The sequence below is a fragment of the Loxodonta africana genome, chromosome 3 (genome assembly GCF_030014295.1).
Source record: "Loxodonta africana isolate mLoxAfr1 chromosome 3, mLoxAfr1.hap2, whole genome shotgun sequence".
NCBI classification, from domain to species: Eukaryota; Metazoa; Chordata; class Mammalia; order Proboscidea; family Elephantidae; genus Loxodonta; species Loxodonta africana.
Window position 1 is genome coordinate 146,218,985 of NC_087344.1, and position 72,089 is coordinate 146,291,073.

The window sequence follows — 72,089 nt, forward strand, 5'->3', positions numbered from 1 at the left end:
TTAGTTTTTATTCCCATCTTTCCCTCACCCCGTATCCATTTAATCACTAGGTCCTGTTGATCTGACTCTTAAATTCTACCCCATCCTATTCAAAGACACCAGAGTAATATTCCTAACATGTAGCTCTTACGTCATTCCCCTGTCCAAAGTTCTCAGGATGCTACAAAATATTATTTGCACAATGAAATCCAAACCCCTTAGCTTAAATTTTGTGGTCTCTCATGATCTAGTCCAAACTCACATTCCCCCTCCCCCCCCCCAAGTCCTGGTACTCTCCTGGCCAACTTGAGCACAAAAGGGATTTCCTGGAAGGATGCTAGGTCAGCTCACAGAATTGAAAGAGGAACTGAAGGACCAGATCTCATGTAAAGTTTTAACAAGGGCAGCCCCAGCAGTAAGATTCTTTGAATCTCCCTTCAGGGTCCCAGCCTTTCATAGGATCAGGCCAGGCCCATGCCCTTAAAGTCTGAAATACCTGGAAGTGAAAATTTGAGGGAATAGCCTAGGTTAGGTGTCAATCAGCTATAATAGGTATGTTTGGAAGGTGGGACGGGGTCACAGAATTTTTTCATTGTGCAAATAAACTTTGAGAGACTACCCCTGTGTATTCAGAGTGTTTTTCAAAGAAAAAAGAAACTATTGAGATTGGACATACCCCAATTTGAGTCTCCCAGCCATCTTTCTAATATATTGTTAACCAGTGACCAGTTGGCTCTCGATTCCAACTCATGGTGACCCAATGGCCATCAGAGTAGAACGGTGTTTGATAGGGTTTTCAAAGGATGATTTTTTGGAAGTGGATCGCCAGGTCTTTCTTCTGAAATGCCTCTGTGTGTACTTGAACCTCCAGCCTCTCAGTTAGCATCCAATCATGTTAACCCTTTGTATCACCCAGGGACTCCATATTAAATATTAAGTCTCCCAAATAAAATTGGGCAATGGAAGGGCTGGTTAAAAATAGTTCCAAAGCAAAGCAACTTTAACAATTCAACAAATACATTCAATGCTTATTCTGTGCAAAATACTGCACTAGACACTGGGTAGGGAAAGGGATGGGGTTGGGATGTGAAAATTAAGACCTGGCCACTGCTCTCAAGGATAGGATAGGCACATAAATCATGAGAATGCAAGGCAGGATAAAGGAAGTGATGCTCCAAGAGATGTACAATGTGTTACGCGGTTTTACAATGAGGAGAAATTCCCTAAAATTTATATCCAGAAGAAAACCAAAAAGCTAAAGTCCAGATTTTCCATCTTACTACACTTCGTTATATACTGGAAAAACAATACATGATCTGTGTGGAAGGGAACACAGTGTTCTTATTTCACTTACTGTAGCCCAGCTGCCAGTTCAAACATCTGCCACCCCTTAAACCTGCAACTAGGGAAGTGTCAGGTTCAGGGGATTTAGGCACCACTGCTAAGCCCCCACTTGGAGGAACTGTGTGAACGTGGTATCTGGGAAGGAAAAAGGGAATTGCCAGAGGAGTCCTATCTATACTCCCACAAAGATTGCAGATGCTTACTCAATCAGGGAGAAATTTCTGGAGAGCTGTGGACACAGATGAGAGAAAGCACTATAGATTTGTTGTTGGTAAAGCTAAGGCTAAATTTCTTCACTGATAACATCACTGTACAAGGAGCGATTGTGGCAACATTTCATAACTCGAGAGCTGCAGGCCCAACACCATGCTGTTGCAACATGTTTGGATCCACATCACGTTGTGGTAGTGAGAGTGAGAGAAAGAATTTAAACATCTTGGTCCCACTGGGGTTATCAAAACAACTTTGCTTTATGGAGAGCACCAAAGGTGCACCCCATGGCCTCACAAGGTCCACAATCAGCTTACTCTCTACTGGCCCTTTTGGCTTGTTTCTAAGTCAGTAGTTACTGGAGCCACAGGATGAGGCAGGGGTAGAGTGGGGATGCAGACGAAGGAAAGGCTGATGCAACAGAGAGAGAAGATGGAGGAGGAGAAGGATGTTTGTTCAGGAGCAGGGGAAAGGGAAACGAAAGACCCTGAAGTTGTTTAGCAGTGTTTTCGCTATTGAAGTGGAGGAGAGTAAGTTAAAAAACAAAAACGATTAAAAAACAAAAAATCAATCCCATCTTTGGCAGTAGGAAGCAGGGAAGTGATCAGTTCAGTGAGGGAGGAAATGAGTTAGTCAATATTTTTGTAGACCTATAATGTGTCAGAAAGAGCCCTGATGGTGCAATGGTTAAGCACTCAGCTGCTGACCAAAAGGTTGTCAGTTTGAACCCACCACTGGCTCCATGGGAGAAAAGGCCTGGTGATCTGCTCCTGTAAAAATTACAGCTTAGGAAACCCTACAGGGCAGTTATACTGTCAAATAGAGATGCTGTGAGCTGGAATTGACTTGATGGCACACGACGACAACAACGTGTCAGAGGAGTCCCTGGGTGTTGCAAAAGGTTAAGTGCGCTGCGACTAGCCAAGATGTTGTCAGTTTGAACCCACACAGAGGTGCCTCAGAAGACAGCCCTGGGGATCTTCTGGAAGATCACAGTCTTGAAAACCTTATGTAGCAGTTTTATTCCGACAGAGGGTCACCATGAGTTGGACTAAACTCGATGGAAACCAACAATACCGTATGTCGGGAACTGCGGCATTTTCTTCAACTTGGGAACTCAGGAGGGATGCCTCCAGTACTTGATATACCAGATATCTTCCCAGCCTTAGATAGAACACAGACTTGTCTCTAGAATTTAGCTTTCCCTTGGCCAGGTGTTCAGCCTCCACCCCTGGGTCAGAGAGCTTAGAACCCTTTTGTTTCGGAGATTGAGAGTTCATGCTTACGTAGAGCAGAGGCGCTCCTAACCTTAAAGTTATTGTCAGTTTGGGGGCAGTGAGGGTGGACAGAGGTGCACCTGGCTTGTTCCTCAAGTTAGACTTCTGACATTTATCTCAAAATGAGGTTATATTAGGTTGAACTCAATGAAACTGTTGCTCTTCTAGGCCTAAAAACGGGATCAACAATTGCTTATGGCAATTACATTAACTCATTAATACATAAACTCATGGTAAATTATGTATCAAAGGTGTTCATTAAATGACAATATTTAAAACCTATCATAATTTTTGTAAACCTACTTTGTCATTTCATTCTTCTTTTTATTGGGATCCTAAATTATTGTAAAAGGTATTTATTAAATGAAAATATTTTAAATTACTCTTTTTAAACATACTTTGCTATATTTAAAAAAAAAAAAAAAAGTTGGGATCCTTAAAACATGAAGGTGACCTGGGCCCCTCTTGTCTCTGAGAGACCCTGGCTAGAGCCGGCTGTCCATTTATCTTGGGGCCTTTGCAGAGGAAGCCTCTGACATTCCTGTATGTGAGCATCAATTGCTGCTCAAGACCCAGAGTGCAGCTTCAGAAGTGCTCCTCGTGCTCAAGTCTGTGAGTCTTTTTCTAAATGTTACACCTCAGCCTTTCTCAGTTAACTATATGAACCCATCCATGTAAGTTCTCCTGTTGCACATTTTTATGACACCATCTCTGCTTAGTCACCAGATGACTGGTCACAATCATCTTTCCTATGTCTTCAATCCTTCGTGGCCTCGCCAAATCCTTACTCTGCAAAACATGTTTCATTGATCGTAAAGTTAGCTCACTCACTGAAAATTCATACTGACATAAGATATATTGTAAAGTTTCTATCAAGCCCATTTGACCCTGAAAGCACAAATGCTATTATAGCAAAAGGAAACCTAGTCTAGATCTCTGCTCTCTCCCCTTCCCTGAGCTCCTGAAAAAAAAATTGTATCACCAGTCATCCTGTGTGTGTACACATACACGTATATATGTATATATATTATAGCGTCATGTGCTTATTTTCCAACAGTATTTATTGAGGACCTATTATTTATTTAGGATCTGGAGATACAATAGTCTATGAAATAGACATGAGTCTTGTTGTCTTGGAGCTTACAGTACAGGTGATAGTCAACTAAAGCACTGATAATTTAGTGTTCTAAGTGCCACAACAGGAGTGCTGGTGCCACAGTGGTTAAGCACCTGGCTGCTAACCAAAAGGTTGGCGGTTTGAACCCACCAGCTGCTCAGGGGGAGAAAGATGAGGCAGTCTGCTTCTGTAAAGATTACAGCCTAGGGAACCCTACGGGGCAGTTCTACCCTGTCCTAAATGGTCACTGTGAGTCAGAATAGACTCGACGGCAATGTTTTGGTTTTTTTTGGTAAGTGTCACAACAGGTATGATAGGAGATAACAGGGCCAGTTTTTTGGTGTATTTTGTTTTCTCTCTTACTAGCTTTACTATATACATTAGTCCAAACGTGTGGACAGCCTCCTCATAGGACATGCCAAAGGGACTCCTGCCATCTGGTGGCATCACGATTGGTAAAAAAATAAGCATTCCTGTAGTGTCAGGCTCAACAGTACTGCAACTTTTCACTCAATGTTTAAAAGTCCTGGGGGGAAAAAAAAGCTAAAAAAGAAATGTGTGAGAATATTCTCAGGCACTGTTTCCCTGTAGGGGGAGGTGAAGGGGAAGTCAGGGGAAGAAAGGAAGGAGAGAAGGGAAACAATTACCTACTGCCAACAAATGATAGTAGCATGCATAATCTCATTTACTCCTCAAAACAGTGGGGCAGGCATATAAACTCCATTTTGTAGTTGAGGAAACTGAGGCTCACCATACAGGGAAGAGCCAGTTGTGGCTGACTCACATCACGTTGCCTCGCATCAGGGCTTATTTTTTAATCAACAAAGGGTGAGTAAGGAGGCATAAAAATGTTCCCCAGTTGTGACATCTATACTTTTAAATTTGAGAACCTCAATGAAAATACTTAAAGCTCAACTTAGTACTCAAATTCATTGGAAAAATCTCCATTTTACTCAATAGTATACATAAAATAGCCGGTTCCAAAACCAAAGATAGCTTCAGATGCCACATATTATAATGAACATACTGGAAGGCATTTTCAACAATTTCATACTACTTCTAGTTAAGGGGCATTCTTAGAAATGCTACTTGGATGCAGAAATGTTGGAATTCCCAGAACACATCAGTGAGGACTGACATTTTTGCAATTGAAGTAGTTTCAAAAAGAAAAAAATCCAAGATGAACAGGGTCCTGCCTGTATGAAGATGAATCCCATTAGCAAAGCATACTCAAGTTTGTATACACTACTTTCCCTTTTCTACACTGTTTTATACATACTTATTAAGTCCTTAAAACAAATTGATTTTTAAATTGTTATGGTGCCTGGCACACAGGAGCTGAAAACATGACTATAGTTCAGAGTTATGAAACTTTGGCTCACCCACCTCTTCTACAAGAATCTGAAGGGTTATTACAGATCGAATGTCTACCAGCTGTTCTGTCTCCATTGTGGTCAGGCAGTGGGAATGGAGCAGCAGCGAATTGGAGTAGAGACAAATTAGAACTGATATAGATGCGATGGAGTTGGGGTGCTGCGAAGTTTTAGGACAATCAACAAGGGAAAAAGTGTAATCTTGTAGATATTTAATAATAATAAAGTAACGCAGGCTTTCCTTATCATTACTCTGAGGAGGCTTCAAAATACCCCCTTCTGTCAGGTTCTTAGTCAACCTCAAAGTTTTGACTGCTTACTTGAGTCACTAACGTAGTGATGGAACTGTGAGGAATTTAAAACGTCATCTGTACCTCCCAGAAGTGTATAATCTGTGTACAGGAGATAAAGGGATGAATCATTTGAGCTAAAGTAAGCTTTAGTAGCTATTCATAAGGTTTTCACTGGCCAATGTTTTCCAGAAGTAGACTGCAAGGTCCTTCCTTCCTAGTCTGTCTTAGTCTGGAAGCTCCACTGAGGACTGTCCACCAAGGACGACCCTGCTGGTATTTGAAATACCAGTGGCAAAGCTTCCAGCATCACAGCAACATGCAAGCCACCACAGTACAACAAACTGACAGACACGTCAAAACCTTATAAATAGCAGCAGAACATTGTCTGATACAGTGAAGAAGATGAACCCTCCAGGTTGGAAGGCACTCGAAATACTACTGGGGAAGAGCTGCTTCCTCAAAGTAGAGTTGACCTTAATGACAATGATAGAGCCATGCTTTTGGGACGTTCATCTGCTGATGTGGCATGACTCAAAGTGAGGAGAAACAGCTGGAATCATCCATTAGTAATTGGAACCTGGATTATGAAGTATGAATCCAAAAAATTGAAAGCTGTCAAAAATGAAATGGAATGCATAAAGATCGACATCCTAGGCATTAGCGAGCTGTAATGGACTGGTATTGGCCATTTTGAATCAGACAATCATATGGTCTACTATTCTGGGAATGACAAAAGCTGAAAAGGAATAGCATCACATTCATCATCAATAAGAACATACCAAGATCTCCTGCAGTACGACACTGTCAGTGATAGGATAATATCCATACACCTATAAGGAAGATCAGTTAATACAACTATTATTCAAATTTATGCACCAACAACTAAGGCCCAAGATGAAGAAACTGAAGATTTTTACCAAAACTTCTGCAGCCTGAAATTGATCAAACATGAAATGAAGATGCATTGATAATTATTGGTGATTGGAATGCAAAAGTTGAAAAAGAAGGATTGGTAGTTGGAAAATATGGCCTTGGTGATAGAAATGTCAGAGATCACATGATAGAATTTTGCAAGACCAATGACTTTTTTGCTGCAAATATCTTTTTTCAATATAAATGACTATACATGTGGACCTCACTGGATAGAGAACAAAGGAATCAAACTGACTATATCTGTGGAAAGAGACGATGGAAATACTCAATATCATCAGTCATAACAAGGCCAGGGACTGACAGCAGAACAGATCAACTGCTTACATGCAAGTTTAAGTTGAAGCTGAAGAAAACTGAAACCAGTCCACGAGAGTCGAAATGCCTTGAGTGTATCCATCTCAAGAATAGGTTTGACACACTGAAAACTAATGACTGAAGACCAGATGAATTGTGGGAAGACATCAAGGACATCATACATGAAGGAAGCAAAAGGTCATTAAAAAGACAAGAAAGAAAGAAAAGGTCAAAAGGGATGTCAGAAGAGACTCTAAAACTTGCTCTTGAATGTAAGTAGTTAAGCGAACAGAAGAAATGAAGTAAAAGAGCTGAATAGAAGATTTGAAAGGGCAGCTCAAGGAGACAAAGTAAAATATTATGTGCAAAGACCTGGAGTTAGAAAACCAAAAGGGAAGAACATCCTTGGCACTTCTCAAGGTGAAAGAACTGAAGAAAAAATTCAAACCCGAATTGTAATTTTGAAGGATTCTATGGGCAAAACATTGAATGATGCAGGAAACATCAAAAGCAGATGGAAGGAATACACAGTCACCATCCCAAAAAGAATTAGTCGACATTCAACCATTTCAGGAGGTAGCATATGATCAAGAACCAAAGGTAATGAAGGAAGAGGTCCAAGTTGCACTGAAGGCATTGTTGAAAAACAAGTCTCCAGGAAATGACAGAATACCAATTGAGACACTTCAACAAATGCACGCAGTGCTGGAGGTGCACACTCGTCTATGCCAAGAAATTTGGAAGACAGTTACCTGGCCAACCAACTCAAAGAGATCCATATTTGTGCCCACTCCAAAGAAAGGTGATCCAACAGAATGTGGAAATTATCAATCTCATTAATATCACACACCAGTAGAATTTTGCTGAAGATCATTCAAAAGTGGTTGCAGCAGTACCTCAACAGCAAACTGCCAGAAATTCAAGCCAGATGCAGAAGAGGGCATGGAACAAGGGATATCATTGCTGTTGTCAGATGGATCTTGGCTGAAAGCGGAGAATACCAGAAATGTATTTACCTGTGTTTTATTGACCATTTAAAGGCATTTGGCTGTGTGGATCATAACAAATTATGGATAATATTGGGAAGAATGGGAATTCTGTAACACTTCATTGTGTTCATGAGGAACCTGTACATAGACCAAGCAGTAGTCATTTGAACAGAGCAAGGGGATACTGAATGGTTTAAAATCAAGAAAGGTGTGCATCCAGGTTGCATCCTTTCACCATACTTATTCAATCTGTATCCTGAACAAATAACCCGAAAAACTGGATTATATGAAGAAGAATGTAGCATCAGGATTGGTGGAAGACTCATTAACAACCTGCAATATGCAGATGACACAACCATCCCTGCGAAAGTGAAGGTGACTTGAAGCACTTATTGATGAAGATTAAAGACTACAGCCTTGTGTAGATTACACCTCAACATAAAGAAAACAAAAATCCTCACAACTGGACCAATAAGCAACATCATAATAAATGGAGAAAACACTGACGTTGTCAAGGATTTCATTTTACTTGGATCTACCATCAACATCCTTGGAAGCAGTAGTCAAGGAATCAAACAATGCATTGTATTGGGCAACTCCGCAGCAAAAGACTTTTTTTAAGTGTTAAAAAGCAGTCACTTTGATGACTAAGGTGCACCTGACCCAAGCCATGGTATGTTTCAATCACCTCATATGCATGTGAAAGCTGGACAATGAATGAGGAAGACTGAAGAATTGAATTACGGTGTTGGTGAAGAACACTGAATATACCACAGACTGCCAGAAGAACGAACATGTCTGTCCTGGAAGTGTAGCCAGAATGCTCCCTGGAAGTGAGGCTAGCAAGACTTCATCTCACGTACTTTGAACATGTTATCAGGAGGGACCAGTCCCCGGAGAAGGGCATCATGTTTGGTAGAGGGTCAGCAAAAAAGAGGCAGAGCCTCAATGAGATGGACTAACAGTAGCTCCAACAATGTTTTCAAACATAATGACTGAGATGATGAGGTAGGACTAGGCAGTGTTTTGTTCTGTTGTACACAGGATTACAGCAGCTAACAACAACAAATCTTTGTGGAATGAGGAGGGACTTCTGATGGCCTTATAAGAATGAATAAATTTGGGATATGCATTCTAGGTAATGGAACTACAAAGTCCATCAGGTCAGTACTTAAAGATCCCATGAGGGCTACTCTAGGCCTAAAGCGTGAGTCAGAGTTTTGCCTTCATTTAAATTACATTTTTATTGGAGGGGGTTACTGAAAAGAGATTATGTAAGAGAAATGAGGCATTTCACCTTTCTTACCATTTGGTGCCACCCTCAATCAAAGAAAATATTCCACACCTAGGAAAACAGGCATCCTTGCTAAGAGAAGCATTTGGCTTAACATTTTCCCAAGAAAGCAAATGAAATGTAACTTAAATGTATTCACTGAACAAATAGTTATTGAGCACCCACTCAATAAATGCCAGGTAAACGATCTTTGTGTTGTACAGTCCTATGAGTTTTGACAAATGCATAATGTCATGTACCCACCATTACAAGTATCATACATAATAGTTTCATCGCCCTAAGAACACCCTGTGTGCCACCTATTCATCTCCCCTTTTCCCTTTGGTCCACCGGAAACTACTGATCTTTTTAGTATCTCTATAGTTTTGCCTTTTCCAGAAGGTCATATAATTGGAATTATACAGTATGTAGTTTTCTTGGCCTGGCTTCTTTCACTTAGCAATTCATATTTAAGATTCATCCATGTCTTTTCACAGCTTGACAGCTCATTTCTTTTTATTGCTGAATAACACCTGATTGTATGGATTTTTGTTTATCCGTTCCTATCAAGGGACATCTAATTTTTGGCAATTATGAATAAAGCTGGTGTTCAAAACTTTTTAACATAAAATTGATAACAAGTTTCCTTTTTACAAGGAGCACACATTGATATGGCCATTTAAAATAACAAATTAAAATGACTAAAAGGACACACACAGAACACCAGGCATTCGTTTCACAAATCTTGGAGAAAACTGTAAAACGGTATTGCTAATACTGATCTAACGATTATTCATATACATATACATGCACTGTGGCTGGCTTTGCTTTTGATCAGAACATTTGAGTGTAGGAAGATAGTGATCAGCAACATGACGGAAGAAACAAACTTCTACTGGGTAAGGAAAGCATTAAGAACAATGTCCAGAGAAACCCAGGGGTGGCTGAATTCCTCATTCCCCTGCTCCTTAAGGACAAGGCTAAAGTAACAAAAAAATATATATATATTTTTTCTTTTTAAAGTAACAGTAATGTGAGACTGTAGAGCCATACATTTGTTTCTGATTTGCTTTCTTGGTCTCATCATAGTTGGAGTCATTCCTGGATCATTATATGCTAGTCTTTGGAGAAGTTACAGAAGGAATTTACACAAAGGGCAAGTACATAATTAAACACATACATACAAAACACACCATTAGTGAAACACAGATAAGGTACATATGCAAAAAAATCTGATTAGAAAGGAGAGGATTTATCATATTGATCTTTCGTTTTCTGGTTGGTGCTATGCACTCCCACAGTTGACACTTTTAGTTATTACCCTTCTGATTTCAGGATGACAAAGCTCCATCCCTTGATTCATTTTCTTGGTTTCCTCCTAAAGGGAGTCACATTGGCCTCTTCCGATTTTAGAATTCGAGATGAATCTTGTTGGTTATCACAGGGTAGGTTCTGAATCACAGTGACCTTATGTATCACAGAACGAAACTTTGCCAGGTCCAGCACCATCCTCATGATTGTTGCTGTCAGAGTCCATTGTTTTGCCACTCTGTCAATCCACCTAACCAAGGGCCTCCCTCATCTTCGCTGACTCTCCTCTTAATCAACCATGTTCTTTTCTAGAGATAAATCTGTTGTTGTTTGGTGCTGTTGTCAGTTCTGACTCATGGCAACCGTATGTACAAGAGAATGACACATTACCTGTTCCTGTGCCATTCTCACAAATATCGTTAAACTTGAGCACATTGTTGCAGGCACTGTGTCAATTCATCTCCTTGAGGGTCTTCCTCTTTTTTCCCGACCCTCTACCAAACATGATGTCCTTCTCCAGGAAATGGTCCCTCCTGATAACATGACCAAAATATGTGAGACGAAGTCACACCATCCTTATTTCCAATGAGCACTCTGGCTGTATTTATTCCAAAACAGATTTGTTCATTCTTTTGGCAGTCCATGGTATATTCAATATTCTTTGCCAACACTATAATTAAAAGGCATCAATTCTTCTTTGGTCTTCCTTATTCATTGTCCAGCTTTTGCATGCATATTAGGCAACTGAAAACGCCATGGCTTGGATCAGGCACATCTTTAGAGTGACATCTTTGCTTTTTAACACTTTAAAGAGGCCTTCTGGAGCAGATTTGCCCAATGTAATGCATCCTTTGATTTCTTGCTATTGCTTTTGTGGGTGTTGATTGCGGATCTGTGTAAAATGAAATCCTTGACAACGTCAATCTTTTCTCCATTTATCATGATGTTGCTTATTGGTCCAGTTGTTCAGGACTTTCGTTTCCTTTATGTTGAGGTGTACTTCATACTGAATGCCGTAGTCTTTGACCTTCATCAGTTAAGTACTTCAAGTCCTTTTCACTTTCAGCAAGCAAGGTTGTGTCATCTACATATACAGGCTGTTAGTAAGTCTACCTCCAATTCCGATGCCCCGTTCTTCTGCATATAGTCCAGCTTCTTGATTTGCTCAGCAAACAAATTGAGTAAGTATGGTGAAAGGATACCACCTTGATGCACACCTTTACTGAGATGAATCTATGAGCTCTTTATTCCCTTAACTATCTGCCTTCTCTCAGGAGAAAGACGTGGCAGTCTACTTCCGTAAAGATTTAGAACCTTGGAAATCCTATGGGGCAGTCCTACACTGTTCTACAGAGTCACTATGAGTCAGAATCAACTCAATGGCAATGGGTTTGTAATCTGCCTTCATAAGAATTACGATTTTCTAAACTTGATACTTTCCTCAAAAAATTGCTTCAGCAGGATCTGAATCTGCTTCAGGGTAAGGGCAAATACAAAAGGGTATTTTGTACGTAAAAAAACAAACCAAACCCATTGCTATGGAGTCAATTCTGACTCAGAGCAACCCTACTGGACAGAGTAGAACTGCTCCACAGGGTTTCCAAGGAGCGGCTGGTGGATTCAAACCGCCGATCTTTTGGTTAGCAGCCATAGCACTTAACCACTACACTACCAGGACTCCTGTTTTGTGCATAGTGAATGTTTAAATAGAAATTCTAAACTATTCACATCTATTCATTTATTAAGCAGTCAGGCTTTCATTTTTTTTGCCTTATAAAAAGTATGCACACACTCCCCAAATCAGTTTTTATTTTGCTCATCCTTTTGAATTCTTTCCCATATATTGTTCTGTTAAATTTTTAAAGCACTCTAAACAATGGTTGAAAACAATTTCATCCTTTTATTTCATTTTCTTCCCATTGGTCAAATTAGCTCTTGAACTATTTTGCAATCACTTTTCTATTCTGAACTTTACTTTCATAATTTACTCACCCAATTTGTAATTACTTTCCTAAGACCACGCCTTTTCACTTTAGATAACTAAAATGTCATTACTTACTAAATACTTACCTCAGCACTGACCTTTTTGGTTATTTTGTTGAAAACCTTGCTGTAATTTGAAATAGGATTAACTACTTTTCATTTCTTATCTGGTACATTGGTGATAATATCCACCTTTCAAGGAAGGATGACAGTTTAGATACATAATTTGACAAAACTAGTAATTGACAAAACTAGGAAACAGCAACATCAGTTCTAAGAACATAGGAAAAAACCTGAAGAGTTGACATTTCTGCCTGGTGTTAAACAGTGTTCTTTAAAGACCATAGACAGCACGCACAAAAGTGGGTGGAAACGATACATCTGCAGACAATGGCAGATAGCATTACTAGTCAAATTTGGCCACAGTTTAAGATAAATAACTTTTTGATGATGTGTAGGACTGAAATTACATAAACTGCAGAAATGACTAAAACCTAAGCCCACAAGTTTTTCGGGTTTCACAAGTTTGTGCAATCAATATTCTGACATTTGTAACATCATTTTTTCCCTAAAATGCAGATGCCAGAAAGAACAAGATATTCGTATCATGTGATGGCTTTTGTTCAGATTTTGAAATAAGCTTAATTCTTTGGCATAATCGTTCTTGAGCCACATTTTTATTTAGGTCATTAAGACAACCATAATCATCTCCTTATAAGGAAAAGTTTCATTAAACATGCTAAAAAGCTGCAGCTTGTTTCAAAAACCAGTACTTGTAGCTTGTTAATAGTTCTAAATGTCTAGGCTTATTAAATGAAAACGCCCTTAGTTTTCTCTCAAAAGTCTGAACAACAAAAATCTTAAAAAGTTGACAATGGAAAAAAGCTAAACATTCCGGGAATTTCCATAATAATAGGAAATGGCATGAACTACTTACCTTATCAATCTTTCCATAGAAATGATTATTTTGCCAGAGTTTTCATAATATTTTGGGGAGTTATCTGTCATTATAAAATAGTGTTCTGAAGGCTCAAAAGTCTGAAGAGGGAGGTCAGGAGGAAAGGAGAGAGAAAAGAAGACTCCGCTTAGTGGATACTGTTATGGGTGAGGAAAATTTGGGAATAGATAATGGTGATGGTTGAACATGATAAACACAACGCCACTAAACTGTACATGTGAAGAATGTTGAATTGGCAATTTGTTATATATATATTTACCACAATAAAAAGTCTGAAGAACATGAATATGGAAGTTCCTTAATAATTTTTAATTTTGATCCACACGGCACTAAAAATTGAGGCAACATTCTCCATCTAGTAGGACTGAAATTACCCAGGAACTAATTTGTAACACTGGATAGTCTTTTTAAACATGAGCTCTCTTTACCTCCCCCTCGCATAACAACCCAAGTTCTATTCTCAAAGTGACATTAACGAGAAGTTGAAATGGCAACCCTGAATTTTAAACTTTCTTGGAGATTGTCTTCCTTTCTCCCTTTTGGTATTGTTAAAATTTCCTTCCTTTTAATTTTCTGAGGATATGTTATTTTGACCGTGAGTCACAAATTTTTATAAGTACTTCAACTAAGGAAAGACTTTACGTTGACCAGGGTTGTCTTCTACTGAAATGGCTTATTTTACTACTACTGTGACAGATCTTCTTTAAATTAAGTCAATGAGCACCTTTTCTATAGAAAAATCTGTTCCTATCTTTCATATTACTTCTTGAGCCAGGTCAATACTTGTTAATCTAGTACTCACTATTCACTGGAGCGCATTCATTCACCTCAGAAGGAAAATACTCCTAGTCGTCAACACTTTTTAAAAAATGTAAAAGGATGAACTTTATTAAACATATGAATTTAAGAACATTCAGGTGTTTTGTTTTTAAGATTACAACATGAGAAGACAAAGCAGATCAATGGTAATGGTTTATATATACAAAATCCAAAAACTCTATCTGAGAACACTATACTCATCAAACAGGTTAGATACAAATACTGACTTCAATGTTCAAAATAATAAAATGAGTACATTATGTGTCCTCTAGCTGTTTCTATACTCTACTAAATAGGAAAACTTCTCAGCCGAACCACTCCCAAAGAGAGTTATTTCCCATAATAAGTTTGACATGCTGCCACTGATATGTCATTTTGAAATGTAAATAATACGTAAGCCTCTACCTCAGGTCTTTTTCTACTTTGCTTACTTCATTTTTTCTCTTCTCAATCCACCCAAGAACTCAGTAGCCACCCTTCTCTGAGCAGGACCAACTTGGTCAAAACAGGATCGAGACCTGGATAGCTGTAAGCAGAGGAAAAATCTCCAAGAATACTCTCAATTCTGTGTTCCCCTTTCCTTTTGACAGGTACCTAATTATACCTAAGATGGTATGAGAAGACACATCCGCTCAGAGAAAAAGAAAAGCATTTTGAACTATTAATCTTCACCTTAGTCCTGCAGCTTCCCCTTATCAACCAGTGTACTCATCATTTTAAGTTCCCAACTGTAAACACATGTGATATTTAATAAAGCACCCAGAAACTTCATGGTAAGCACCTAGAGATTCCAAAGAGAATGTATTAGGTAGAGGTAGAGAGGAAAGCAAAATCCAGAAACCATTCTTACAAAAAAACATGGCAATTCACACAAAGGTGGTTTCATAAAATACTTTAAAATGGATAAATTCAATTTTAAGCAATATTTTGTCCCATGGCCAATATTTTCTTACTCATTTCTTTAGTGTTCATAAAAGATAAAACACATACCTCTAGGAAAGAAATTAACTTCTTTACCTATAGAATTGTTAGAGTACTAGCACCAAGTTGAGTTTTCCAAAAGTATACATAGTTCATAGCTCTACAAAACCAGTAAACTAAGTTCTTTGATTCGTTTAGCCCCTATTACATCTATTAATTTTAAGACTTGCACCCTGAACCCCTACGTACTAGGCTAAACCTGTTCCTTTTTCTGCATATGGCAGTGAAAAGTAATTAGGGAAACTAAAAATCCGATTTTACTCCAGTGGATTTAACTCAAAGAAGATCATGTTGTTGGTCCAAAGAAGTATGCCAGGTTACCTTCAGTAATCTTAAATTTCCATTAGTTTTTATATAGAACTGTACTTGAGAATCAGCCATGAGAGCAAATATTAAAATTTTAAAATGTTACCTGCCCTGGCATCTAATCAAGAGCTAATAGCTATTACAAAAACTCACATCTCTCCCGCCCGCAACAATATGTAACAGTAGACATTAAATGAAGAACTACAATCATAAGCTCATATCTTTAAAAAATGGATGTAACAAAGCTCCTTCTGCTGTTATTCTTGAAGCTGGATTTAGATCTAGAAGTTTATCAAGCAGGTCGTACGCTTCATCAGGTACCTTATCCCAGCCTTCTAAATTGGTAGTATCCTCCTCAAAACGATTTCCACAGCCATTACTGTCTCCTTTAAGCAATGAACTCCCGGAGCGCTGTGCTTGAGGAGTAGGCATGAGGTGAGCAGCTTTATGGTCAGTTGTCTCTGAAAAAGCTGGGTCAAGAGAAACAGTCCCTTGTATACCACTTGTTAATTTGGGGGTTTTAGAATCTATACCCCGGAGCCTCTCACAGAGTTGTCTCAAGTCTTGTGCTGGGACTTCTTTGCTACATAATATTGATTTGCCTAAAAGAAAACAAAAACAAAAAACATGCCTTTTATTATTGTAACATCTGAATATGTCAGAAGCCTCTCATATAGTAAACAAGCAAGTTCAACCATGTGCTTTATGGGCACACCTACACTGGGTACACCGAGATAGCACGCCAGATGCTGTATTTGTGTTTGAACATAGTTGAAGGGCAAACAAAGTGGATGACACTAAGTAGAAAGCAGTGGTGTACTGTGCTGTGTCAGGGACTTGCTTGACTTTGCCATCTTCCTCAGTTTCATCTTATGCTTCTTTAACCTTTAGCTGCCTGCAGCTCCCCCCACTTTCTCAGGCCTTTATGTCAAAATCGACTAGACAGTACCTAATAACAACATGCCTCTGCTTACGTGGCTCCTGTCTTTGCCTAGGAGGCCCTGTGCCCGTGTGTGCCCAGGACACGTTATCACTTCCCAGCTCAAGAATTATCTCTGTGAGGCCTCTGACACTCAGAGACTGAGTTAATCATTTTAAGCGTCTGCTATAGATTTCTATTGCTACTTTTCTATCCTGCACTGTAATTGATAAGATATATGTCTGTCTTGCCTACTAGACCGTGAGCTTTGAAGAGAGTGCCTTATTTATCTTTGATCCCCTAAAACCTGGACAATGCCTGGTACATACTGATGCTCAATTAATGTTTTCTGGATTGGGCAAAATGGCATTATTCAGACTCTCTCTCTCTGTTCAAATGTCACATGCTCAGAGATGCTGTCCCTGACCAGCCTACCCAAAACAGCAGTGCCCTCCTCTTCGCTCTTCAGAGCACTCATCTTTGACAGAACATATTCACTATGTAGTCCCCATTAAAATTTAAGCACTGTGAGAACAGACATTCAGAACAGTACTTGGCACCCATTAACCATCAGCTGTTGCACTGGAGTCGATTCCTATTCACAGCGACCCTATTGGCCTCAATAAATGTTTCTGAACGAATTAAATGTTAAGCACGCAAACAGTCAATTGGCTATTATTTTCACCTTATATTTCTTTTTTAAAACAGAAACGTGGCTCTAATCAATGAGTTGACAGCATTTAGATTAATGTCTAGGGTATGTGAATTGTAAACAAAGCAATAAATCTAACTTTGGATTATAAAAAGTTACCTGATTAGTGGACTGGTACCCTAACGCAGAAAAAAAAGGGGGGAGGGGGGCAGGCAGGGAAGGGCCAAAGGACACAAATTGCCAAAAACTAAGTTTGTTGAGGTGTAATATGCCAATCCTTTTTTACTTTTAAACCTACTCTTTTCTGAAAGAAAGTCATAGCCAGAGGAGAATAGTAATACAGCTTTACTCCATTTATTAGGTTACTCTGAAGTCATGCAATAATTTACAATTTATGTTATAGCATCTCTTCAACCCACTTAAGAGGCCTACATTATTTGTTAGTTTGATACTTTTACATGGCCAAAGAGAGGGTTCATTAAACACAGTCATGGAAAATAATTTAAACTAACACAGCCAATGAAAAAGTATCTTGTTACAGGCTACTATGTGTCAGGCATTTTTTTTTTTTGGCTCAAGGTTTTTCTTTTGAATTTATTTGACACAATTCAAGAAGCACTTAATGACAATTTACTATGGGGCCAGTTCCAAGGGTTCAGGGCAGTGAGGCAGGTTAGACACAAGGCAAGAGAAGTACAAGTACTTGCTCTGCTAACCTCTGGCATGTCATTTCTTTGGACCATAACGGGGGGACACTTATAGCTTGTGGTTGTCGAAATGTGCAGTCTTCTGCACTTAGCCCAAAATTATAGTAAGATCTGACTGAAATAACTACATTAAGTCATACTGATAAAGCACAGACAAGTCCTATACGGCCATACTGTTTTTTAAAATATGATAAATAGCATTACGATGGTAAATCTCTAAAAGCCCTTGCCTGCTATCATGGTGCTTGCCCTGGGGGATTTTGTATCAGAAATTGTACTTTCCCTGTTGGCCTTCATTGTAATTTTGACTATAGATGGGGGAGATATAAACTCTTCAACATAATGCTTTTGTGTTGGCTGATAAACTTCATGTTCATAAATGTCTCAAAGTTATTCGATACTGGATGAACGTTTTCTCAATTGAGAATAAAACAGACTTCTGTAAGAACACCATTTCTAAGATGCTTTTCATTCACGGTCATTTTCTCCTTACGCGCCTGGATTATTTCAGTTTACTGTTCACAAACAAAATTTTCTTATGATAGGTACGAGATAAAAATCTACGCTGTAACCGTGCGTTCACTGCGCTACAGAAACATTTTCTGGTAAGCCTCTATCATGGGCCTTTCTTCACAATCACCACAAAGTCTTCCTGGTATATTACATGGCACTGGTGCACGAGCAAGGGATGATTAGTCCCCAGCAGTGATTCTTAACCAGAAGTAGTTCTTGGTCACAATCACTTTTTTTTCAAATTAATAAGTCTGACCCTTCTCAAGACTGTATTTTTCTGAATCTCATTTTCCAGGAAGAAGCGGGGTGGGACAACCATATGTATTTCTTGAAGTGCCTCAGATAATTTTGAAATGTACCCCTGGTTAAGACCCACTGATCCTGGGGTTGGGTACAAGGTAGTCCAGCTACTTATGAGGTGGGTTCACTGAACCTTTGTCCCGTGGAGGTGCTCCATATGCTGTGGCTGCAAGCCAACTCAATGACATCCACTCTTTGGAAAATATTAATTATAATTATGCTTGAGAATAAACACATGAATGGCACAAGAGTTCAGGTTGCTGGCCAGAGCAAGGCTGAGATAATTCTCAGGTCCACTACGAAGTATGCTGCACATCCTAATCTTGAGAAACAAGAACTCATGTGGCTAAGGAGATGACTTCCCATGTCCAATATATTCTTACTTCAGTAAAAATATTCTGTTCATTTCTCTTTTCTGCTATCCTAACCCTAAGGAGCCTGACAACTATAACACATTCTATTCTCTTCCCCACTGCTGTCCTTTATACTGCGTTGTACTTAACTGTTTACTTGTTGGTATAGACTAATATCATTTAAGGCCAGGGCTATTACATACTCAACACCAAGCAGGGCACCTGATGCTTAATGAATATACACCCACACACAAAAAATTATTATTAAAATATTCCTGTAATAATGTCAAATCACAATTACAGGGAGTTAAAATTTTATGCCTTAGTCTTTTGTTTAAGGCTATAATTCTAAACTTTAAATACTGGAGCAATGCAGTACTTTGTGTCTGATAAGTTTGAAGGATTATATGTAGAGAATGAAGATAAATTTTAAGTAATGTTAAACTGGCTTCTTATACAAATGCAATTTATTTTCAACCAACTGAGAAACTTTCTCCCTAAGTTTAGAGAACTTTATGGACATAAGAATATGTTTATTTGTAGAGAGAATTTTGTAATAATTTATCAAGTGATTTGTAGGAAATAATCAAAGGTATTTCTTTTGGTCTGTAATATAAAACTGCTTACCAAAAGTCTTAGCAGCCTGGATAGTTTCCCTGGATCCACGAACAGTCATAATTTGAGCCAAAGCAGTTAAATCATCGCTTGCTTTGTAAAATGGGTATCGCCCACTAAGCAGAGACAGGAATATGACACCTGCAGACCACATGTCAATTGCTGCAACAGAAAACAAACTTTTAAAACTCCCTTATCTACAATTTGATCATCTCAATCAGTAGTTCTCATTTTACTATGTATTAGAATCACCCTGAGAACCTTCAAAATTTCTGATGTCATTCTCAACCCCAAGTTCCTCAGGTGATTTTAATGCACAGTCAGGCCTGAGAATCCCTGATCTAGATCCTTAATATAAAATACAATGCTCTCTTTCTTCAGTAACATGCTAGTAAGTTTAAAAGACTATTTCATTGTTAGAAAACACTAACACACACTTTATAAGATCAAAGGAAATTCAAAAATAGCTATGTGGGCAAAACTTGGGGTGCTACCCAGGAATTATACACTATAAGTAGTAAAAGTTTTCATTTCAGTGAAAAGTACAGAACATCAGAAACTTTTCTTCAATCATGTGCTAACTCCAACTATTGCTATAGAAACTCTAATCCCTACAATTCTGGCAGATAAAATTAGGACCAGCTCAGCCTCATGTAAAAAAGCTCTTCTTTTTTTTCTTCTTTTTGGGGACATTCTCTCCTAGGTGTTGACCTCCCAGCATCATGAAATCATTTGCGCTACTCCTTTGGCCATTGTATCGCCTGCCTTTTTCGTTCCCTTTACACCTCTGACTGATCCTTTGATGTTTTCTCCCCGGCCTTCAGTACTGACATTCCCTCCCCAGAGTACTGACCTCTTTCTCTGTATACTCTCCCTGATGGGTCCCCATCCACCTCACGCCTTTAACTACCATGTGTATAATGATCACATGCAACTGTATTTCCAGCCCAAATGCGTTCCCACCTTCCCTGAGCTTCAGACTTACTTTCATTCCACTAGACATCTCTATCTGGATATCCCACAAATATCTGAAACTCATTATTCCTCAAACCAACCTTAATTTTCCCTATAAACCAGTTAAACCTCCTTTATTTTCCATTTTGGTTACTAGTACTCATTTAAGTCCCCTAAGCTAGAAATCTGGTAACATCCTAGATGCCTTTTCCTCTCACCACCCCTTACCCAAAATCCCACATCTAATTACCCACCAAGCTCTGCCTCTCCAATCCTTCACCTTTCCATTCCTACTACCAACACTTCATTTAGGCTTTTATCATCTCTCACCTAGACCACTGCAGACCACCACTCTCCAAAATACACTCTCTCTGCACACCTGCCAGAATGATCTACCTCGAGTCCAACATTGCCATTTCTTTCCCTTGAATAACTTTCCAACACCTACAGAATATAGTCCAAGCTCTTTAAGAAGTATGATCTGACCTTGTCTACCCCTTTCTCCAAGCTTAATTTTCACCATTCCTGGACTCGTACCTTATATTCTAGCAACACTAAACTTTTAGTCTCCTGCACGACTAGACCATGCTGTTTCTTGAGAGGAACTTGAGTTTTGCTGCTCATGTCTCAGTGCCAACCTCCCACACCAATTTACATTCTCATCTCGGCGGTCTTCTCTTTCATGAATTTCTTTCCATAATCCCTCAGGTTAGGTTAGTTAGACCTAACCCTAGAATGCTTTGTATAAAAGTTTATCATTGTACTCCACAGATTACCAAATTTGGGAGTGCATCCTGACTAGAGTGCAAGCAGACTGGCTTATGCATTTTTGTATCATTTACAGAGTAAACACGTATGTACTAAATACATTTCCTTAAAACCCATAATCCAAGTGAATAGCAGGAATCATCTACTCAATATGACCTCTACTAGGTTCTGGTTACATGACCACTTTCTAAACTAAAGAAGACCTTTTTTCTTTTTCAAAAATCTACTAATGCCATTATTATACTGTTTTCACCATGTCGAATAATATAATCATACACAAAACAATATCTGCATCACAGAAGACTTTTGATGTATCATGCAAACAAATGAAATGCTCTAAGCCTTAAACAAGTTGCAAAAACTACTAAATATACCACCACAAAGGTGATATTAACAAAATTCCTGGTAAGATCATCTTGTAAGCAGATACACAAAATGCAACCTACAGAAAACAAATGTAAAAGAAAGTAACACTAATTTTAGTATTGGAAACTTTCATAAAGAACAGTAATATCTCAAAAACGGGAACGCCACACTGCTAGACATGCTTGCATAACTTAATTAAAAGTAGAAAAGCACAACTATTAGTCATACCAGACAATGACCAAGGAACAAAATATATCTGGGACAATCCAATTTGAATTAGGTTCTGTAGTTCCACTGCAGCATACCTGTAGTTTGATTAGGGCACTTGGTCAAGACCTCTGGTGCTCTGAATCCTGGTGTACCTGCCCTCGGGGCAACTTGTTGCCGCCTTATGATAAAGAAATGAGATTTTTCTAGTCATGTGAAAGTTTAACACTTAAGACTAAAAAAATAACATTTATTTAGTTTACAGTAAATTTTAACTTGGCATCTACTTAAAGTTATTATAACGCAAATGATAATCCAGGGTGCTGAATATCCTAGATTTTATGTTTGCTCCCCCCTCCCCATTAGTTCCCTGGTTTTATGCCAGAAAAGTTTTAAGGCCAACTTCCAAGCATAAAAAGAGGAAGTAGATAATGAGAGCCATAATAGAAAAATAAAATAGGTATTCTGAGGTATAAAAAAATAATTTCAGTTTGGAATGATTAATTACTGATATACTTATTCACTTATGCAATTGAATTAATCAGAAAAGGCTTAATGAAAGCCAAGTCTTGAAGGAGAGGTAGATATTTACGAGGCAAAAAGTCGGAGGTGGGAGTGAGAGAGGAGCTCCATTATTTGGTTCTGTTTATTCCACACAGACAGGAATAAAGAAAAACAGAAAAGATTACATCAGCAAGAAAAATGTGAGATTGTATGGTTCCAAAAAAGCTATTTCCCCTTTTCAAAATTATCTGCATATAATAGCAAATGTGTTTTCCAAAGAGCATGTGCATGTCAAATGAACAACATATGACAAAAGCTATGATCTGTCTTTCAAGGTACAGCTCCGCCATCAGCGTCTGTGTAGTTCACAGACTTGTCCTGTTCCCTTTCACTCAACTATTCAACTGCGCACCAGATTCAATGAAATTTCTAATCTTGTCTGACAATATGCTGGTGATTTTACAGCACCATCAAAGTACGTTACCTTGAAAGGCATATGCTGCAAACTTTATCTGTTGCGTAACAGTCGCAGGTTGGGTTAGCTGGGCAAGAAGTGGTAGTTTTCCTCATCACACCACTGTTCATAACTTTTGTAGAAATAGCCTTCTTTTTTGTTGCTAACTTTCTAGAAAATATATCCACAGTTTTTGACTGCTTCATAAGCTGTAAAAGAAGAGTCACATTTTCTGTTTTCATGATTTTTACCATGCCTTCCAGTGCTGCCATGGCAAAAACCAGTAGTGGAAGCATCACTTTTAAAGCTGCTGGATGTGCCATATGATTGTGAAAAAAACAGTTCTCTATTAAAATTTTAAGGTTTTTCTGTGGAATAAAGTTTCATTAAAATTTACTAATTGTCCTAATTTGGTAAATAGTTGACTTATACTTCATTGGCAAGTTTCCTGATATATTTACAGGAGTATAAAACAGTTACGTTCTAGTGTCTAACTCCATTTCAGAACTGTAGACTGCACAATTACATTGGCTAAAATCAGAGTTTCAATTTGTTGCTCATGCAGTCTAGCTGTCACAGAACATTTAGAAACATCTACTGCTAATGACAATTTGTTAAATTTACAAATATTTTTATGCAATTAACTGTGTGTCAGAGCTGTGTTAGGCGATGGGAGCTCACATTCTAGCCAGTAATGAGAGAAAAGACCTTAATGTTCTAAATGTTCCTTGAGTGGAAGAGCAATAACAGTTAGCTAACCAAAAATGATGAAAAATTCTACCAGAACAATTCAGGAAAGAGCTGGGGGAAACAAAAGGTTTAGCTCAATGCTCTAAGCAGTAATACCCTGTGCCAAAGCAAAATTCTACTTTTTAAAAATTGCGGATAATAAATGCTAACTCAGTCATTACCTAAATGGTCTTCAAGGTACGACTGACTGATCATTGCACCATTAAGCTACATTACTTACTTTCACTGCAGGGCTCTCATGTGAAATGGAGCTGTGTATATTGAAATTTCTTTCTCCAAAAACAGAGCGCTGGACAGAAAGGCCTACAGATCCCTCCTACAATACCAACAAAAACAAGGAAAATAAGGATTATATCTGTAACACTTTCTGCCAGCTGTACTCTGCCATAGTTTTGAAAGAGTTAAGTGACATAAAACAAAAACAGCTGCATCCAAGTCATTCTCAGGCACCAAAAACACTTCTGTGAAAGGAGAAAATAGTCTAGACAGAACTCTTAACACCCATACAATGTTATCATAGCCCACAAATATATATACCTAAAAAATTAAAAAAAAAAAACAAACAAAAAAAACACACCTGCATGGATATTATTACATTTTGCTGTGCAGCTAAAATGGAGATAGACACTTTAGAATTTTTCCCCTATTAGCTACTGCTTCTTTTTGAAAAGGATAATTAATCTGAACTTTATAACATGCAGAGAAAATAGATTATTTTCCAATTTTGTCATCTAATTTTGTGATACATGGTAACAAAGATATTATAAATCTACCAATTTCAGTTTTGAAACAGGAAGCAAAATGATTCAGTACAAACTTTGTGAAAATCTAATCAACTGAACACATAACAAATGTTAAAAAAAAAAATTTTTTTTTTTTTTTAATTGCAAGTACTATCCTAGTATTATATCACCCTCTGTTGGATGAAAGAGTACATTTCTGAAACAGTGTTAGCACTTAAGAAATAAAAGAGGCAGAACCTTTCCATCTTTTCCTTGTTTAATCTGAATTTGTGCACTTGTGTAGGGCCTTTTAACAGACGTTTTTGTGATGGGCTGCTGATCCGGCTCTTTAGGTGCCGGGCCACTCAATGAAATCTTGTTTCCTGTGATTATGTGGGACTTATTTTGTGAAGAACTTTCCTGCTGAGCTTCAGACTGGACAAATTTGAGAAGCTCTATTTTCGTATCATGAGTTCCTTGGGCCAAACCAAAGTCTACCAAGGCGTACCTAAGAAACAAAATTAAGCAATTTTACTTCCCTATAACAATCAAAGCTTTAGTAACATCATAATGCTCTCAAACCATATTCATAAGAAATTGTAATTTTTGAGGAGATCAATTAAGAATTTGTCAGACCCTGAAAAAAGAAAAGAAAAACAAGTTTTCCAGGCAAAGTAAGCATTTCATAGCTAATTATAGGGTCTTTTATGAGTTGGAACCGACTAGATGGCAAAGGTTTGGTTTTTTGGTTTTAGGGTTAAAATTAAGGGAAGATGCATTCCAGTCAGTCAATAAACCAATAAATCTTTTCTTTTTCCAATGATCTGCCACTGATAAGGCAGAAGAGGAATGCAAGCACAATACTTCGCTCTCCGGCGGTGGCAGAGATGGCATCATAGTATGTAAATTCTAATTGAAAAGCTTAAAAGAAATAAACTAAAATTATGGTTTTAAAATCTGATTTAACTAAAGAAGGTAGAAAAAAGCCAGGGTATAAAAGTCAAAAGAGTAAGTTATAGTTCTGTTCTTAATCATACTCAACATGATCAATCCACCGTATAAACAGCAATATTTAAGTAATTTTCAACTTACAATACCTGTATGTATATAATCAACATAAAAATACACATAAAAACAGAACTTAGTGTTGAAACAGAAAATCAGCTATCACGTGGCTCAATCTCCTCATTTACTAGGAAACAAAAATGAAGCTCAGAGATAAAAGACATGCATAGGCCAAATAGAACTAGACCCTTTCTAAATCTCCTGACTTTTAGCTCAGTGAATTTCCACTGAGTCACGGTATGGCCGCACGATATATGCATACTGCTTTGCTAATACAATTTTGTTTTCTCACGGTATGTCTCTTCCCCAATCACAATGAAAATGTGAAATAAATAATCTGTTCAGTATGCTCTATGAGTAAGACATGGTCCCCACAATCTTCAAGTATAAATATTTTCTGGTAACTTTTCATACTCACTTTTTCAGGCGCCTATTGTATAAAAAATTGCTGGGCTTAACATCACGGTGAACAATACCGAACTGATGAATGCGTTTCAAAGCTCTGAACAAATTAAACATATATTCCCGCACTTCTTGAAAAGAAAGAGAATTCAAAATGTCCTAAAATAAAGTTATGAATGAAGTCATAAAATTGTTTTTGATTAAATATTTAGGTAATAAAAACTCAAGAAATACTCAAACCCACCAAAAAGGACTCATGCTCCAAATATGGCATAGCGATAACCACATGGTCGTTTTCCCTAAAGCAGTATTTTACTCCCATGACGTTGTCTTGCCCCCTAGTGGAAAAATACAAAATAAACTTTAGAGAAAAGGTCAAACGAACTGAAACTTTATTCCTGTTTTTTTTTTTTTTTCTAAAACATAATTTTAGCGATACATAAATAATGCTAGAAAACTAAGCTAAAATCATCACCACATAGGATATATGCACATTTAACTGACTGGCACAAGGAGACTGTTTTCTTAAAAAAAAAAAAAAAAAAAAGCACCACTTATAAGGTTACTACAATAATTCAAGTATGAAATAATTATAGTTTTAACTGGGGACATGGCAGTATGAGAACAAAAGGTTGAATAACAAGAGTGAATTATCAGGACATAGCAGATAAGATGATCATGGTAATAAATACATTTAAAAATAATAGTAATTGCTGGCATTTATTAAGCATTCACCATATGCCAAACTCTGTTCTAAAGACTTCATACATACTAACAAACTTCTTTAGCCTTCAGAACAACCCTTGAGGTAGGTGCTATCACCCCATCCCCCTTTTACAGATGAGGAAATTGAGGCACAGAGAAGTTAAGGAACTTCCCCAGGGTCAATGAGTCAGTCACAGAGCCAGGATTTGAATCCCGGCAGTGTGCTCCAGACCTACACTCTTAACCACTATGCTGTACAGCCTCATAAATTTATGAGGAAAATGGGGTAAAGTTATTTTCATGGATTTGAGCTTGAGTGAGTAAAAAGAATGAGGATAACAACAAAATAAGTAGAGAAACCAGGAAAAGAAGCATCTAACTGAAAAACTCACCATTTTGATAGAGATACCTAGATAGGGGATTAAAGTTTAAGTGAAAAATCAGGTAAAAAGTCAGTGTTGAGTATGTGCAGAGAACTGATGCCTAAAGCTGTGAAAATGAGTAGAGAAAAGAGAAAACTGTGCCTTGGAAAAAGTCTAAAGTTGGACAGAAAAATAAGGAAGAAGGGACAAAAAGCTCAGATAGGGACATCACCAAAGTGAGATGTTTTAAAGGAAAGGGTGATCAACGTGGAGCTCAAAGAGAAAAAGGACTGAGGGAAGGCTTTTGGTTTGGTAAAAAGCAATTACCTGGTAATATTTCAGAGAGCAATTTAAGTGCAAAGGAAGAGGCAAAACAAAATTTCAGCAGGGAAAATATGATACAATGGAAGCAAAGCATAAAGGCAATTTGCCTGAAATATCTGGCAAGGGCAAGAAGAAAAAACACTCTGAGAGCTAGAAGGGCAGGAAGATCAGATGAAGACTCAGTATAACATGTACTTTTTTGAGGCACAGGGAAAGGAAAAGTGGTAGATGGAGATACTGAAAGTGTGGGGAAAGGAAGAAAGGACCTTATTAGAGAGGACTAGAATTCATGTAATCATGCCTTAGAGAGGCTGCCATCTCATCATCTATAATAAACAGAGGAGTAGAACAGCGAATTAGTTCATTCATTCATTCAATACTTTGTGAGCACTGCCATGTGTCAGACACTATGTTAATCATTAGGAATGCAAAGGTGAATAAAATTAATATGATTTCTGCGCTCGTGGAGTTTATTACCTAGTGGACAATACAGAAAACAAGCAAGGTAACAAATGATGGCAAATTAGGATAAGGGTTTTGAAAGAAATTAAAAGGTGCTGTGACAACGAAAAATAAACCAAAAAAACCCAGTGCTGTCGAGTCGATTCCGACTCATAGCGATCCTACAGGACAGAGCAGAACTGCCCCATAGCATTTCCAAGGAGCACCTGGCGGATTTGAACTGCCAACCTCTTGGTTAACAGCCATAGCACTTAACCACTATGCCACCAATGAAAAATAGGAGGGTCTAATTTAATTCATAGAAGACCACTTTGAAGCAGTGCCACTCTTGCTGAGATCAGAAAGATGAGTCAGCACACAAAGACCGGGTGCGGTCTTCCAGATGGGGAAACGGCATGTGCAGTGGCTCCACGGTAAGAAAGCTCCTGAGACAAATTTGAGGAACTAAATAAGTTGGATAGTGAGAGAGGTGGGAAGACTGGCGTGAGGTAACGTAGGGAGAGACAGAGAGGTAAGCAAGCCCTTGGTTAAACAGAAATTTAAAAGGTCATGATAAGGTTTAGATTTTTTTTTTTTCCCCCAAAGTACAGTGGTAAACCTTTGAACCATTTTAAGTGGTGGAACTAATATTATCCAATTTATGTTATACACGTATATTTATATTTTAAAGATAACCGTGGCTGTTGTGCAATGATAGAATTAGAGGGAAGAAGAGAAGTAGTCTAGGCTTGGGCTAAGGTGGTACTATGCAGTGGAGATAAGAAGAAATGGATGGGTTTTTAGACATACTTTGGAGGCAGAACGGCCAGGACTTGGCAATTGATGTGGTTTAGGAGAGAAATTGAGAACCGATTTCTAGATTCTTTGTCTGAAAAACTGGGGAAGTCGTGGTGCCATTTGCTGAGCTGGGCAGATGAGAGAACAGGTTATTGCTGTGGGTTTTTTGGGCAGGAGAGTGGATTAACAATCTCATTTTGGACGTATTAGGTTTTGAGGTGTCTGAGGTGTCAAATAGGTGGATATATACACATCTGCAGTTAAGATAAGAGGTCTGAGGATACATAAATACTTTTGGGAAACATTAGTATGTATTTAAGGCCATGTGGAAATGCATGATACTACCTAGGGAAGAATATAGAGAAAAAAAGCCCAGGATCAAGCATTGAGGAACTCCAACATTCAGGGGTCAGGTAGAAGAGGAAAAGCTGGCAAAGGATACTGAAAATGAAAGACCAAATGAGGCAGAAAGAAAACCAAGAGGGTGTGGCAAAAGGCAATGGTTCAAGTCAATTATGTTGAATGCCGCTGAGAGTTCCTGAGACAGGAACAGGAACTGGTAAAATGGCAGTCATGGGTGACTCTAACTAAGGTAGTTTCAGTTTACCCTAGAGGAGAGCAGCCACACTTATTGTATAGCGAAAAGGTGTGGAAGTGAAAACAGTATGTACAGACAATTTTTGAAAAGTCTGGCTGTGAGGGGAGGAAAGAAATGATAGGGCAGCTGGAAGAAGGAGGGTGCTTCAGGGAGGACAAGAGATGCTAGATCATATCCTTATGGTGACAGGAATGACTCCTCAAAGAGACCAATAAGAATGACATGCCAGATGAGTCTCTTGTTTTCAGTAAAATATGAGATGAAGGATGTCAATAATAATTAGGGAGACATGAAATATGAATTCCTCACACTTTATGTTAAATCTGGACCATGGAAGCCCAGGTTTATGATTTGGCAGGAAGGTTACAAAAAGAAGTGGTAAAACAACAGGAAGTCAAGCTAGGCCTCTAGGGAAATCCACTCTAAGAGAATCAATATAAATTGATTAGGTTAGAAGAAAAATGCTACCGAACTGTAAACACCTGACTGAAGGATATGTTTAATTCAGGGTCAATCTCATCATCCCTGGTAACCATTCACTTAAAAATCTTATAAGTTATATACAACTAGTTCAAGTATCTTTAAATTGCCTACCCAGCTACTGTAAGGCACTGAAGTTCAGCCGCAATTCTTATAGGATGACTTGTTGGAATTAAGTGTTTTAGAGCAATTTTCTCTTCAGGTCCTACTTGTAACTGTGCTGTGGCCAAATAAACAGAGCTGAACGTACCTGTAAAACAATTTATTAGATTTTTCATATTTGATGTTTTAAAATGTTAATGAAACAGTACTGAAACAGATCCTAAAAACTGTCTGAAACCCACAAAATTATCAGTCATCTGTAAGTAAATTCATTTTTAATTTTTAATAAATTCTTAACTGTCCTCAGTTCAACATCGGTAGAATCAAAACAAAAAACAAACCAAACCCATTGCTGTGGAATTGATTCCGACTCATAGCAATCCTAGAGGACAGAGTAGAACTGCCCCATAGGGTTTCCAAGGCTTCTTTATGGAAACAGATCGCCACATCTTTCTCCTGAGGAGAAGCAGGTAGGTTTGAGCTGCCGACCTTTTGGTTAGCGGCCAAGGGCTTAACCGCTATGCCACCAGGGCTCCTTAACATTTGTAGCAGGTACGTTAATTTGCCAACACTCCACAGTAAATCTGTTTGACTTGGTTATCACAACCTATTCTAGTATTTTTTTGTAATATTATCCTTTGAACTTTCTTAAGATCAAGGTATTAGTCTGTTAGAATGATAAATTTTACAGGGAAAAAGAAAAAAACCTGCAAAAATATGAGGGCCTTTAAATATAATGTTAAATTGAAAAGTTAAGATTTGGTGGTCAATTAAGTTTGATAAGTACTGATTACAACGAATTAAATAGATTGCTTTACTATAAAACCTTCAGAGCCTTTAACGTGCTTAAAAAAAAAACAAAATCCACTGCTGTTGAGTCGATTCCAACTCATAGCAACCCTACAGGACAGAGCAAAACTGCCCCACAGAGTTTCCAAGGGAACGGCTCGTGGATTTGAATTGCCAACCTTTTGGTTAGCAGCAGAGCTCTTAACCACTGCAACACCCAGGGCTCCTTAATGTGCTAAGTACATCATAAATAACCAAGAGGGAGCTGTAACATGCAACATTTCCCAAATTTATTTAGCCTTAAAACACCCTCCCTGTGAAACAGCTATCAATTTGTTGGGGTGGGGGCACTAGTACTCTCCAGAATAAAGCTTGTGAACCCTAACTTAAAGAGAAAGAGAATTAAATAAAGATCTGCTCCTTACATCTGCTGAGTTACAATCCCAAATCATCTCATTTTATCATTTCTCTGCCCCCACTGACCCAGCCTTTTCTCATCTGACAGTTTTTACTGTTAACAAAAAAAAAGTAATCAAGTAACTGGAAGTTTTTACTATTCAGGCATTTCTTAACATGGCCATCAAAAAGCTCTACCATCTTTTACTTTGTCTTTTCTTTTGTACCTGTGTGCCAAATTCACCCTTCAATCAATCAATATGACTGCTAACCTCTCAATGGTATTTATGTTAATACTGACCATCCTGTAAATATTATACTACTCTCATTGTTTTGCCATCTTAGGCTTCATATATGTTTCAATGTATTATTCTACCTAACTGCAATGGAGAAAGAGGGAAAAAGATTTGACTTCCTTGATCAAATCATCCCATTTGAATCTTAAACTTCTCATTTTAAATAATTATTATGATAATCTAGAATTAGTATATTAATACTTTTAATAATACAATAAAGTAGGACTGCTCATTTTATTAAAAATATTTATTCCTTCATTCATTATAGGAAAACAGAAAAGCTGTTACAACAATTAGTAATATAGCCATGGTCTTAATATTTTAGAAGAATAAGGGGTATATTTTTCAATAAGAAATAATAGTAAGATCAAGATTACATCAGGAAAATAGCAAGGAAAAAAACCTTGTAAAGGTATGTCCCAAAATTACCTTCTCCAATTTTGTCCTTAATCTTAAACACATTACCAAGCTGTGGTACAGCTTCATAAAGCTTCTCAATATCTTTTTTAACACCTATTAGGGAAACAAGAATTTATAGTTATAATTAATGAATGTATAACTGATAGTTTAAAAAGACTTGGCGAAATGAATTCTTGAACATGACGAATCAATTACATATAAAGTTTTAACAAACCCTGAGACCATGACAAGAATAATTAAAACTCCATTAAGCTGCTGTAACTCACACTCCTCTTGGACTGATAAAACTGATAGTAACCAGTATTTTCACACATAAAATTACTGCTCCAGTTAGTTCCCGACTTATGATGTATGCAAGTTATGACAAACCACACTCAGGACCATCAGTATATCTGGAACACTGCATGTTCTTGGGAGGAAGTTATAGGAAAATGCATGCAGGGGATATGGAAAAAAATGCTGAGTTACGTGAACACGCCCCAAGCATTTGATCAGGATAATACGATGGAAGAGTCCTGTGGAAAAAATCGTCCATATGGCAAGAGCCCTGAATTTAGAACTTGATATTGCCGATGCAGAACAGCTCATAGATCATGAAGCAGGGGAAATGACAGGCCAGGACTTGATGAATTTTGAAGAGGAAAGAAATGCCGAAGAAGAAAGAAATAACGAGGAAGAGGAAGCAAAGAAGTTGTTAAAAAAAATTTTACAGTAAAAGGATTAGCTAGAGTTTTTTCTAAACTAATTCAGGAGCTTCAGTTGCTTGAAAACACAGACCCAAACGCTGATCGCTTTGCTGAAGTCGATAGGCAGATTCAAGAAGCATTCAGTGAGATGTTACAAAATATAATACGTAGAAAAAAAAGAAAAGGACCATACAGACAACTCTCAGTAATTTTCTAACTAGAAACACCATGCCCTTTCCCAGGGATAATTCAGATGATCCAGAACCTTTCACAAGCTGAGTTATTACCACGACTGACAAAAAGCCAACATCGTCCTATTCTACTTCATCACGGGGGTAAATGTTTATGATTTGTGTATTTTTTTTTATGTAGGCATGTATCAAAATATATCTGCAAGTTTACATGTAATGTTTCTAATTCCCAAAGACAAATAAAGATCAGATTTATAAACATGCTGATAATAAAAGGCAATAATAACGAAAACTGAAAAAAAAAAGAGGTATTCATCCTATGCCAGAACTGACTGACTACAGAGTCATCGTAAGTTGGAACCCTGTTGTTAAATCATAAAATAAATATCTAAATTTAAAATAATGACAACAAATGTTGGAGAGGATACAGAGAAACTGGATCACTCACATATATATATTGCTACTGGGAATATAAAATAGAACAGCCATTCTGGAAAAGAGTTTGGCAGTTTCTTAAAAAACAATAAACAGGCAACTATCGTAAGACCCAGCAATTGCAGTTGTCGACACTTATCCCTGAGAACTGAAAACCTATGTTTACACAGAAACCTGTATATGAAAGTTCATAGCAGCTTTATTCATAATAGCCAAAACTAGAAGTAACTCAGATGTCCTTCAACGGGTAAATGGTTAAATAAACTGTGCACATCCATACCATGGAATAATACTGAGCGGTAAAGAGAAACTATTGTTACATACAACCACCTGGATGAATCTTGAGAGAATTAATTTGAGTGAAAAAAAGGCTGTCCCGGAAAGTTATGTAATGTATATTTGTATTTATACAACACTCTTGAAAGGATAAAATTCCAGAAATGACGAACAGATTAGCCTGGGTTTAAGGAAGGGGTGGGGGCAGGAGGGAAGTGAGTGTGGTTACAGGGCAACACGAGGAATCCTGTATCCTGATGGTCTGCATCTGACTGTACTCTTGTCAATTACATACTAACAGATATACTGTCGTTAAACAGAATACAACACAATGAAGAACATAAATTTAAAAAAACTAAACGATTTGTGCTGCAATCACTAGGTGGCACGACAAGGACACAACATACTTTTCTTCAAAACTACTTCCTTCCTCAAAAGGTACAAAATCTGATACAACCAACCAACCCATTGCCATGGAGTCGATTCTGACCCATAGCAACCCTATAGGACAGAGCAGAACTGCCCCATAGGGTTTCCAAGAAGTGCCTAGTGGATCTGAACTGCTGACCTTTTGGTTAGCAGCTGTAGCACTTAACCACTACGGCACCAGGGTTCCCCAAAATTTGTGACAAAATCTTAGAGGTTTGGAAAAGTTTCATGTATTGACTATTCACAGTATACCCTCAGAGACGTCTACTAAAGCTCTCAGAAATGTTTATTAAAAAAGAAATATATACACACACACACACACACACACACACATATAAATTACCAAATAGTACTCTCTATCCTTGACAGGTGCTAAACTGCTACTTTTAATATAAGCTTGCTACAAAATAAGGGGAAGCAATAATACAAAGTACAATAAACTACTGGATAGAAAAGAGAGCTACATACCTAAGAATCTTCTGACTTTATTATAGTATCTAAGCAAGCATCAGCTACTTTATCACAATAATACTTGGCATAGTTTAACAGTTTAAGATATTTTCAAAGCACTTTACACACATTATCCTTTCAGATCTCCACAAAAGTACAGTGATATTGGCAGATCAGGATGTATTATTCTGATTTTTCAGATAAGAAATACTACTCCAGGAAGCTAAATCATTTGCCTAATTTCAGAGGTATTGCTGGTAAATCTACAAACTCATTCACATAACAAACACTATGTTTTTAAAAACGCTCAGCAGTGGGCATACCAAAAATGAAGAAATCTGGTACAGCTTTTAGGAGCTTTTAATCTAGCAGAGGCGACACGTATTAAAAGCTCACAATGAGATAACTGTAATAACAGAGGGTAAATGAACTCCTCTTGAGTGGGAAGCCATCTTCGGCTGATTGTTCTGCAGTATTTACCACTTAAAAAAGGTGGAAGAATACATTTTAGGAAGACACTTCAGGAAGAAGAAACTATGTACGTAAAGGCATGGAAAAGGAAAAAGGCATGCATTATTTGGGAGAGATGAAGTTCAATGTGCCTGGAGGAGGGAGGCAGAGTACAAGTGAAAGCTATGGAAGGTTTTTAAGCAGGAAAATGGTAAGTGGAGGACGGATCTGAAGGAGAGGAGGATCATTAAAAGCTGGAGATCAAATAAAAGACTATGAACATCTAGCTCAGTGTTCTGTCTACTTTACCAACCTATCTAAGGAAATGGGAAGAGTTCAGGAAGTAAAGGCAAAAATGTACTTAAATTACCCTTACCTTCCTAACTGCTTCATAAGTGGGTTGGAGAAGCTTCATGGATTGCAATATAAAATTCTGACTACTAGTTTTGGAGATGCAAGCCTACATTAGAATCTTGGCCCCACTATTTACCCGCTGGTATAACCTTCTTTTGGTATACTGTGAGCCTTAGTTCCTGTCTTAGTCATCTAGTGCTGCTTTAACAGAAACACAAGTGGGTGGCTTAACAAAGATAAATTTCTTCTCTCACAACCTAGGAGGCTAGAAGTCTAAATTCATGGTGCCAGCTCCAGGGGAAGGCTTCCTCTTTCTGTTGGCTCTGAGGGAAAGTCCTTGTCATTAATCTTCCTTCGCATCTAGGAGTTTCTCAGCTCAGGGAGCTCAGGTCCAAAGGATGCTCTATTCTCCTGGCTCTTGTTCCTTGGTGGTATGAGGTCCCCCTGTCTCTCTGCTTGCTTCTTTTGTATCTCAAAAGAGACTGACTTAAAACACAACCCAATCTTGTTGTGGGACCCTCAGCTCTTAGTTAGAACAATGCCTGGTACATTTGCTCAATTATTACCATTATTACAGGCATTCAGAGATAGCTGTAGAAAAAGCAAAAGTTTAGCAATCACTAGAGAGTGAAGCCAAAGACAGCATCAACTACCACACCACCTCTGGAAGCCAACACCAAAAGATCGCTTTCAAGGAGTCAGTTGCCAAAGTCAAGTAAATCTTTCCTGGTAAGTGTCGATTTCAAACAGTTTCAAATTCCACAGTGTCACAGGAAAGGCATCACGTATGGGTACTAAAATGGTATGCTTAATTTGACATCAGATTCCTTTGATTCTAAGACAATTTTAACAACGCTGAAATTGGGATGCATCTTACAACTGCTATGGGCCAACATCAAAATTTACAGGAAAACTTAGAAGAAACTCCAGGAAAACATACAGGAGCATTCACTTAATCTTTAAGAGCCAAATGTTGATAGACAGGAGCAATGGAGGTGGTGAAGTGGAACTCAAATGTAGGCCAGCTCCACATTAAATGGTCTTTTTTTTCCAGGAGCCTATTAACAAAGGCTCTGGTGGTTCAGTGGTTAAGAGCTCAGCTGCCAACCAAAAGGTCAGCAGTTTTAACCCACCAGCTACTCCTTTGGAAACCCTATGGGGCAGTTCTACCCTGTTCTATCAGGTCGCTAAGAGTTGGAACCAACCTGACAGCAATGGGTAATAACAAAGGCTTTTTTTTTTTTTTTTTAATGGATTCTTCAAAGAAATTCTGTATCACTAAGGACAGAGGAGGAGCCCTGGCAGCGCAGTAGTTAAGCTCTCGCAGTAGTTAAGCTCTCAGCTGCTAACCAAAAGGTCAGCAGTTTGAACCCACAAGCTGCTCCGTGGAAGAAACACATGGCAGTTAGCTTCCATAAAGATTACAGCCTTGGAAACTCTATGGAGCAGATCCACTCTTTCCTATAGGATCACTATGAGTCAGGACTGACTCGATGGGAGTATATTTGGTTTTTAAGTACAGATGACAATGTTGAGGTGGTGGGGAGGTAGGGCATCAGAGTCTGAGTATAAAAAGTGATTCAGAAGAAAGAGGCCCTAAATGTGTATTTTCCTTTTTATGTATGTACTGGAGATATACCAGTTAGGCAGCATTTCTGAGAAGGACATAAAATGATGAAAGTTTTTAAGAACCTCTTTGCAGTCTTTTTATTACTAAATGTATTACTGAAGTGTTCGTATGCATGTCATAACGTGTGCATGTGATTAATAATACTGAAAGCTTTACAGTAGGATGATACAGAGCCACTCTGTCCACTACTTCCACGTGGCTATTTATTTTAAATTAAATAAAATTAAAAATTCATTTCAGTTGCACTAGTTGTATGTGACAGTGTAGATACAGAAACATTTCCAGTATCACAGAAAGTTCTATCAGGCAGCACAGATAAAGTCTGGAATCTAAACATCTGGATTCAACTCCTCTTACTACCATTAACCACTTAAATCCTCAGTTTCCTAACCCGTGAAACAAAGGGGTTGGACTAGATGAACTTCATGCTCCCTTCCTACCACAACAGCCTATGATTTTCCTATGATTTCCATACTTGGGCACTTCTCTTTGCATAAGGATGAGCTGGCAAATAGGAATACAGATGCTGGTTAATGTTTAGCCATCAACAGAAAGAAAATACACATAATGAGAAAAGATTGTCATGCATAAGCCATGTGAGTGACTCTATACGCTTAATGTGCTTCCACTCATCACTACTGATTTACTACGTACTCGCCCATCTTTTTTTTTTTTCACCCATCTTTACAGAACACAAGATATGTTTATATTAAGGTTTCTTGTCACTGCTGAGCAACCGTGACATTTAACAACAGTAAAACTTTCTGGCAACCAAAGTGAATGTGACATCTTCAAATTCTAAAGTGGGAGATCAGAGGGGACACCAGAAAAGAGCATTCACGTCAAAAGCCGCCAAATAGGAGGTGACGCCAAAATGGCGGAATAGACAGACACTTCCGGCAAGCCCCCTTACAACAAAGACCTGAAACAACAAGTGAAAGGAGTATGACAAGCTAGGAGCCCTGAACATAAAAGGCAAAGTTAAAAAATGAACTGAGCAGCAGGGGGAGGAAGAGAAGGTTCAGAGGCAGAGAGGAGTTACTGGACCAGAATCGCTGGAAGCCCTCACGCACCATTCCTGGAAGTGGCTGCAGCGGCCTGGTACTAGCCTTCAGCCGCAGTTACCTCCAGGAGAAGGAGCCAGCCACACAACCTGCTCCCACCTCTGGAACCAGAGAAGAACGGCGCTCTCAGCAAAAGCTAAGTACTTGCTTATATTTTACCGTGTCCCCCAGCTCCCAAGCCAGTTTCAGCAGCTGTTGATTTCCCTGGGCCTGAGATACATCCTGTTCACTCCCTAGAGCCATCCTCCTGGCCTTGGAGAAGGAATAAATTCACAGTTGGGGGAAAAGATAATTTGCCAGCTCCACTAAACTTGGTAGCTCAGGACAGAAGCGGCTCCTGTCCAGGCATAAACGGTCTGTGGACTTTGAGTACCTTTTCCCCCCTGCATGGACCTATGTGGGCCTATTTCAGTAGAATAGGCCCTTGTTGCCAGACTACAACTGTTTCAGCTGTGCAGTGGAGAGGCAGGTGTTTGACGTTTGACACCGCTTTGCCTGTTAAACAGGGCCCTCACCTACCCACATCTGGGGCCTAAGGACTGGTGGCTCCACTCAGGTCATCAAGCCACCCGCAACCGTGGTCCGAGGATAACTCGTATCTCCCAGTCCTTACAACCAAAAACTCTGGGTGCCCATCTGCAGAACCCACTCACCTGTAGGCTCTAAGGAAGAGGGACATGCTTTCCTCAGAGACACTTGGGGGGCGATTCTTAGCCCCCTGCCTTGTTCAGAGTGTGACCCCCTGCTGCAACCAGATATCGGTACCTATACTAATCACCCCTGCCCCTCTAAGACTGCAGGACAGAGCCTGTACCACACACTTGATGATTAGCTACCTGGACACCTGAGGTGAATCCATACAAGAAAAGTGAATAGACTCCTAGACTTGTATACTTGATAACAGCTCTAGCCATCTGGTGACAGGATGTCAGAGCTTCAAAGGTGAAAATAATCAAGCTAGAACACTCAAGCAACCCATCTGGGCATATCAAAACAAAACAAAGCAAGAAGCTAAGATACAGTAAGCAGACATAAAATAAACTAATACAATAATTTACAGATGGCTCAGAGACAAGGGTCAATATCAAATTACATCAAGAAACAGACCATGATTGCCTCAACAAGCTTTCAAACAAAGAATCTAAGGATCTTCTAGATGAAAGTGCCTTCCTGAAATTATCAGATGCAGAATACGGAAGATTAAGATAGAGAACCCTTCAAGACATCAGGAAAGAAATCAGGCAATACACAGAACAAGCCAAGGAACACACAGATAAAGCAGCTGAAGAAATTAAAAAGGTTGCTCAGGAACATAACAAAAAATTTAATAAGCTGGAAAACTCCACAGATAGACAGCAATCAGAAATTTTTTAAAACATTAACAATAAAATTATAGAACTGGACAACTCAATAGAAAGTCAGAGGAGCAGAACTGAGCAAGTGGAAGGCAAAATTAGTGAACTTGAATATAAAGCCCTTGGCACCAATATATTTGAACAAAAATCAGATAAAAGAATCAAAAAAGTGACGAAAACGTAAGAATCATGTGAGACTCTATTGAGAGAAATAACCTACGAGTGACTGGAGTACCAGAACAGGGAGGGATAGCAGAAAATACAGACAGAATTGTTGAAGATTTGTTGGCAGAAAACTTCCCTGATATCATGAAAGATGAGATATATTCAAGATGCTCATCGAACTCTACATAAGGTAGATTTTAAAAGAAAGTCACCAAGACATATTATAATCAAACTTGCCAAAACCAAAGATAAACAGAGAATTTTAAGAGCAGCTAGGGAAAAGCCACTTACAAAGGGGCGTCAGGAAGAAAAGTTCGCACTACTTAACAGAAACCATGCAGGCAAGAAGGCAATGGGATGACTTATATAAAGAACTAAAGGAAAAAAATTGCCAGCCAAGAATCATATACCCAGCAAAACTCTCTCTTAAATATGAAGGTGAAATTAGGACACTTCCAGATAAACAGAAGTTTAAGGAATTTGTAAAAACCAAACCGAAGCTACAAGAAATACTAAAGGGAGTTTTTGGTTAGAAAATCAATAATATCAGGTATCCGCCCAAGACTAGAACACTGGACAGAGCAATCATATGTCAGCCCAGACAGGGAAATCACAAAAATAAATCAAGATAAAAAAATGCTCAAAACAGGGAAACAGCAATGTTATTATGTAAAAGAAAACAACATTAAAAAAATAAAGAGGGACTAAGAAATGTAGTCATAGATCTTTCATATGGAGAGGAAGGCAAGGCGATACAAAGAAATAAAAGTTTAAATTTAGAAAAATAGGGGTAAATATTAAGGTAACCACAAAGGAGATAAACTAGCCTACACATCAAAATAAAAGACAAGGAAAAAATAGAGACTCAGCAGAAACAAAATCAACAACAACAAATAAGAGGAAAAGATAATATATAAATATAAAGCTACTCAGCCCAAAAAATTAAGTGGGAAAAAGAAGCTGCCTACAACAGACACAAAAAGACATCAAAATGATGGCACTAATTCATACCTATCCAAGATTATGCTGAATGTAAATGGACTAAATGCACCACTAAAGAGACAGAGAGTGGCAGAATGGATAAAACAACATGATCCATCTATATGCTGCCTACAAGAGACACACCTTAAACTAAGGGACACAAACTAAAACTCAAAGAATGGAAAAAAATATATCAAGCAAACAACAATCAAAAAAGAGCAGGAGTGGCAATATTAATTTCAAACAAAATAGACTTTAAAGTTAAATCCACCACAAAGGATAAGGAAGGACACCATATAACGATTAAAGGGACAATATACCATGGGGATATAACCACATTAAATGGTTACACACCCAATGAGAGGGCTGCAAGATACATAAAACAAACTCTAAAAGCACTGAAAAGTGAGACAGGCAGCTCCACAACCACACTAGGAGATTTCAACACATCACTTTCGGTGAAGGACAGGACATCCAGAAAGAAGCTCAATAAAGACACGGAAGATCTAAATGCCACAATCAACCAACTGGACCTCATAGACATATACAGAACACTCCACCCAACAGTAGCCAAGTATACTTTCTTCTCTAGTGCACATGGAACATTCTCTAGAATAGACCACATATTAGGTCATAAAGCAAGCCTTAGAAGAGTCCAAAACACTGAAATATTAGAAAGCATCTTCTCTGACCATAAGGCCATGAAAGTAGAAATCAACAACAGAAAAAGCAGGGAAAAGAAATCAAACACTTGGAAACTGAACAGTACCCTGCTCAAAAAAGGCTGGGTTTTAGAAGATATTAAAGACGGAATAAAGAAATTCATAGAATCCAATCACAGTGAAACCATTCCCTATGAGAACCTTTGGGACACAGTGAAAGCAGGGCTCAGAGGTCAATTTATACCAATAAATGCAAACATATAAAAAGAAAGGGTCAAAAACAAAGAATTATCTATACAACTTGAACAAATAGAAAGAGAGCAACAAAAGAAACCCTCAGGCACCAGAAGAAGACAAATAAAAATTTGAGCAGAACTAAATGGAATAGAAAACAGAAAAACAATTGAAAGAATTAACAAGACCAAAAGCTGGTTCTTGGAAAAAAATCAACAAAATTGATAAACCACTGGCCAAACTGACAAAAGAAAAACAGGAGAGGAAGCAAATAACCCGAATAAGTAATCAGAGGGGCGATATTACAACAGACACAACTGAAATTAAAAGAACCATATCAGATTACTATGAACAACTGTACTCTAACAAATTTGAAAACCTAGAAGAAATGGATCATTTCCTAGAAACACACTACCTACCTAAAATAACACAAACAGAGGTAGAACAACTAAATAGACCCGTAACAAATGAAGAGATTGAAAAGGTAATCAAAAAACTCCCAACAAAAAAAAGCTCTGGCCCGGACAGCTTCACTGCAGAATTCTGCCAAACTTACAGGGAAGAGTTAACACCACCACTACTAAAGGTATTTCAGAGCATAGAAAAGTACGAAATACTCCCAAACTCATTCTATGAAGCCACCATATCCCTGATACCAATACCAGGTAAAGACACCACAAAAAAAAAGAAAATTACAGACCTATATCCCTCATGAACTTAGATGCAAAAATCCTCAAGAAAACTCTAGCCAATAGAATTCAACAACATATCAAAAAAATAACTCACCATGACTAAGTGGGATTCATACCAGGTATGCAGGGATGGTTCGACATTAGAAAAATAATTAATGTAATCCATCATATAAATAAAACAAAAGACAAGAATCACATGATCTTATCAATTGATGCAGAAGAGGTATTTGACAAAGTTCAATGTCCATTCATGATAAAAACTCTCAGCAAAATAGGAATAGAAGGAAAATTCCTCAACATAATAAAGGGCATTTATACAAAGCCAACAGCCAACATCATCCTAAATGGCGAGAGTCTGAAAGCATTCCCCTTGAGATCAGGAATCAGACAAGCATGCCCTTTATCACCACCTTTACTCAACATTGTGCTGGAAGTCCTAGCCAGAGCAATTAGGCTACATAAAGAAATAAAGGACATCCAGATTGGCAAGGAAGAAGTAAAAGTATCTCTATGTGCAGATGACATGATCTTATACACAAGAAACCCTCAAGAATCCTCAAGAAAACTACTGAAACTAACAGAAGAGTTCAGCAGAGTATCAGGATACAAGATAAACATACAAAAATCAGCTGGATTCCTCTACATCAACAAAAAGAACATCGAAGAGGAAATCACCAAATCAATACCATTTACAGCACTAGCCCCAAAGAAGATAAAATACTTAGGAATAAATCTAACCAGAGATGTAAAAGACATACAAAGAAAACCAGAAAACACTACTGCAAGAAAACAAAAGAGACCTACATAGGTGGAAAAACATGCTCATGGATAGGAAGACTTAACATTGAAAAAATGATTATTCTACCAAAAGCCATCTATAGATACAATGCAATTCCGATCCAAATTCCAATGACGTTTTTTAATGAGATGGAGAAAAAAATCACCCACTTCATATGGAAGGGAAAGAGGCCACGGATAAGTAAAGCATTACTGAAAAAGAACAACAAAGAGGGAGGCCTCACTCTACCGGATTTTAGAACCTATTACACCACCACAGTAGTCAAAACAGCCTGGTATTGGTACAACAACAGATAAATAGACCAATGGAACAGAATTGAGAATCCAGACATAAACCATCCACATAGGAGCAGTTGATATTTGACAACGGCCCAAAATCGGTTAATGGGGAAAAGACAGTCTTCTTAACAAATGGTGCTGGCATAACTGGATATCCATCTGCAAAAAAGGAAACAAGGCCTATGCACACCATGCACAAAAATGAACTCAAAATGATCAAAGACCTAAATATAAAATCTAAAACGAAAAAGATCATGGAAGAAAAAATAGGGACATTAGGAGCTCTAATGCATGGCATAAACAGTATATAAAACGTTACTAACAATGCAGAAGAAAAACTAAATGACTGGAAGCTCCTAAAAATCAAACATCTATGCTCATCCAAAGACTTCACCAAAAGAGTCAAAAGGTTACCTACAGACTGGGGAAGTTTTTAGCTATGACATTTCCGATCAGCGCCTGATCTCTAAAATCTACATGGTACTGCAAAAACTCAACTACAAAAAGACAAATAACCCAATTAAAAAATGGACCAACGATATGAACAAACATTTCACTGAACAAGACATTGAGGTAGCTAACAGATATATGAGGAAATGCTCACAATCATTAGCCATTAGAGGAATGCAAATCAAAACTACAATGAGATTCCATCTCACTCCAACAAGGCTGGCGTTAATCCAAACGAACACAAAATAATAAATGTTGGAGAGGTTGCGAAGAGATTGGAACACTTATACACTGCTGGTAGGAATGTAAAATGATACAACCACTTTGGAAATCGATTTGGTGCTTCCTTAAAAAGCTAGAAATGGAACTACCATGCCATCCAGCAATCCCACTCCTTGGAATATATCCTAGAGAAATAAGAACCTTTACATGAACAGATACATGCACATCCATGTTCACTGCAGCACTGTTTAGCAAAAAAGATGGAAGCAACCAAGGTGCCCATCAATGGATGAATGGATAAATAAATTATGGTATATTCACACAATGGAATACTACGCATCGATAAAGAACAGTGATGAATCTGTGCAGCATTTCATAACATGGAGGAACCTGGAAGGCATTATGCTCAGTGAAATTAGTTGCAAAAGAACAGATATTGTATAAGATCAGTATTATAAACCTCAAGAAACAGTTTAAAGAGAGAAAAAAATATTCTTTGATGGTTAGAGGGTGGGCAGGGAGGGACAGAGAGAGAGGGGTATTCACTAATTAGATAGTAGGTAAGAACTATTTTAGGTGAAGGGAAAGACAACACACAGTAGAGGAGAGATTGGCACAGCTGGACTAAACCAAAAGCAAAGAAGTTTCCTGAATAAACTGAATGCTTCAAAAGCCAGTGTAAAGGGGCAGGGGTTTGGGGACCATGGTTTCGGGAGACATCTAAGTCAACAAGCATAATAAAATCTATTAAGGAAACATTTTGCACCCCACTTTGGAGAGTGGCATCTGGGGTCTTAAACGCTAGCAAGCTGCCATATAAGATGCATCAATTGGCCTCAACCCACCTGGATCAAAGGAGAATGAAGACCACCAAAGACACAAGGTAATTATGAGCCCAAGAGACAGAAAGGGCCACATAAACCAGAGACTACATCGGCCTGAAACCAGAAGAACTAGACAGTGCCTGGCTACAACCAATGACTACCCTGACAGGGAAGACAACAGAGAACCCCTAAGGGAGCAGAAGAGCAGTGGGATAAAAAAAAAAAGTGGTATACAGACCCCAAATTCTCCTAAAGAGACTATACTTAAGGGTCTGACTGAGGTAGAAGCACCCCAGCGGTCATGGTCTCCACACCTTCTGTTAGGCCAAGACAGGAACCATTCCCAAAGCCAACTCTTCAGACAGGGATTGGACTGGACAATGGGATAGAAAATGATACTGGTGAAGAATGAGTTTCTTGGCTCAAGCAGACACATAAGACTATGTTGGCATCTCCTCTATGGAGAGGAGATTAGAGGGCAGAGGGGGTCAGAAGCTGGCCGAAAGGACATGAAAAGAGTGGAGGGAAGGAATGTGTTGTCTCATTAGGGGGAAGAGCAACTGGGCGTATATAGCAACGCGTATATAAATTTTTGTATGAGAGACTGACTTGATTTGTAAACTTGCACTTAAAGGACAATTAAAAAAAAAAAAAAAAAGCTGCCAAATACTACCAAGGGCAGAGGCAGATAAATATGTACTTTGAGTATTTGGGGGAAGATGCTGAAAAGTCTAAGCCAGACAAGCTAAATATTGATTTAAATGCCCATGTTTTATACATGAGCGTCTAGGTTTCTATTTTGAAACTTTATGCAAATTTCATCTTTTACTATATAATATATTTGAGTTGGCTTTAATATAGCAATAGCCTCCTATTCTCCCTGCTTCCATCCTTGCCCATACACAGCAGCCACAGTGATTTGCTTAAACCCTCTAATGGTTCCTGGTCTCACTCCATACAAAAACCAAAGAACCTTCATCTGCACATCTCTCTTTGATTTCACTCCCTTGACTCTCCCGCGTCCAGCCACAACGTCCTTGCTGTTCCTAAATTCTAGGCACAATCCCATCTCAGGGTTTTCACACTTGCTGTTCCTTCTGCCTGGAATGTTCTTCCCCAGATACCTGTATAGCTCATACCTTCACCACCTTCAAAGCTTAGCTCAATTGTCAGCTCACTTATGTTTTCTATGACCGGGTACCTTGATTAAAATCACAATTGCCTCCCCCAACACTCCCCTTTCTCTCAATATTTTCTTCATAGCACTAATCACTTTTGAATTTTTTCCTTTTGTTTATTGTCTTATATCTCTCCATTGGATTAAAGGCACGGATTTTTGTCTATTTCATGAATTGATTTTTTTCTGCACCTAGAAAAATGCCTGCACATAATACACATTTATAAGTATTTATCAAATAAATGAAATCTTTTTCATTATTTACCATGGTGTAAAACTGACGCTCCAGGAATATATATCATGTTTATGCTGGGTTTTGTGTACTGTCTGATTTATACCTTCTTAAACCAGGAAGATCATATAATTTAGTCCAAACTGGGACACTCTCGAGAAAGAAAGGGGGCACAAATAATAACTACACTGTGACAATAGGCAAAATCTGGATCTGTCTCAGGCAAACCATGATGGAAGGTCACCCTAACTATAACCCACTTCAGAAGCACGGCCTAAGGGCTTTCGGTACAGTTCAACAGGATAGAGGAGACATTCATTGTGTGTATATAGTTTATACTTTATTTTTTCACTGAACATATCTTCTTTACTTGGCATAGACACTAAAAAAAAAATTGAAAAAAAAAAACTGGTTTCTGAATGAATAAAACAATAAACATTTGATCCTTTATACTATGGCAGGTACTTTGTTCATTGTAGCATTTTTCTTCACAGCAAAAAATGGGAAATAATCTAAAAGTCCAACAGCCAAAGGTAATTAAGCAAATGCTTACTATGCAATGGAACATTAGGCAGTCAACTTAGATCAAGATATGGAATATTTAATTACATAAGAAATGTTCAAGATATATCGCTAAGAAAAAATAGAGACTAGAAATGATAGGTTAACTATGATCCCAATTTAGCTTTTAAAAACGTATTTAAACCAAACCCACTGCTGTCAAGTCAATTCCAACTCATAGCAATTAACAGATCAGAGTACAGCTGTCCCATGGGGTTTCCAAGGCTGTAATCTTTATGCAAGCAGACTACCACATCTTTCTCTTGCAGATTGGCTGGCAGGTTTGAACCACAGACCTTTCGGTTAGCAGTGGAGAGCTTAACCACTGTGTCCTCAGGGCGCCTTCATATGTATACAGAGTAAGACTAAGTGACTATAACAAAATGTCAATGGTGGCAATATTTGGATATGGGGTTATAGATAATTACTTCCTTATTTTGGCTTCTACATGCTTTCTAATATTTCTCCAATAAAGATGTATCGCTTTATCAAGAAAAAGGGTTATAAAACTACCCCGAAAAAAAAGACCATGCTATTCATTACCCATTACTCCAGGTATTGTGTTACATCCTTACATTACATTATTCATTCAAATATTTTCAAGTTCCTACCATGAGCCGGACAGTTAGATTCTGAGAACACAAAGATATGTAAAACAAGTCCCACCATCCAAGAGTTAGTCCATCAGGGGAAAGTATACCAAGTTAGATCATGAGACAGTTAAGTGCCTAGACCTCATCGCTTTATTCCTTATGGAACTGAGTTATATTTTCGATAAAAACCTCAGATTTTATTACGGGCCATGTAAAAAAGAACCATGTAAATAAAATTCCAGCATATTTTATAGATTATCGAAGACACTATTTACAATGTTATTCAATGTTCCTTCATGTAAAGGCCAGAATTTTTGAAATATGGGATAAAATTCTCCCCACTCTTTCAAGATTTTCAGAAGAGTATTAGAATATTATGTTCTCCTGTACATAATACGGAAACCCTGGTGGCGTAGTGGTTAAGTGCTACGGCTGCTAACCAAAGGGTTGGCAGTTCGAATCCACCAGGCGCTCCTTAGAAACTCTATAGGGCAGCTCTACCCTGTCCTGTACGGTCGCTATGAGTCAGAAACGACTCGACAGCACTGGGTTTGGTTTTGGTTTTTTTGAACATAATACTAGAACCAAATCAGATTCATCCTTTGCACCCTGCCTAGGACACAACATAAGTCAGTAGCTATGGGAGACACTGTCTTCAAGGAGCTTATAGTATACATTGAAGAGATTCAAAATACAGGAATAACAACACAAGGCAGTGCACAATGATGTGGCAAATGATTAATAAGGCTGAATTGTTAAATACAGGTAATCTTAAGAAAAATGGAAGAGGAACACCATTCACTCAACTGGACAAAAGGGGCATTTTAAGATTATTAGTACCAGTGTATGAGATGAACTGGAGTGTGGAAAGGAAGTGAAAGCAGGCAGTTTAGGTAAGAAACTTCATTACAATTAAGGAGCAATGTGATAAAGGGATGAATTAATGTGGTGGCAGAGGGAATGGAGAGGCAATGCTATACACATTAAAAAGAAAGAAGACAATGCTGGGTGAACTAGATTAGGAAGCAAATACAAAGCATTAACTCCGTAACAACTCTACAGTTTTGAGCATAGGTAACCTGGATTCATCACCAAAATTAGGGAACCCACGAAATGTACTCATTTTGAGACCAAAAATGAGCTTACTTTCAGTCAGGAAGCATAAGTATACACTGAGCATGGACAAAAGGCCAAAACTAATCGGCTTTGGACAAACACTAAATTCACTTAAAAGAAAGATGGAAAAGACTTAGCCAGCTTTTAAGGAAAAAAAAAAATAATAATAACAGTTAACTGGAACTCCTCCATTTAACAAATATTTACTGAATGCCTACTATGTCCCAGGCACTGTGCTAAAACAGGAATGAAGACAAACATTTTAGTGTACAAGATTAGATATTGTTTGACCCTCTCCTCCTCACCCCAAGGTCTGGGATAAATTCAAACAATGCTTCATGAGATACATTGTTGTTAGCTGCCATGACAGTTTAATGGAGAATTGTCTTCCAACATGTACAGGTGTTCAATAAAAATGATGCTTAACAGATTTAGTAACAGACGTGTTCAGATGAGACCATAATTTTCTTCTTCCCCCACCAAAGCACTTGGAGTGGCAGGAGAAGAGCAAAAATATATTACTTGGAACACATTTTTATTCAAATAGATTAACAATCAAGTAAATTATACTGTATTTTTCAATAAAATCTAGGATTGTTCTTGTTAGCTGACATGCAATCAGCCCCCAATTTATAATGGCCCATGTACAACAGTAACAAAATGCCGCCCAGTCCTGTGCCATCCCCATGATTGACTACGGATCAGGCCACTGTGAACCACAGAGTTTTAACTGGCTGATTTTCTGAAGTAGGCCTTTCTTCCTAGTCTGTTTTAGTCTGGAAGCTCTGCTGAAACCTGTTCATCATCACAGCAACATGCAAACATTCGCTGTGCTGACAGGAATGGTGGCTGCATATGCGGTGCAATCAAACCAAGGTCTCTTGCACGGAAGGCAAGAATTCTACCACTGAGCCACCACTGGGCGCGGCCGGTGCTCCCACAGGTTTTGTGCTTTATTATTGCTACAAACGTTTCATGTATTTGTGTCAGTGAATTTTGCCTCTGAATACTTTAGTAAAGATCCCTCCAGTGTCAAGCTTAAGACAATACAGTGAGAAGAGATAAGACCACAGGTCTAGGAAGAGGCAAATTCTTCCTAGGTTGGGCATTAACAAACTTGGTGTTATCAGGCAGTCACTAACGTTTAGACTTTGGAGCCCTGGTGGTACAGTGGTTAAGAGCTCTTCTGCTAACCAAAAGGCTGGCAGTTCAAATCCACCAGCTGCTCACTGGAAACTCTACGGGGCAGTTCTATTCTGTTCTATAGCGTTGCTATGAGTTGGAAAAGGCTCGGTGGCAATGGGTAATTGTTCAGACTTTAGCAACTTCATCTGTACAATGACAAAACAGGATTACAATCCTCTTTCTAAACTGCAATCCAATCCTAAATCTAGATCTTATAAAGCTTTACTGATTTGTAAAATGTTCCTACGCAAATATACAACTCACTTTAAAGATTCGAGTTATTTTTTTTTTTAAAGCAACAAACTCAGAATTGTTACCTCTAAGTACATCTTTGGAATGAAACACATACCTGGAAGTTTAAAACTCTGCTCATCTTTTTTTAACGAGCCATCAACCTGAAGCCGGTTACACGGGGGAGAAAAGGCCACTGGCTCATCCATCTGAATCCCCAAAGATGCCTCCATCACAAAACTGGGATGTAAAGTGCCAGCTAATAGGTCATGTCCACAGGGGTAGCAAAGCAGCTGGGAAAATTAGAATGCTAGAGAAGATGAGAAATTTAAATCACTCACCGAAGCAAGCACCAAAAAATGCCACTGTCTCCAAAGGGACAAACATTTAAAAGCACTGTATGTTCAAATCCCCAAAGAGAAACTGTGAACTATTTCTAAGGATTCCATTTGCTTTTACCTTCACCTCCCAGAAATCCCGGCAGGGGGCCGAAGGGAGAATGTCCTGTCGGGGGACATCAGCAGCTGGCGGCGATGGGAAGGGTGGTGGGGAACTGCTGACGTTTGTATTTGGGCGTGGAAGGGGTGCCCGGAGCGGTTTGACCTGAGGAAGGGGACTGAAGGAGGAAACTGTGACCACTGAGACGGAACTCCAGGAAGCTAGTACGGGGACTCACGCGAGTTGGCAGAGAACTCATACGGCCACGAGCCACGAGCCACGAGCGGCGGGCGGAGGAAGGGAATGGGCAATGAATGGACATTATCCGGCCGCGAGCTCAGTAAGGCAGGACCTTCCGCTCAGACCAGAGACGAAGCGGATGCTTAGTGCGCAGACGCGCAATTTTCCCGCCGCAGGCCAGCGGGACCAAAAGGGGTGGGGGTACTGCACTGCGACAAGACTAGCCACGAATTCCGAATTCATTTCTAGTCCCTCAAAAAGAACAAACCGTTGGAAACTCACGGTTTAAGGGAGTACGACTTCCGTGGCTCCCCACATGCCTGGGTCGCCGGCTCCCGGCTCTCCCCACTTAGCAGCTGGCCAAACGCGCCTGCGCTAGACTTCCCGCCGCGCTGTTTCAATTGCGCATGCGCACTAGAAAACTTTAGGCGCTTGCGCAGCAAGGTTAGGTTTCTTCCCCCAAGGCCGTTGCTAGCTGCTACTTGGCTAGGAGAGCGATTATAGAAATAAAATCTGAGGTTAATCGTTTACTAAAAAATAGAGTGAACCATTAGGTTAAGGGTCCAACACTATTTTCAGGAAAGACTATAGTTCAGAAAAAGGAAAGCCTCAGGCTCTGGAGTCTTGACACATTTCTCCATACCCTAGCCACACCAAGGCATGGGCAGCCTGGATTAAAGACGTGTACTTTGTCGCTCTTTTACTTCCTTTCCGTTGAGTGCTCTGCCTTTCCGGTAAAAATACACAAACGCAAAATGCCAATTCCTGATTGTTTATGACTATTCACAGAAATAAGTACAGTTGGCGCTCATTTAGCATATATTTATTGAGTGCTTGACTATGAGGTAGGCAGGTGAACAAGGTAGACAATAAAAAAAAAAATAGTCGACACTTAATGAGGCTAAATTCTAGTGAGGCGATGACAAATGAATAAAATTCTTACAGATAGTGATGAGCGCCCCAAAGAAATAAAAAAGGAGAAAGAGCAGTTTCAGAGATGTAATAAGGCAGAAAGACTAGAGTGTTTTGAGGAACGAAAGATGTTCTTGAGGTTTTGTTTTTGTCTTAGAGGGGGAAGGGAGTGGTGAACAGTAGAGAATGATCTAGTAGAGAAAGAAATTGTTGATGTGGGAGAAAAAGGGAATACCTACAGGAATGAAGTTATCAAGGAGGATGAAGGGATGGATTCAAAGCACATGGAGGGGGATATGCCTTTGAAATGAACCCAGATTACCATCCTTTTAACGGCAGGAAAAGAAGAGAAGGATTCAGACGCAGGTGATTTTTGTATGGGTTGGAAAATAAGTTCTTACCTGATCGTATCAGTTTTCTTAATAAAATATGAGCTGAGAGAAAGGCAGGAAGGGGTATTAGAAGTCGGAGGAGCGAGAAAAAGTTCTGAAGTATCTTCTGAGTGAGAATGTGAACTGGGAGAAAGATTATGACATTGGCATCAGGGTTCTCAAGTAACTTTCAGGCCAAGAGAATGCAGACATGGAAAACATAGGTGGATTTAACACTTTGCACAGAGGGAGTGCAAGTCAGGGTATTTACAAGGAAGTGGTTGTAATGATGCATCATGGAATCCAGGAGGCTAGGAGGAATGGTGATAGGGAAGTTGGTAGAAAGATAAAAGTCAGGAGAACAATGGATTGGAAATCAGTGTGTAATCTAAGAATTTGTATAATGGAGGTATGAGTTATAAAGGTAAGGGTGGTGCATAAGATGGTGAAAGTTGGGGTTTCAGAGATAAGATCATTGGAGAGGATAGCTAAAATTGTTGGAGGAAAAGATTCATTTTGGTGTGAAAAGTTAAGATTATTCTAACTCCAAAACCCATGCACAGGCCACCACTGAGATACCAGTTATTTTACCTAATCCACTTTCTCCCCAGACAGTAAGTAATCCCCTCCCCTGATCCCCATTAGTACTTTATGCAGCGAACAGGCATAGGCAAGAAATTCAGAATCCTGGACCCCACCTCAGACCTACTGAATCAAAATCTGCATTATAAAAGACCCTCAGGTGATTTGCATGAATTTTACATTTTGAGAAGCACTGTTCTAGAACACGGGTGCTCAACCTTGGCTGCACTTTAGAATCACCTGAGGAGCTGTTAAAAATTCTGAAGCCCAGGCTGCACCCCAGAACAATTATAACAGAACTTCTGGGTGTGAGATCCAAGGACCAGCATTTTTTTTATATATATACCTTTTATTGTGCTTTAAGTGAAAGTTTACAAATCACGTCAGCCTATCACACAAAAACCCATATACACCTAGCTACACACTCCCAATTACTCTCCCCCAAATGAGACAGCCAGCTCTCTCCCTCAGCTCTCTCTTTTCATGTCTGTTTCGCCAGCTTCTAACCCCCTCCACCCTCTCATCTCCTCTCCAGGCAGGAGATGCCAACATAGTCTCAAGTGTCCACCTGATCCAAGAAGCTCACTCCTCACCACCATCCCTCTCCAACCCATTGTCTAGTCCAATCCATGTCTGAAGACTTGGCTTTGGGAATGGTTCCTGTCCTGGGCCAACAGAAGGTCTGGGGGCCATCACCACGGGGGTCCTTCTAGTCTCAGTCAAACCATTAAGTCTGGTCCTATGAGAATTTGGGGTCTGCATCCACTGCTCTCCTGCTCCCTCAGGGGTTCTCTGTTGTGTTCCCTGTCAGGGCAGCGTAGCTGGGCACCATCTAGTTCTTCTGGTCTCAGGTTGATGTAGTCTCTGGTTTTTGTGGTCTTTTCTGTCTCTTGGGCTTGTAATTACCTTGTATCCTTGGTGCTCTTCATTCTCCTTTGATCCAGGTGGGTTGCAACCAATTGATGGACCTTAAATGGCCGCTTGCTAGCATTTAAGACCCCAGACACCACTTTCCAAAGTGGGATGCAGAATGTTTTCTTAACAGATTTCATTATGCCAAGATGTCCCCTGAAACCATGGTCACCAGAACCCTGCCCCTGCTATACTGGCTTTCGAAGCATTCAGTTTATTCAGGAAACTTCTTTGCTTTTGGTTTAGTCCAGTTGTGCTGACCTCCCCTATATTGTGTGCTGTCTTTCCCTTTGCCTAAAGTAGTTCTTATTGACTATCTAATTAGTGAATGCCCCTCTCCCAGCCTCCCTCCCTCCCCCGTCTCGTAACCACAAAAGAATGTTTTCTTCTCAGTTTAAACTATTTCTCAAGTTCTTATAATAGTGGTCTTATACAATATTTGTGCTTTTGCAACTGACTGATTTCACTCAGCGTAATACTTTCCAGGTTCCTCCATGTTATGAAATGTTTCACAGATTCCTCACTGTTCTTTATCCATGCGTAGTATTCCATTGTGAATATACCGTAATTTATTTATCCATTTCATCCGTTGATGGGCACCTTGGTTGCTTCCATCTTTTTGCTATTGTAAACAGTGCTGCAATAAATACGGGTGTGCTTTTTTTTTTTTATATATCTGTTCTTGTAAAGGCTCTTATTTCTCTAGGATATATTCTTATTCTACTCTGTCCTATAGGGTCGCTATGAGTCGGAATCGATTCGACGGCAGTGGTGGTTTTATATTCCAAGGAGTGGGATTGCTGGATCGTATAGTAGTTCCATTTCTAGCTTTTTAAGGAAGTGCCAAATCAATTTCCAAAGTGATTGTACCATTTTACATTCCCACCAGCAGTGTATAAGTGTTCTAGACTCTCCACATCCTCTCCAATATTTATAATTTTGTGTTTTTTGGATTAATGCCAGCCTTGTTGGAGTGAGATGGAATCTCATTGTAGTTTTGATTTGCATTTCTCTAATGGCTAGTGATCGTGAGCATTTCCTCATGTATCTGTTAGCTACCTGAATGTCTTCTTCAGTGAAGTGTCTATTCATGTCCTTTGCCCATTTTTTAATTGGGTTATTTGTCTTTTTGCAGTTGAGTTTTTGCAGTATCATGTAGATTTTAGAGATCAGATGCTGATCAGAAATGTCATAGCTAAAAACTTTTTCCCAGTCCATAGGTAATCTTTTTACTCTTTTGGTGAAGTCTTTGGATGAGCAAAGTCTTTGGATGATTTTTAGGAGCTCCCACTTACCTAGTTTTTCTTCTACATTCTTTATAGCGTTTTGTATACTGCTTATGCCATGTATTAGGGCTCCTAACGTTGTCTATATTTTTTCTTCCATGGTCTTTATCATTTTAGATTTTATATTTAGGTCTTTGATCCATTTCGAGTTAGTTTTTGTGCACGGAGTTTTTTTGCAGATGGATATCCAGTTATGCCAGCACCATTTGTTAAAAAAAGACGGTTAAGACTGTCTTTTTCCCATTTAACTGTTTTGGGGCCTTTGTCAAATACCAACTGCTCATATGTGGATGGATTTATGCCTGGATTCTCAGTTCTGTTCCATTGGTCCATGTATCTGTTGTTGTACCAGTACCAGCCTGTTTTGACTACTGTGGCGGTATAATAGGTTCTAAAATCAGGTAAAGTAAGGCCTCCAACTTTGTTCTTCTTTTTCAGTAATGCCTTATTTATCCAGGGCCTCTTTCCCTTCCATATGAAGTTGGTGATTTGTCTCTCCATCTCGTTAAAGAATGTCGTTGGGATTTGAATCGGAATTGGATTAAATGTATAGATCACTTTTGGTAGAACATTTTTATAATGTTAAGTCTTCCTATCCACGAGCAAGGTACGTTCTTCCACTTACGTAAGTCTCTTTTGGTTTCTTGCAGAAGTGTACTGTAGTTTTCTTTGTATAAGTCTTTTACATCTCTGGTAAGATTTATTCCTAAGTATTTTATCTTTTGGGGGGCTACCGTAAATGGCATTGATTTGGTGATCTCCTCTTTGATGTTTTTTTGTTGGTGTAGAGGAATTCAACTGGTTTTTGTATGTTTATCTTGTATCCCGATACTCTGCTGAACTCTTCTATTAGTTTCAGTAGTTTTCTGGAGGATTCCTTAGGGTTTTCTGTGTATAAGATCATGTCATCTGCAAATAGAGATACTTTTACTTCTTCCTTGCCAATCTGGATGTCCTTTATTTCTTTATGTAGCCTAATTGCTCTGGCTAGGACTTCCAGCACAATGTTGAGTAAAGGTGGTGACAAAGGGCATCCTTGTCTGATTCCCGATCTCAAGGGGAATGTTTTCAGGTGATATTAGCTGTTGGCTTTGTATAAATGCCCTTTATTATGTTGAGGAATTTTCCTTCTATTCCTATTTTGCTGAGAGTTTTTATCATGAATGAGTGTTGAACTTTGTCAAATGCCTTTTCTGTACCAGTTAATGAAATCATGTGATTCTTGTCTTTTGTTTTATTTATGTGGTGGATTACATTAATTGTTTTCCCAATGTTGAACCATCCCTGCATACCTGGTATGAATCCCACTTGGTCATGGTGAATTATTTTTTTGATATGATGTTGAATTCTATTAGCTAGAATTTTGTTGAGGATTTTTGCATCTACATTCACGAGGGATATAGGTCTATAATTTTCTTTTCTTGTGGTGTCTTTACCTGGTTTTGGTGTCAGGGATATGGTGGCTTCATAGAATGATTTTGGTAGTATTCCGTCCTTTTCTATGCTCTGAAATACCTTTAGTAGTAGTGATGTTGACTCTTCTCTGAAAGTTTGGTAGAACTCTGCAGTGAAGCCTTCTGGGTCAGGGTTTTTTTGTTGTTGGGAGTTTTTGATTACCTTTTCAATCTCTGCTTTTGTTTTGGGTCTATTTAGTTGTTCTCCCTCTGTTTGTGTTAGTTTAGGTCAAACCAAACCAAACCCACTAGTGTGTTTTTAGGAATTCATCTATTTCTTCTAGGTTTTCAAATTTGTTAGAGTACAATTTTTCATAGTAATCTGATATGATTCTTTTAATTTCAGTTGGGGCTGTTGTAATATTGCCCCTCTCATTTCTTACTCGGGTTATTTGCTTCCTCTCCTGTTTTTCTTTTGTCAGTTTGGCCAGTAGTTTATCAATTTTGTTGATTTTTTCAAAAACCCAGCTTTTGGTCTCATTAATTCTTTCAATTGTTTTTCTGTTTTCTATTTCATTTAGTTCAGCTCTAATTTTTATAATTTGTTTTCTTCTGGTGCCTGAGGGTTTCTTTTGTTGCTCTTTTTCTATTTGTTCAAGTTGTATGGATAATTCTTTGATTTTGGCCCTTTCTTCTTTTTGGATGTGTGCATTTACTGATATAAATTAGCCTCTGAGCACCGCTTTTGCTGTGTCCTGTTCTGATAGGAAGTGTTTTCATTCTCATTGGATTCTCTGATTTCCTTTATGCCATCCTTAATGTCTTCTATAATCCAGTCTTTTTTGAGCAGGGTGTTGTTCAGTTTCCAAGTGTTTGGTTTCTTTTCCCTGCTTTTTCTGTTATTGATTTCCACTTTTATGGCCTTCTGGTCAGAGAAGATGCTTTGTAATATTTCAATGCTTTGGATTCTGCTAAGGCTTGTTTTATGACCTAATATGTGGTATATTCTAGAGAATGTTCCATGTGCAGTAGAAAAGAAAGTATAGTTGGTTGCTGTTGGGTGGAGTGTTCTGTATATGTCTATGAGGTCAAGTTGGTTGATTGTGGCATTTAGATCTTCCGTGTCTTTATTGAGCTTCTTTCTGGATATCCTGTCCTTCACCGAAAGTGGTGTGTTGAAGTCTCCCACTATTATTGTGGAGCTGTCTATCTCACTTTTCAATGCTGATAGAGTTTGTTTTATGTATCTTGCAGCCCTGTCACTGGGTGCATAAATATTTAATATGGTTATATCTTCTTGGTGTATTGTCCCTTTAATCATTACATAGTGTCCTTCCTTATCCTTTCTGATGGATTTAACTTTAAAGTCTATTTTGTCAGAAATTAATATTGCCACTCCTGCCCTTTTTTGATTGTTGTTTGCTTGATATATTTTTTTCCATCCTTTGAGTTTTAGTTTGTTTGTGTCTCTAAGCCTAAGGTGTGTCTCTTGTAGACAGCATATAGATGGATCTTGTTTTTTAATCCATTTTGCCACTCTCTGTCTCTTGATTGGTGCATTTAGTCCATTTACTTTCAGGGTAATTATGGATAGGTATGAGTTTAGTGCTATCATTTTGATGTCTTTTTTTTTTGTGTTGACAGTTTCTTTTTCCCACTTGATTTTATGTGCTGAGTAGATTTTCTTTATATATTGTCCTTTCCTCATATTTGTTGTTATTGATTTGTTTCTGCTGAGTCTGTATTTTTCCCTTGTATTTTATTTTGATGAGTAGGATCGTTTGTCTCCTTTGTGGTTACCTTATTATTTACCCCTATTTTTTAAATTTAAAACTAACTTTTATTTCTTTGTATCTCCGTATCTTCCTCTCCATATGGAAGGTGTATGATTACATTTCCTAGTCCCTCTTTATTATTTTAACATTGTCTTCTTTTATATAATAACATCGCCATTACTGTGTTGGGCTTTTTTTTTTTTATCTTGCTTTGTTTTTTTTGGATTTCCCTGTCTGGGTTGACTTCTGGTTGCTCTGCCCAGTGTTCTAGTCTTGGGTTGATACCTGATATTATTGATTTTCTAACCAAAGAACTCCCTTTAGTATTTCTTGTAGTTTTGGTTTGGTTTTTACGAATTCCCTCAACTTGTGTTTATCTGGAAATGTCTTAATTTCACCTTCATATTTAAGAGACAGTTTTGATGGATATATGATTCTTGGCAGGCAATTTTTTTCCTTCAATTTTTTAAATATGTCATCCCATTGCCTTCTTGCCTGCATGGTTTCTGCTAAGTAGTCCAAGCTTATTCTTATTGGCTCTCCTTTGTCGGTGACTTTTCGTTTATCCCTCTCTGCTCTTAAAATTCTCTATTTATCTTTGGTTTTGGCATGTTTGATTATAATATGTCTTGGTGACTTTCTTTTCAGATCCACCTTATGTGGAGCTCAATGAGCGTCTTGGATAGATATCTTCATGTCTTTCACAATATCGGGGAAGTTTTCTTCCAGCAAATCTTCAACAATTTTCTCTGTATTTTCTGTTATCCCTCCCTGTTCTGGTACTCCAATCACTCGTAGATTATTTCTCTTGATAGAGTCCAACATGATTCTTAAGGTTTCTTCATTTTTTTTAAATTCTTTTATCTGCTTTTTCTTCAAATATATTAGTGCCAAGTGATTTATCTTCGAGTTCAGAAATCCTAGCTTCTACGTGCTCAATTCTGCTCCTCTGACTTTCTATTAGTTATCTAATTCTGTAATTTTATTGTTAATCTTTTGAATTTCTGATTGCTGCCTGTCTATGGATCTTTCCAGCTTATTAAACTTTTCATTATGTTCCTGAATAATCTTTCTCATATCTTCAGTTGCTTTATCTGTGTGTTCCTTGGCTTGTTCTGCGTATTGCCTCATTTCCTTCCTGATGTCTTGAAGGGTTCTGTATACTAAAGTTTTATATTCTGCATCTGGTAATTCCAGGAACGCACTTTCATCTAGAAGATCCTTGGATTCTTTGTTCTGAGAGCCTCTTGAGGTCATCATGGTCTGTTTCTTTATGTGACTGGATATTGACTGTTGTCTCCGAGCCATCTATATGTTATTGTATTAGTTTATGCTTGCTTACTGTGTCGTAGCTGCTTGCTTTGTTTTGTTATACTCGTATGGGTTCCTTGAGTGAGGTAGCTTGATTATTTTCACCTTTGGAGCTCTGGTGTCCTGTCCCTAGCTGGCTGGATCTGTTATCAGGTATATCAGTCTAGGAGTCCATTCAGTTTTCTTGTATGAATTCAGCTCAGGTTTCCAGGTAGCTGATCATCAAGTGTGTCGTATAGGCTCTGTCCTACAGTCTTAGAGGGGCAGGGGTGATTGGCGTATATACTGGTATCTGATTGCAGCAGGGGGTCACACTCTGAACAGGGCAGGAGGCTGAGAACTGACCCCCAAGTGTCTCTGAGGAAAACGCATCTCTGTTCCCTAGAGCATGCTGATGGGTGGGTTCTGCCAAGGGACCATGGGCACCCAAAGTTTTTGGTTGTAAGGATTGGGAGGTACCAGTTATCTTTGAACCCCTGTCGTGGGTGGCTGGGTGACCTGAGTGGAGCTACCAGTCCTTAGGTCCCTGATGTGGATAGGTGAGGACCTTGTTTAATAGGCAAAGCAATGCCAAACATCCAACACCCACCTTTCCACCGCACAGCTGAAATGGTTGGAATTTGCCAACAAGGGCCTATTCTCCCTAAATAGGCCCACACAGGTCCATGCAGAAGGGAAGGGTGCTCAAAGTACACAGACGGTTTATGCCTGGACAGGAACCACTTCTGTCCTGAGCTCCTCCAGTTAATGGAGCTAGCGAATTATCTTTTCCCGCCAATTGCAGATTTTTTCCTTCCCCAAGGCTGGGAGGATGGCTCTAGGTGCTCACCAGGGTCTACCTCAGGCTCAGGGATTCAGCCGCTGAAGGTGGCTTGGGGTTGGGGGGGACGCGGTGAAATGTACGCAAGTACTTAGTTTTGCCGAGAGTGCCGTTCTCCTCAGGTTCCGGAGGTATGAGTAGGCTGTGTGGCTGGCGGCTTCTACCTGAGGAAACTGCTGCCAGATGCTAGTAGCAGCCTGCCGCCGCCACCCCAGGAATGGTGCCTGAGGGCTTCCTGTGATTCAGGTCCAGTAACTCCTCTCCACTTTTGAACGGTCTCTTCCTCCCACAGCCCCTCAGTTCATTGTCTAAGCTTGCCTTTGATGCTCAGGGCTCCCAGCTTGTCACAAATATACTCGTTTCATTTGTTTTTTTTGGTCTTTGTTGTAAAGAGGGCTTGCCGGAAGTGTCTGTCTATTCCACCATCTTGGTTCTGCCTGCATCAGCATTTTTTAAACCTCCCATTTTGATTACAGTGTGTAAGCGAGGGTGAGAATCATGACTTAGAAATTGGTCGCATTAATCTATAAAACCTGTTATCATAATGCTTGTCAAAGTTATTTCCTCTATTTAAACGTATACACCCACTCCTAACTTATCAACCTGGTTAGGTGCCAAGGACCAAGTCGTTACGTGAAAATCAGTGTTATGCAAAAATGGAGGATGACCACATCATTATATAACTGCCAAATTACATCATTGTGTAACTGCCAAACCACTGAGAATCATGGCCCAGCCAAGCTGACACATAATCTTAATGATCACAGTCACCGTTACTCTTGCCTCACACCTTGGCATACGTTACTACCAGATGTACATCATTAATACATAAAACAATCACATGGTAAATTTTTTTTGGTATTGTTGTAAATGAGAAACGTCAGATAAGAAGACAGTTGATAAGTGAGTTGTCATTAGGTACTGTTGAGTCAGTTCTGACTTATAGCGACCCTATGAACAACAGAACGAAACGCTGCCCAGTCCTGCACCATCCTCACAATTGTTGCTATGTTTCAGCCAATTGTTTCAGCCGATTGTTGCAGCCACCGTGTCAATTCACCCCGTTGAGGGTCTTCCTCTTTTTCAGTAACCCTCTATTTCACCAAGCAAGATGTCCTTCTGTAGGCACTGGTCCTTCCTGATAATATGTCCAAAGTGTGTGAGACCAAGTCTCACCATCCTCACTTCTAAGGAGCACTCTGGTTGTATGTCCTCCAAGAGAGTAACTCCCTGTACTCCCCTTTTATCGCATTTTATTATAACTAGTTGTTAATGTCAATCTTTCTCATTAGACTTGTTATCTCCATGATGGTAGGGTCAATTCCTGTCTTGAGCATGTACATGGAAGCTGGTCTGCCCGGATTACCATGGGCAAGTTGCTTAACCTCTCTGCACTTCAGTAACTGTGTTCATACAATGATGAGCCAAAAAAAAAAAAAAAAAAAAAAAACCCATTGCCATCAAATCAGTTTTGACTCAGAGTGTTTTTCATAGAGTTGTGCAGGTCAATGAATTAATAAATGCAGCTTGATTAGAACAGTGCCTGACCTGTGGTGAGCTCTATGTGAGTGTTAGCCATGATGAAGATGACAATGATGAGAATGAGGATGAGATTCACTAACACAGCACTTGACACATACTAAGTGGTCAGTAAATATTTGTCCAATGCTACTGAATTTGCCAAGCAAATGAAAGCGTACAATAGAATAAGTGCACAGAACAGAGATTGATTAACTCTGGGCCAGGGAACTTTTTCTAGAGAAATCGAAATCCAAGGTGAGGTTTGAAAAATTAAAAGTAATTTACCAGGTGAATAGAAAAGAAAAAGGCAGTTTCTTTTTTTTATTCTTGTGCTTTAGGTGAAAGTTTACAGCTCAAGTTAATTTCTCATTCAAAAATTTATACACATATTGTTTTGTGACATTGGTTGCAGTCCCCACAATGTGACAGCACCCTCTTCCTTCCCATCCTGGGTTCCCTATGTCCATTCGTCCCATTCCTGTCCTTTCCTGCCTTCTCATCCTGCTTTTGGACAGGAGCTGCCCATTTGCTCTTATATATCTGACTGAACTAATAAGCATATTCTTCGCATGTATTATTTTTTGTTTTCTAATCCTGTCTACTCTTTGTGTGAAGAGTGCACTTTGGGAATAATTTCAGCTCTGGGTTAACAGATTGTCCAGGGACCATAGTTTTGGGAGTTCCTCTAGTCTCTGTGAGATCATTAAAAAAAACCTCATTGCTGCCAAGTTCCTTCCAACTCGTAGTGACCTTGCAGGACAGAGTAGAACTGCCCTATATGGTTTCCAAGGAGCACCTGGTGGATTCAAACTGCCGATCTTTTGGTAGGCAGTCAAACTCCTAACCATTACGCCACCAGGTTTCCGTCAGATCATTAAGTCTGGTCTTTTTACGTGAATTTGAATTCTGTTCTATGTTTTTCTCCTGCTCTGTCTGGGACTGTCTGTTGTGTTCACTGTCAGGGCAGTCATTGGTGGTATTTGGGGACCATTTAGTACTTCAGGTCTCAGGCTGGAGAGGTCTCTGGTTCATTTGGTCCTTTAGTTTTTTGGACTAGTGTTTTCCTTGTGTCTTTGGTTTTCTTCATTCTCCTTTGCTCCAGGAGGGATGGGACCAATAGATGTATTTTAGAGGGCCGCTCACAAGCGTTTAAGACCACAGATGCTACTCACCAAAGTGGGATATAGAACACGGAAAAGGCAGTTTCTAAGGCTTCTAAGAGTTGTTAAACAGACAAATATGTTCAGGAAACTGTAAGTTAGTTGTTTGGTATTATTTTAACACAAATAGAGAGAGAAGGATTGTTGGGAGATGAGCTAAAGAGTAGTTAGGGACCACATTAGGAAGCTTCTTGTGAACTGTTCCAAAATGAGGGCAATAGAGGTCTAATGAAGCGTATTAAATGGAGCAGAAATAGAAATACAGCTAAGTTTTATTAAGATCACTTTGGAAAGAAGATGAGAGATGAATTAAAGGAGAAAGAGGCTATAAGCTAGGAGAGATTTTAAAAAATGTCGAGAGAGAGGAAGAAAGAAAGGAGAAAGACAAAGAGAGAGGGAACGAGAGCGAGACACAAAGTGAGAGAAAGAACTTGAAATACATTACCTAACATGGTCTCTATCACTGCCTTTTTGGAAAAGCTTCAAGTTTTGACTCTACTCCTATTTGAGGTCTTATGCCGCATACAGGGCATTTCTATTTTGTGTTGGTTTCTCCTTGAGAAATGATGAAAGCAAGCATCTTGTTTGTTTATGAACTCTAAGGCTTATAATAAGTAAAAGTAGCACCACCGTTCCTGTCATTGCTGACTTGACCACAGGAATGTTCTGTTTCTAGTGTTACCAAAGGAGATCTCTTTGCAAAACAAAGCAGTTGAACTGATAATAATTAGGTCAGTGATCCTAATTAGTGGATTTTAGGCACCATTAAGCCAGTGAAATATGTGTCCCTTCTTCTAAGGTAGCCATGTTTGGGGGAGGTAAGCAGTATGTCCCTGTTGTGGGTAGAGGTTGGGTGGGGAAAGCCTGAGCCCTGGACACAGGAGGAACCACCTGCTCATCTAGGTGATGGATTGAGACTTGACTCTATTCTTTTAGCTCCTCACTGAAGATGAGAGTCAGTAGCTGTCAAAGCTATGGTCCAAGAGAGGTAACTAACATGGATGACCCTTGCCTCCAGACACATTTCTTCTCTGGGAAAACACCCCACACAAGAGAATATGCTGCTTTGGGTCCAAAGGTGGGAGATTATGAACAAAGAAATCAGATAGTCCCTATATATAAAGTGTGGGCTCACAACAAGAGCTAGGCAGCTCGTGACACCACTTTCTTTTTTTCCCCCACTGCTTCTCTAATAAATAGGCCTGATTGTTTTAAGAACCTGGTGGGTAGTTGGGAAACCCTGGTGGCGTAGTTGTTAAGTGCTATGGCTGCTAACCAAAAGGTCGGCAGTTCAATTCCACCAGGCGCTCCTTGAAAACTCTGCGGGGCACTTCTATTCTGTCCTGTAGGGTCGCTATGAGTCGGAATCGACTCGACAGCAGTGGGTTTGGTTTTGGTTTTGGGGTGGGTAGTTGAGAGAATATTGGGATAAGTGCTCCCCTCACTGGCCTTTCTAGCATTCAGCAGGAGTTGAGGTAGTAGATAATATCTAACCTCACTGGAAATCTTAGTGGTGTAGTGATTAAGAGCTATAGCTGCTAGCCAAAAGGTTGGCAGTTTGAATCTACCAGGTGCTCCTTGGAAACTGTACGGGGCAGTTCTACTCTGTCCTATAGGGTCACTATAAGTTGGAATTGACTCAACAGCAACCAGTTTGGCTTTTTTTGGTTTGGGATAGAGGGATGTGAATTCTATCAGCTAAACTGAGGGACTTCACCTCCATCCAGGCACAAGGTACAAAAATTAGAGAAGTTCAGTAGCAGTGCTATAAGGGAAAACCTACACAATTCCCTCAATCACACTTGATGTATATTTGAATTCTTGGCATAATGAGAGGAAGAGAAGGGAATTCATTTAATGGATACTGTGATTAAGCACTGTGCCAGGCACTGTAGTAGGATCTTTATGTGTGTTATCTTATTAATTTTTTAATTATTGGACCTATTTTATGGGTCAGAAAAAATGAGCTTTAGAAAAGACTAACTAAATTGCTGATGACCACAAGTCTGTAAGTGGCAGAGCTGGAATTTGAATACAGGAGTCTTTGATTGCAAATGTCTTGATTTATATCAGACTTAATTTTTTTTTTTAAGTTTTTTTGTTTTTTAACATAGCCAGCAAATAAACTACTCTGGCTAAATTTGAAACTGATTTTGAAAGTACAAGTAACCTCAGACTCTATTATTGGAAGGAGGACACTGACTTTTGCCTTATTGTTTTGTAGCATAGTTTAAGGAGATAAAATCTCTCAGGGTTGAGTAAGAACAAAACAAAGGAAACCGGGCCGTTTAGTATAATAGTTATCTACCTATTTTGCTCTCTCTCTCTTCGTCTATCCATCTTTGTGGTACCTATGGGTAGTTGTAATCCAGTTTCAAGAATTAAAAACACGAGTAATGATGGGAAGCTCAAAAAGAAATATCTGGAAACCTACCAAGGGAGAAAAAGCATTCATAGGATTAAATATGATGAGCTTGAGGATTCCTGCAGATACAAAGATAACAAGTAACATTTTTTCCTGTAAAACATACAGATTTTAAACACTCTGGAAAAGATCATGTTATCATCACTAAAATTTAGAGAGACTCATAGGACCAAATTTATATTTTTAGAATTTAAATGCAAACTTATGAAAGCTGAGTTTTTTTTTTTACATTCACTGGAGCCTCAATATAAAATAAAATACTACAAAGACTGGAAGGTCAAGGAGCAAGTACTGTGATGTGTCAAATTTCATCTCCAAGGATTAAGACTTGCTAGCATCTGTGTACCACTCTGAAATAGGCTGACAATGTCAGCTCAGCCATTAATGGGAAAAATACCCACTGCAATAAAGTCATAATGGTTTGAATTCTAATTGTTGTCTTTAAAGAAGGCGATTTAAAGTTTTGAAAATTCCCTAGAAATTCCAAGCTCAGGGCCTTTGTTTTGTGCTCTTTTGCTGGAAAAGAAATATGCTTGAAAGCACATTATCGAAATGGTATGTCAATATCGTGTAAAACATTTTATATTCTTTTATTTTTTTAAATTCCAGAACAAGATTGTAATTAATTAGCTTTTATTTTATAAATGTAAATATGTGAGTGTCCATTTTTTAAGACTTTTAAAAAATTTATTTATCGTGGTTTAAGCGAAAGTTTACAAATCAAGTCAGTTTCTCATACAAAAACTTATGCACACCTTGTTATGTTCTCCTCTCTGCTCTCCCCCTAATGAGATAGCACACTCCTCCTTTCCACCCTGTATTCCAATGTCCATTCAACCAGCTCCTGTTCCTCACTGGCTTCTCATCTCTCCTCCAGGCAGTAGCTGCCCACAGTCTCATGTGTCTGCTTGAGCCAAGAAGCTCACTCCTCACCAGTATCATTTTCTGTCTTGCAGTCCAGACCAATCCCTATCTGAAGAGTTGGCATCGGGAATGGTTCCAGTCTTGGGCTAACACAGGGTCCAGGGACCATGACCTCCAGGATCCCTCTAGTCTCATTCAGACCATTAAGCCTGGTCTTTTTACAAGAATTTGAGGTCTGCATCCCACTGTTCTCCCGCTCCGTCAGAGATTCACTGTTGTGTTCCCTTTCAGGACAGCCACGGGTGGTAGCTGGGCACCATCTAGTTCTTCTGGCCTCAGTCTGATGTAGTCTGTAGTGTATGTGGCTCTTTCTGTCTCTTGGGGTCATCTTTACCTTACGTCTTTGGTGTTCTTCATTCTCCTTTGCTCCAAGTGAGTTGAGACCAATTGATGCATCTTAGATGGCCGCTTGCTGGCGTCGAAGACCCCAGACGCCACTCACCAAAGTGGGATGCAGAACGTTTTCTTAATACATTTTCTTATGCCAATTGAGCTAGATGTCCCCTGAAGCCATGGTCCCTAGATCCCCCTCCCTGCTACTCTGGCCTTCAAAGCATTCAGTTGTATTCAGGAAACTTCTTTGCTTTTGGTTTATTCCAGGTGTGCTGACCTCTACTGTATTGTGTGTTGTAAGACAATTTTTTAGGATAAAGTTTAATATAGGCATGTTCATTGGGGTTTAATGCTACAGGGTTTTCATATTTAGAACAAATACTGTCTTAGTTTCAGGTTTTAAATACTAAATTATTCCAAAGAAGAACTCTAAAGTTAGGTTATAAATTCCTGCCCCTCCCCCAAAATACTAAGATTTTAAATGGAGGCATAGGCATAATTTACTCTGAAGCTTTAAAGGCAATGAATGATAGCTTTGACTCTCATTAGTTTGATTTTGAAGCATCACTCAGGTTTGCAGGCAAAAACCTAGAAGCCAAATCTAGGTTTCCACCTGTTTTTGTATAGGTCACAAGCTAAGGATGGATTTTACATTTTTGAATGATTGAAAAAAAATTTTTTAAAGATTAATATTTTGCAACACATAAGAATTATGTATCTATAAACAATGGAGCCCTGGTGGCACTGTAGTGAAGAGTTAAGGCTGCTAATAAAAAGGTGGCAGCTCAGACCTACCAGCTGCTCCTTGGCAACCCTATGAGGAAGTTCTACTCTGTCCTATAGTGTTGCTATGAGTTGGAATCAACTTGATGGAAAGGGGTTTGGTTTTTTGGTTTTTTTGGAATTGGAACACAGCCACACTCATTTGTTTCTGTATTTTCTATGGTTCCTTTTCAGTCACCTTATTTGCATGTGAAACCTGGACAATGAAAAAGGAAGACAGTAGAATTGAAGCATTTGAAACATGGTGTTGATGAAGAATATACTGTGGACTGCCAGAAGAACGAACAAATCAGTCTTAGAAGAAATACAACCAGAATGTTCTTTAGAAGGGAGGCTGACGAGATTTTGGGTTGTTTACTTTGGAATGTTCCAGGAAAGATCAGTCTCTAGAAAAGGACATCAAGTTTGGTAAAGTAGGAGAAACCCTCAATGAAGTGGATCGACACAATAGCCTTAACAATGGACTCAAACATACAAATGATCATGAGAAAGGCACATGAGCAATGTTTCGTTCTGTTATACATAAGGTCTCTGTGAGACAGAGCAAAGTTAATTTCTTTACTACTTACTATCTTATGGGCAAAGGTTGAGCAGGTTTGCTTATAACCTCCATGTAAAAGATTAAAGGTTATTAAGCTCTGGGTTCCTCAGCTGTGATACAAACCCATTATGTGTGCCACATCTACTTGGGCCCACCTCTGTATTGCCCCCCTGAGACTTGGGGACAAGGTCATCCAGCATGAACATGAAGCTTATCCTGCCTTCTGTACTATAAGCAATAATGTCCTTTGTCTCTAACTCAGGAGTCGTGTATCTTCTGCTAGCATCATGAAAACTGTAACAGGCTAACTTGTTAGCTTGCAAGTAGGGTAAAATCTCAGATTTTTCACGGTTCTTGACAATGTACCACTTCAAGTCCTATCAGTCCTACCTCTCATTTCAGCCACTGCTGCAACAACCTGTTTCATGTCAAACCAAACTAGTTGCTGTTGAGTTGATTCCGACTCACAGTGACCCTACAGAACAGAGTAGAACTGATCCATAGGGCTTCCAAGTTTGTGATCTTTACGGAAGAGACTGCCCCATCTTTCTCCCACTGAGAGGCTGGTGGGTTCGAACCATTTTGGGTTTGCAGTGGAGCACTTAACCACTGAGCCACCAGGGCTCCTTTGTTTCATGTAGACCTCAACTAATTTTGTGTGGAAATAATTTGATAGCACCCTTGCATTGACCTATGAAGTGTACCTCTAGCTTTCTGCCCTGGGGAACCTCTGACACCCCTGTGTCGAACGTCCATGTGAACTCAGCTCTGTGGCATGTGCAACATGGAAATGGGGAGGTAGTTGACTAATGGGGAACAGAAGCCAATGGATAAATATTTGCTTCCCTTTAGAAACCAGATGGAAATTTCTGTGACATATTCAAATGCCTCCTCAGAAGATCCTGTAGGATCATGTATCAGTCACCCATAGGGGTGGTCAACTCCTTAACACTCCTTGACCTGGCTTTTTCTCCTTCCTGCTGTGGAACACACACACCTGTCCCCTGGGGATCACATTCTCAAATAAGTTGTGTTGGCCTTCAGGAGAACCCAAATTATGATACCATCTTACACGTCTCAGCTTTAGCAATTGTTTTGTCCTGAACGTTTGAAGAGTTATTACTGTACCCATGTTGAGATTAAGCTCTTCAAGGCAAAGAGCCTGAGATCCTGGGTTCTAACAGAATGCCACCACTTTGCAGGTACCTTGAAGAGAGTGTTTAGTCTCCCTATTAATTCTATTTGTAAGACTTCTTAACCTCAAATGGAAAAGAGCAAACGTAAAGTGATAACCACAAAATGGCATGCAAGAGGGAAGCAGGTATATCACATGAACACATTCAGTTTTAGTTTTACTAAAAGAAGAAGAAAAAATAAGACATTTTGAAATTCTGGTTGTTAGACTATTTTTAAGGTAAAGTGTTCACTTTGTTCAAGCAAAACAAAAAGTTTAAGGGAACTTATTCTTCATTTTTAATATTCATGGTTAAACCACAGTGGAAATGTGGTGGAAAGAACACGTTGGCCAGGGGTCTTGCTACAAGGAGCTGTCTTGTAAAGTTAACTTGCTTTGACAAGTTCCAGATGTCTTTCATCTGACCAGAAGTATTGAGGTACTAGAGCCTAGCGTAGATCATGGAAATGTGATTTCTTGCTCTTTAGAAATCAAGTGTTTATATGGTCAATTGTATGTTGACAGGATATAAAAATAGAATATATTTTGTTTTTTATTTAAAGATTTTTGTTTTGTAGGACTGCTGTTTATTTAGGGTGTTATGCTCTATAATTTACGTGGGATAAGTCACCATTCATTCTCATTCCTAGGCCTCTGTTTTCTTCTCTCTTTCCTTCTTAACTATATGACAGCTGAAAGAGACAGTGGCTATACATCCTTAAAGTGTATAGATCACCATTTTTAGGAAGGACTAGAAGGTAAGGGACCCTCCTTTAAGCCAATGTTGACTGAACATGCTAAATGGGAACCAGCAATATTGCCAAGCCACACAAGCCATTAATTTGAAACAGCATAGAATACCACTTTAATTAATGCTCTGTTAGAAGTTGGAGTGCCAGTACCAACAGATTCTCTGTACAATAACCCTGTGTGAAGCACAGACTGGGGTTTAGGGTGAAAGCCAGTGGCTGACTCCCAGCAGCAACCTGTGGAATTTTAGATCAGAAAGTTTCCATTCGAGAGATACTTAGCTGGTTATTGGGCTTTAACTGAAATTGCCCCTATGACTGAAGGACAGAAAGTAATCTTGAATTCTGAAAACCTCATGATGTCTTGGGTGACACCAGAGAAACACTCCAATAAGGAAGGCTTCCAGACTGTGTTTTCTCTAACCCACAGGGTGACATTACCTTTGTTTTACTGGTTGGCAAACAAATCTTCCGTCTGCCCCATAGAGAAAAGTTATCTCAGTCTTCCAAGACCGTTAAACAGACATCCTAGTCTGTAACAAAAGCTATCAGTGGCTCTGCTCACGAGGCATGCAGAAACATGAGAGATCAATGGAGAATTGTCTCCCAGGATTCATAAGACTTGTTCAATAAAAATGATGTTTAACAGATTTGATAGAAATGTTCAAGATCAGACGGTAAGTTTTTTGTTTGTTTCCATCAAAGCGCTTGGAGTAAAGGGAGGTAAGTAAATAAATACGTTACCTAAAATGCATTTTTATTGAAATTATTAACAGTCACATAAGTTATACTGTCTATAGCTGCCTTCATAAATTCTAAGATTGTTGTTGTTAGCTGCCACGGAGTTGCTTGGTCTTGCACCATTCCCACGAGTGGCTGCAGATCAGACCATTGTGATCCCTAGGGTTTTCATTCACTAATTTTTGGAAGTAGGTCTTTCTTTCTAGTCCTTATTAGTCTGGAAGCTCCACTGAGACCTGTTCAGCATTACAGCAACCTGCAAACCTCTACCGACAGATGGTGGTGGCTACCCATGAGGTGCATTTGTAGAAAAACAAACCCAAGTCTCTGGCATGGAAGGCGAGAGAGAATTCAACCACTGAACCACCAATGTCCTCACAAACTCTAGGATACAATGCATGACATTTAATGTTTTGTGGAAATTGTTCCTATGGAATAAGGATGTGTGTGTGTATGTGTGTGTGAAATGAGGTTCTCAAACCACAAGACAAGAATGTAGTACAGACTACCCCTGTGCTGTCCAATATGGTAGACACTAGCCACATATGGCTACCGAGCATTTGAAAAGTGGCTAGTTAGTATTCACATGTCCTATAAGAGTAAAACACACATTGGATTTCAAAGATTCGGTATGATAAAAAAGAATGTCTTATTAAGAATTTTTTTTCATGTTGGATACGTGTTGAAATGATAATATTTTGATTATTAGATTAAAACATTTTATTAAGATTAATTTCACCTATTTAAAAAAATATGTCTACTAGGGCATTTAAGGAAACCCTGGTGGTATAGTAGTTAAGTGCTGCGGCTGCTAACCAAAGGTTGGCAGTTCGAATCCACCAGGTGCTCCTTGGAAACTATGGGGCAGTTCTACTCTGTCCTGTAGGGTCGCTATGAGTCGAACATTTAAAATTCCATATGTGGCTCACATTACATACCTATTGGACTCTGCAGGTCTAACCTGTTTCAAAAGTAGAAACGAAGATATCTCATAAGACGAATGAACCATTCCCCAGTGATCCTGATGTAACCTGTGTTTGATTCTTGTTCCACCCACCAATTCAGATCCTAGCCCCAGAAAGCCTTTCATTCCCACTCTGCCCTGTTGTTTCCGGGTGTTCTCTGGGGTTCCCATGAACAAATCTTTTAAGTTACCAAGTGGCTTGTTTTTTTCTAAATTTCTCCTCCTCCATCCCGCCTTGTATAGGCACGTCCTTATTTGCCTGGCACCATGACTGCTGCTTCCATTGGCAACCACTGCATCTGAAGCAGTAAAAAAAAAAAAGCAGTAGCAGTATTTAATACACATTGGATTTTAAAGACTCACTATGATTAAAAAAAAAAAAAAAAACGCTTACTAAGAATTTTTATATTGAATACATGTTGAAATGATAATATTTTTATATATTGGATTAAAATATCTTATTAAGATGAATCTCACCTTTTTTTTTTTTTAACACGTCTACTAGAACATTTGATTGTTCTGTGCACCTGATACTGCCCCTTCTGTTACTTCAGACGAACCATCACTATGAAAAAATTGTACCTTGTTGCAAATGGAGAGGAATGCTTCTCTGACCCTTTAGTGTTGGAAAGAAGAGGTATATTGCTTATGGCCAAATAGTTTATGGAATTATAAGTGCGACAGCTCTTACAATGCTAGTTAGTGCTTCCTGTTCTCCGTAACACTTAGACATGAGTCCATGGGGGATTAAACTGAGAGAAACTTCTGAACAAGCCAGAATTAGCCCCCTTGTTTAGGTGTTGCTACTAGTCCAAGGACGTCTGCCTGCCTCTTCCCTTGTGCAGCAGCTGAAAACTGTGGGGTAGAATTCAGCCACAGACATGTTAGGCCAACACGATGTTGTTTAAATGCTTGAAGATAGGGCACGCACTCTTCAGTGCATCACAGTTCCCATTAGTCTTATTGTATCCTATGTTACACATCTGCTACCAGCTTGGACCCTGAGTTTGCGCCCCTATTTTATAGCTTTGCTACTTAAGAAGCCCTGGTGATGCAGTGGTTAAGAGCTGCGGCTGCTCTTAAAGGTCAGTAGTTCAAATCCACTAGCCACTTCTTGCAAACCTATGGGGCAGTTCTACTCTGCCCTATAGAATCAACTTGATGACAATGGGTTTGGTTTTTTGTTTTTTTTACTCAAGGTGTAGTCCAAAGACCAGCAGTATCAACACCATCTGGGAGCAGATTAGAAATGCAGGCTCTCAGGCTGCATCCCAGGCCCATTTAACAAAGCCTGCCTTTTTGATAGACCTATGTGATTCATACATACAATCGAGTTTGAGAAACTCTCCTTTCTAGGATTTATTTCCTCCCTGAAGGCTCCTTAAAAAGCCAGTTACTCTGAGCTGACTCTGTCTCTCAGTGACCTCATGTGTAGAACTATCTATGCTCCATAGGGCTTTCAATGGCTGATTTTTTGGAAGTAGATCACCAGGTCTTTCTACCAAGGTATCTCTGGGTAAAATTGAACCTCCGCACTTTTGGCTAGCATATGAGTGTGTTAACCAGTTGCACCACTCAGGGACCCCTGAAGGCTTCTTACCAAAAAACG

The 72,089-nt window shown here is 39.0% G+C and overlaps 1 protein-coding gene across 3 annotated transcripts; it reads right to left on the minus strand.

Annotated features, from left to right (window-relative positions):
* Window positions 1-1,645: 1,645 nt before the first annotated feature.
* On the minus strand, window positions 1,646-50,208 carry CDC7 (cell division cycle 7). Of its 3 annotated transcripts, none has more exons than XM_064282299.1 (12): window positions 50,085-50,183; window positions 49,243-49,417; window positions 31,412-31,495; window positions 29,514-29,649; window positions 25,936-26,029; window positions 25,708-25,850; window positions 24,483-24,732; window positions 23,723-23,818; window positions 22,783-22,961; window positions 21,893-21,975; window positions 19,512-19,661; window positions 1,646-16,042 (listed from the first exon to the last, which is right to left on the minus strand). In XM_064282299.1, the coding sequence occupies exons 2-12, from the start codon at window positions 49,355-49,357 to the stop codon at window positions 15,648-15,650; spliced, it is 1,725 nt and encodes a 574-aa protein (XP_064138369.1). In that variant the 5' UTR covers window positions 49,358-49,417; window positions 50,085-50,183; the 3' UTR covers window positions 1,646-15,647. The 3 variants fall into 3 exon arrangements, with proteins under 3 accessions (XP_064138369.1, XP_003418482.1, XP_010596417.1); XM_003418434.4 differs by having other exon boundaries at window positions 1,647-16,042; window positions 49,243-49,434; window positions 50,085-50,208; XM_010598115.3 differs by lacking the exon at window positions 50,085-50,183 and adding an exon at window positions 49,584-50,071 and having other exon boundaries at window positions 1,647-16,042; window positions 49,243-49,434.
* Between the last annotated feature and the right edge of the window lie 21,881 nt (window positions 50,209-72,089).

Bases quoted from the DNA above. Each gene is read 5' to 3' on its own strand.
- CDC7 (XM_064282299.1), bottom strand. From the start codon at position 49,357: ATGGAGGCATCTTTGGGGATTCAGATGGATGAGCCAGTGGCCTTTTCT. The intron at 19,662-21,892 runs GTATGCTGCAGT...TTTCTGTTGCAG, and splicing joins GTGCCCTAATCAAACTACAG to CAATTGACATGTGGTCTGCA. The intron at 16,043-19,511 runs GTAAGCAGTTTT...GTTTTCTTTTAG, and splicing joins CCAGGCTGCTAAGACTTTTG to GCAAATCAATATTATGTAGC.